This window comes from Equus quagga, chromosome 3 (genome assembly GCF_021613505.1).
Source record: "Equus quagga isolate Etosha38 chromosome 3, UCLA_HA_Equagga_1.0, whole genome shotgun sequence".
NCBI classification, from domain to species: Eukaryota; Metazoa; Chordata; class Mammalia; order Perissodactyla; family Equidae; genus Equus; species Equus quagga.
Window position 1 is genome coordinate 13,496,809 of NC_060269.1, and position 72,089 is coordinate 13,568,897.

Consider the following 72,089-nt stretch of genomic DNA (forward strand, 5'->3'; position numbering starts at 1 on the left):
AAATACAAGATTTAGAATAAAATATATTTGTAGAAATTCTAACATATTTTACCTTAGTCAGAGTTAATGATAGCCTTAATCAAGATAGAACATGTGATAATAAATAAATAACTATTTAGCTTTGTCAACATAAACATATAAAGAATACTAATTCTCAGAATTTTCATGTTTGTCTTATTTTATTTGAATTAGACAGTTTGATATTAAACACGTCATACTCATTTTCTTTAACTTTATTTAAAACTTTTTAAACTATTTATTAAATTGGTTCACAGAATTTCTCAATACAATTGCAAATTATTATATCTACCTCATGACTCAAAATTCTTCTTTTAGAAATCAGCATATCAAAAATATTTAAAATCAAACTCAGTACTATGTATCACAAAACATGGAAAGTAATTATTGAATGATTGACCTTGTAATGGACCTAATAATGATTTAGTAAAATATAAGTTGGTTTTCACTAATTAGTCATTTCACAAGGAACGTTTTCAATGAAAATTAGAAGTTTGAACATTAGTTTAACAGTTTCTATCAAAATATAACAGGAACAGGAAGTTGAAGTTTCTAAGTTAAAAGAACAATTTCATCAAGATAAATTTTTTAGACCAAAAATGAAATTGGTTTTTAGATTGTAATTCCCTCAGAATCATAAACAATCAGACAAAGAAATAGAAATAAATTCTTCAAGAATGTCAGATCTGCTTCAAATTATTTTTTAGAATAAAATAGATATAAACAAACCAACAAACTATAACGTTCTTTAAAGAAGGTTACATGGGTTTTCTTTAGAATATAAATAACAAGAAAGAAGAAACCATTTCCTACATATGTTCCACATAGTAAGTAATACCAAATGCTCAATAAATATTCCTTGAATAACAAACCAGCACGAGTACCAAGTGTTAAAAATAAGAATCTAAGATAAAAAATGTACTTCAATTAATCACCTTGAAATAAATTTTAGGGGACAATCTATTTCTTACAGTCTTTCTGTATATGAGGTAGGCATGGTTAGACATAAATGACAAAATTAAAACATTCTAGGCTAGAAAAATTTCAATTAAGGCAAAAAATTTCCCTCTAAAAGAGATGTAAATCAAATTCTTAGAATATTTAAAAATCATACTAATAGAAAAACCATAAGAGAAGTTATTAAATGTTATATCATAATTCATGTTCTCCTGCTAATTGAATATTTATTAACATTTATTTATATCACATTTATTAAAATACATTAAACTGTTGTGCACACAAATGAAAATCATTTGAGATCAACAGCTCTTTATAGTACAAAAAGAAGATCTATGAACATGGCCTTCAGCTGACATAATTTTAAATTCAAAATAACTTCATAAAAATCAAACATGTAATATTGCCAACACTGTGCCATTGTGGTCTGAGCTTCCTGCCTGTTGCTCAGCCTGCAAGTGGACTCGCTCATGGATGACACAGCTGGCTGCAAGCGTCTACTGTTTTGTCTCAAAACTTGTAGTGACAGGTGCGTCTTGTCACTCTCTGGTGTACATTACAGACCTGCCTTGTTTATCATGCCAAGATGAGCTCTGATGTGACTGACCCTGACAGCGCAGAATATAATCAAATGCCCTTTGAACGGAGGAGGTGGAATTTATTGCTGTTAACACATTTCACAGTTTAGAGGGTCATCAGCCCCTTAGCTTCTGAGATTCTTCTCCAGCTTGGCTTTGAATCTATAAATAAAACTGATTTATATGACAGAATTGACATGAAATATGATACCTAGTGTCTCCTTTTATAAATTAGCTGCCTCATATATGAAGTAAAATAATAATAAAAAAGGGTTAATAAAATAATGGTTTTCATCCTCTTATCTATCTTAGCAAGAAATAACAGCATGCTTCTTCAATAGTGAATTTTCTGTATTGGAGAAAAAGATGCTTTAACACTAATTTTGCCCATTTTTAAATAACTGCATTAAAATTTCAAATGTATTCTATAAGCCCCAATCAATACATCTTAAGGTTACCTTTGAGAAATAAAATAGTAAATAAATAGATCATATTATTTTGAAATACTATAGAAATCTCACCTGCCCACTTCTTTTTACTAACTACAATCATTAACATTTCTTTTCTGAATATGGAGAAATTCAAATTTAAAACAATTGCTTTTTGCCAAGAGTGTGTGTGTTTTAATTTAAGATCTGGGATTTAAATTAATAATTGATTAGAAGGTAAATGTTTTTAAACAAAAAGGATTGAAAGTATTCTTAAATCCTAAGAAGAAAAAAAAGAATGAAAATATATCATCTTGATTCAATAACTTTACATGGAATTGAAATCAATTGGAATAAATTAAATGATATATTTTTCTTAATCATAAAAAGGACTCATTTACTTAGAAGTTAGTTGACCTTAAATTCAATTAGAAGCAAAACCATATTAGTTCTAGTACAATGAGAATCCGTTCGTTGAAATGGCTGTTTAACGTTAAAAAGCCATTTAAAGAATTTCATGAACTTATACCATTGAATTACTGTCTTACTTTATAATATAGGATGAGCCTCAAAGATGCAAAATATCATGAAGTATGTGTACTTGACAAGTTTCTTGGTTATAAACATCAGAAACCAACCCTGACTTACTGGAGTCAAATAAGATTTATTGGAAAGATATCACGTAACTCACAGATTTAGTGATATGTTGGCAAATAAGGCTAAGAGAACAGGAAGGAACAAAGAGAGGCTAGGTCACCAAGAACACAAGCATGGTCAAATGCTGCCCCTGGTGCAGCCACCACTGTATCCTCCCCACAGAGCCCCTCAACTCTCAACCCCACTACCTCCGCTCCTGTGAAACACCACCACAGCAGTATCTGCCACAGTAAACATGGAGCCCTGCTTCTTTGCCTTACTTGGTACAGGCTCAAAGTCTCTGAGAGAAGGTATCTCATATGAGTTTGGGGAGATCAATCTCATATTGTCAAGGTAAGTTCCAATGGGTTATGGGTTGAACTGTGTCTCCCAGAAATTTCTATGTTGAAGTCGTCATCCCCAGGACCTCAGAATGTGACTTTGTTTGACAATAGGGTCATTGCAGATGTAATTAGTTAAAATGAGATCATGCTGGAATAAGATGGCCCCCTAATCCAATCTGACTGGTGTCCTTATAAACCAGGGAAATTTGGAGGTAGACAGGTGCACAGAGAGAATGCCAGGTGAACATCAACACGGAGATTAGAGTGGTGCATCTACAAACCAAGGAACCACCAGGAGTTAGAGGAAAGTCGTGGAACAGATTCTTCCTCACAGCCCTCAGAGGAAACCAACCCTGTCAATACTTGGTCTCAGGCCTGTAGCCTCTAGAATTGTATGACCGCCATTTCTGTTGTTTAAGCACCCAGTTTGGGGTACTTTGTTACAGCAGCATAAGCAAACGAATACATTCCATCTCCTACCAAGACTCAAACAGTAGCAAATTCTCCAAACCTAAGCAGAGGGTTTACACACATAATTTTTTTTTAAAGTAAAGAAAATAGGAAAAAACAAAGTCTATACTTACTCAATAAATTTCTTTAATATAAATAATAAGCCTGATAATTTAAATCTATAAGTAGGTTTTACTTACTCAACTTACTTAATTGGAATACCTACACTGGTGTTATTTAATTATTTACCCTAGAATTAAAAATTGTTATGTACTAGCCCTGGCCTTATTATTTCTCTTTATTTTTTTGGAAGAACTTAGTCATATTTGAGATTTAACCTCAAGTCATGACCAAAAATTATAAACTAACATAAATCATGATCTTGTGATAAGTAGCTTGAAACAATACATTAAAGTGCCTGTCTTCTCTATTTTATTTCTTAACCTTTTCCGAACAAGAGCGATCTAACTTCCAACTGAAAATTCCCCTACTAAAACCGCTCTGATAAATTCAGCAATAGTCTTCCTAGTCACTGAATTTGTATCGGCCTTTTACGGTTCTAATCCTCAGCTTCTGCTGAATTTATCTAGGTTGAGCGAGGCTTCTCCTTAGGCACTGAGCTATTTCAATTTTTTGGAGTGCTTTTGTAGTTACAATACCTTTTGGGAGGGGAATGAACTTATTTATTTATTTATTTATTTATTTATTTATTTATTTATTTATTTTTATTGAGACTCATATTGGTTTACATCATCGTGACATTTCAGTTGTACTTTTTTTTTTTTTTGAAAGATTGGCACCTGAGCTAACATCTGTTGCCAATCCTTTTTTTTTTTTCCTTTCCTCCTTCTCCCCAAAGCCCCCCAGTACATAGTTGTATATTCTAGTTGTAGGTCCTTCTGGTCATGCTATGTGGGATGCCGCATCAGCATAGCCTGATGAGCTGTGCCATGTCCGCGCCCAGGATCCCAACCAGAGAAACCCTGGAATGCCAAAGCAGAGTGCACAATCTCAACCACTTGGCCCTGGCGCATTCCCTGTACGTTATTTCTTATCTGTCACCACACAAGTGCTCCCCTTCACCTCCTGTGCCCACTGCCCACCCCCTTCCCCTGGTAACCACTGAACTGTTTTCTTTGTCCATGTGTTTGCTTATATTCCACACATGAGTGAAATCATGTCAATACCTTCTTCTTTTATATGCCCTTTAGTATAAGCCCATTTCTTTTCTCACACATATTTTCTGCATAAGTGATCTTGTCTACTTTCACATCTTAAACTCTCTCTTTCTTGTCTCCAAATCTCTACCTCTATCAACTTCTCTGAATTCCAGATCTTTATTGCTATTTCCTTTCTGTCCCTTTTAGCGTTCATATTCAACATGTTTCAGGATCAATTTATCATATTGCTTAATCCTTTTTCTTCTTTTTTTTTCCATCCTCCCATGCTCTTTTGTTACAGTTACCTCCAGCTTGTTTGTCACCTAGGACCTACCTAAACATAAGTCATCTTTGATTTCCCCATCTCTTTCACCTTACAAGTTCAGATGGTAGCTACAATGGATGATTATTATCTCTTCCTCCATTATTCCAGTAACATACCGCCCTTTTTTGAGGAAAATACTCCTATGCCTATCAGCTTTCACTCTACAGTTTTAATGGGTAGTTAAGGCAATTGCTGACTCTCTGACTAGAGTAACACATTGAAAAGTGACCATCTCACATGATGACAGTTGGAGTCCTTCCTCACAAGTGTTCAAAAGCAAAATACAGGAAGAAATCTTCTTTCCTTTCCAACTGTGAAGTTGTGAAAATGTGAGGCCAGAACATTCTGCAGAATGTCCCACTGCCCTATATCCCACACCTGCTGGTCTACTGTAAGAGAAAATAAAGCTGCTATGTTAAGGGAGGAAGAGCTGAGAAGTGGAGAGTGATTGACGAAGCTAGTGGCCTTGGTTCCAGCCACCCGTGAGGCCAGGGGTAATCTTTTTCCATCCAAAGCTCAGTGATCTGCGATAGTGTTTCCCCCTTTTTCACTTAGCCGGGATACCACTATTAGATGGATTTTCCATTCGTAATTTAATTCTGTCACTCCCTGCTTGAAGGCAGTCCCTCCTCCTTTCCCTAAGGAGTAAAGACCTTAGTGTGACACCTAAGTCAGACACTCAAGCACAACACAACCTGGACCTAAAATTTCCCATTTCATCTCCTAAAAGTCTTTCCTATCTTCTCTTGTGTTATGAACTCTGGCCTCCTTTCATTTGTTATCTCATTTACCTTTTGAATTTCCTCAGAATTGAATAGCTCAATACGCTTTTTTTTCTTCAGTAAATTAGACTGAGAGCATTAGCATAGTGGATAGGCAAGTCCCATGTTGTAGTCTAAACTTTGCTATTTTTCTCTGTAGAGAGTCACAGCATCCGAAAGTTCTTATTTCTAAATTGTAAAATGATATAATATCTTTGCTTAACTTTAAATGAGATATTTATGTAATATCTGAAGAAATTTTATTCGCATGTAATTTTATTCATATAATGTGATTTTGTTTACCTTGCTGTCAATTTTGTTTAACCTGCTGTATAGCAAGAAAATTATATAGTGCATTTTCATAATTATATAGTGCATTTCATAATGTTTTCCTGAGATTCTCAGAAGCCAAATAGCGCTTGATATACTCAATGGACCAAGGTGAATCTTCGAGGTGTGTGCAAGTTCTAAATTCTGTTGAATTGTGCCCATTCAGCAATCAGCCAGGAGTTTGCCTGAGAAACTGAAGCTAAACCTATGTTCTGCTCCAGGGAGAGTGGAAACAACCAGCTGATATCCCGAACTCTGCTTTAAATTTGGTCCTCCTAGGGATGTCCTAAAGAACAAAAACCAGCTGGAACCCTTGTCCAGCCACCCAGAATTGCCTGGCCTTGCCGGGTAGATCTAGGCCTGGTTGCACAATCAAGTCCATGGTACTATGCACAACTCTTCCGAAGTTGACAGTGAAAAATACTGCCCCTTCCACAGCTCACTCTTTGAGGCTCTGTCTTCAACACCTTTACAATAACCAGCTGTCCCCGACGCCAGGGGAGAAAATTGGCCCATTCAAAATTTCGGGTTTGACTTCAGATTAAAGATTTGCATTGTAAATTTCATTGCTCTTATGCCTCAAATACTCGACAGTAAAATACCTGTCTGCTGGCAAGGGAATTGAAGCAAATCTTTCATTTCAACACTTCTTGCCTTTTGTGGAAAACTTTTAAACATTTTTGGGAAGAGTTGCCAAGTGCACTGACAAAATTCTACCACCTCTAGCGTGAAGAGAATGCCTTGCCTATTAAAAAGAACTATGTCGATTTTCAACAATCTTAGAAAAGCAGGTTAATTTTTAAGACTAATCTATTAAAAAACAAAAAGAGTTTTGTCTTTTGTGAGGGCCTGATCAACAAAAAGAAATTGTTCAGAGTTAACCACTCAGGCTGAGGATCTCTGAGTCCGCTAGGCTTTTCTTCCATGTGGTAGCAATTGTGTTTTAATAATGAAACTGATGGGGTGTTTATAGTAACCGAGGAGGAATCAGGAGTCACGGGGTCTACCTTAGCTTGGAATGATCCATATGACCTCAGGCAAGTCACTTGCCAGTGAATGCCGCAGCTTAATTATCATCAAAATTGTGATTTGAGAATCACAGTGAATTCTGAGGTGTCACGTAGTTTGATACTGTTTGTCTTTCGGCTGTCTTTGCATTTCAGGTTCCAGAAATTTAGCCTGAGGCTCACAAAAGCAGAGGTACTGCCAGAAGTAAATGCTTTGGTAAAAGGTTTATAGTTTCAGAAGTCAGCTCTGGCAACCTTTTATGTGGAATACTCAAACGCTGTCTGTTAGCAAGACTGTGGTATGTGAAATGACTTGTTGGGTGCTTTGGAATCACCCCTAGACACTGAAAAGTTCTGGCCAAAGACTGACTCTCTAATGGTGTGACAAGGTCAATAGGTCAAAAGATCTCTATTATTAATATTATTATTTATGTACTTTAACTCAACATTTTTAATATCATGGCAAAATATTTACAGGGCCATTTTCTCTGATCTATTAAGAATTGTCTGGAAGGAAATTAATTTCTACTCCTCATCTAGACTCTTTTAAAGGCAATGGCGCCTCCAATCTTCTCTTCTTATGTGCACTGGTCGTACACAGCATGTAGCGTTCAAAAGTTGCTCAGTTCCCTTTTCTCCGTGTAACGCAAGCTGTTTACAGCTCAGAATCCTTTCATAAACAGTAGGGCTGAATAGGGCTCTGGATTTCTCTTGCTTGCATTCCCTTCTTATTGAATGTCACCTGTTTTGGCCTCCTCAGCAGGCACTCTCATAGCTTTCTGCTCCTCGGTGTCCTTCAACGGTTCCACCTATACTGCCGATGGTAGAACCCTCTGTTTTCTTCTCCCTCTCTTGGCTTCAAGTACCATATATATTATGATGACACACACATTTGGATCTCCAGCCCAGAGCCACTTCTCTTAGACCCTGATTTTAAAAGGTAACAGCTTGCTTGCATTTTAACTTGAACAATCCATACGTTTCTCAAATTTGAACTAAAGAGAAGTCTCATGTTCTATCCCCACCTCCAACACAGTTGCTCCTGTTGTCTTCTCTGCCTCAGTACATCGCATCACCATCCATCTTGTTGCTCCAGCCAATCTCCTTTTCCTATATCCTCCTCAGCAGCAATCCTTGTCTGTTACCTCCAGGAGTATCTCGAATGCACTGTCTCTTCTGCCACTTATCTCTATCCGATCCTTCATCTCTATGAGAGCAATGCCTACGCCTTCTTCTGGTCTCCTGCTTCTACTCTTGCGTTCACCACACAGAAGCCAGTTCTCTCTCTTAAACGGAAATTAAATAAATTACTCCTCTACTTAAAATATTTCAGTTCTTATCGTTGCACCTAAACTAAAACACTGTCTTCTTGCCATAGCCCATAAAGCCTTGCATGACTGGCCCCTGACTACCTCTGTAAACCCATCTGGTGCCCCACTGCCCCTTGTTCATCATTCTCTAGGCACACTGGCCTTCTGGCCATTGCTGAAACATTACAAGTCTTTCTCATTTCCAAGCCTTTGCCCTTGCTGTGTCCAAGATATGGAAAACACCCCTTGTTACCTACAATTGTCATAATTAGCTTATTCAGTTATCAGCTTAAAAGTCACCTTCTCGGAAAGGCCCACCATAAAGTAGATTCTTCCCACTTTATATCTATCACAGCACTGTTTATCTTTTATAAGATATTTGGTGAGTTTGTGTAGTTTAAATGGTCACGAGCTTTTGCTAATGATAATACGTTCCTATCAGTAACACATTTGACCCCTTACCAACAAACTGCGCTTTGTTATCTATATTTCCTCCCACCAGAACATGAGATTCTGGAATAGCCTTATTCTTGTCAGCTGCCTGATTTGACTGAGGCTGTGGAATGACTTTCATTTGAGTACAATTTGGAGAGCTGAGTAAATGATTTGTAAAGCATAATTTCAATTCCGAATTCTAGCACTACAGTTTTGCACCACTCTGAAGACCTCTGTTATGTCCTCTAATACATGGAAATAGCTATTGATAAAACATTGTGCTTTTTTCCTCGTTTATTTACAGACACATGGCCTTGTAATAATTAGAATCTTTGTACACGTATGTATTAGGTCATAATTAATTATTCATACCACAAGTTTTGAGTGCCTAATATATACAGATGCTGTGTGAGGCAGTGGGTATGCATAGATAAATATTAAATACTCCTTGCCTTCAAGGATGTTGTATTCCAGGAATGTACAGTCATAATTTGATGTGATAAATATTATATTTTAGGTATAGGCAAGTTACTACAGAAGAACAGAGGTAAAGGAGGGCTGGGTTGAATTCCTGTTGCATTCTAGGCATTGTACAATCATTTTACATTAAAAAATCTCATTTAATTTTCACAACCATCCTGAGGCTCACAGAAATTGACCTCGTAGAAGTCTTGGACCTTGGCCAAGATCACAGAGCTAGAAAATGGTGGAGTGAGTATTTCAAGCCAAATTTATCTGCCTTCAGACCCATGTTCTCTCCACTGTAGCAAGTTGCCTAATTATCCCTGGGAGATGAGAAGGTGGGAACTGAGAAGAGTCAGGAAAAGACTGAGAGACAACATGACATTTGGAACACAAAAACCTGCATAAGGCCCACAGGTCATTTCACTGGCACTGTCCTTTGCAGGGAGAGAAAACTAATAGCAGGTAGAAAGCCTCAGGAACAAGGTGAATATGTTCAATGAATGGCAAGCATTTCGGAGCAGCTGGAACTTGAGGAGAAAATAGACATTGGTGAGATCCGAGGATGTGGAGATTGACAGGAAACAAGTTACAAACGGCTTTCAGTTCCAAGCCAAGGAGTCTGATTTCATTATAAAACAAAGAGGAGAGGAGCCCAGCCCCAGTGGCCGATTGGTTAAAGTTCTGCTCTCTACTTCGATGGCCTGCATTAGTGGGTTCGGATCCCAGGTGCGGACCTACTCCACTCATCAGCCATGCCATGGAGGCATCCCACAAACAAAGTAGAGGAAGACTGGCACAGATGGTAATTCAAGGAAAAAGAGGAGGGTTGGCAAAGGATGTTAGCTCAGGATAAATCTTCCTCACACACACACAAAAAAACCAAACCAAAGAGGAGACATTGAAGGCTTTGAGGCAGGGGATAACAGACCAGACACACATTTCTGCAGGGATCCTTCTGGTGACAGTTTGGAGAAGACAAAGGGATCAAGGTAGATGAGATGGAAACTAATTTGTAGTGTTCTAGGCAAGAAGTGATGGTAACCTGAGCCAAACAGTGACAACGAGAATGCACAACTAAGGATGGGTTGGTTCTAAAGATTTTAAGGTCATAAACATCATAGGCTTTGGATTTGGACATATAAGTCAAGGTGGGTTTATAATTTACAGACTGTACCACCTCTCTCAACTTTCTTGTTACTTGATAAATTTTGGTCTGCTTTCCAAGCGGTAATCCAAAGGGAAGAATTACATATGGAAATGATCAAAGAAATTCAAGCTTATTTGTTGTTATTTCAGTCTAAAATAAGGATTCCAAGATATTGAAGACAGAATATGAGTAAATTCAATTTTATCTCTATCTTTAAGTCAAAATGAACCAGATTGTGTCACTATATTGTCAGAAAGGGGTACGTTGTGACCCCCCTTTTGTGCCCTGCTGCAACCAATTTCTGTATGTGGGTACTATGAGGCACAGAGTATAAAAATATATCATACATGCACAAAAATATGCATAAAACCATATGGTCTACGTCTTACAAAAAAAACACTACAAGAGTCCAACTTGCTTTTTGTTTCACTTCTCATTTAAAACATAACTCCTTCACTTCCGTCTAGAGTACTCTATGAGGCAACTTCCCAGCCTGTGAGGAAGGTCAGGTCAGGTTTTCTAAGTTCCTGGGCTGCTTAGAGAGCGTTCCCTAAGAGGAAAGGCAACAGATCAAATTCAAAATGGAATTGAAGGTGACAGAAAAGAAAAGATAGTCCTACAATATACTACAGCGTGGTGACAAGTACTGAAATGAGCATCTAAGCTGTGAGTAAATTCTTAGTCATTTCTAAACACATTATTTGGATTTGTGCCTTGCTGTCCATTTATCAAGTGTTGAGATAGTTGTGAAAACCACTTCAGTGCCTGAACGTTTTGGAAATGTAATCTGAGTAGGAAGTTCAGACTTAGATACAACCATTAGTAGCCTGAGGACATAGTCATTAGCCACAATGGCATCAGGAATGTTCACTTGATGGGTCCCACTGGATAAATATAGACACAGCATTTTATTCCCATTACGATAGTATTTGGATGAAAGTTCCAAGCTTCATTCCCTTATAAGATCATCATTAATCTAAGGGAACGCAGTCTTCCAAATTATCTTCTTCTACAATTATATCCCACACAGTGTTTTGACCGCATGGTACAGAAACCATCTTTTGCAATTTACTAATGCCAAGAGAGGTCACCAATGTTTTCTATGTTTCTGACATTGTGGGTTTACCTTTGAGCCACTATTGGAAACAGAGCTGAACTCTCTGTGGCAAGATCTAGTCAAAATATGTTACTTTTCTTCTTCATTTTTCCTTTCTAAAAGAAATATGCATCTACTTCAAAATGAAAGCTAAGATATCTCATGAGGAAAATAATGGGCAATGATGAAACATGTCACATTTTCATCTCTTGTTTGTTCTGATAAGTATCTTCCAAAAGGCAGAATTTAAGTCAGTCTAATTATTTTTTTATCATTTTGCACCTTTCTAACATCAATGAACACACCTGGCATTTTCCCCTCTAGCTAAATGACATCATCCAACCCTTGAATACATATGTGAGCTTATGCTGAAAAGTGAGCTCAGAGAAATAGTGGAGCATTAAATATATATTGCACTTCACATGCTTGTAAAAATCATATCCACTTCTAGAGACCACTTGGTTTCATTTTTCCTCCCATTTGATATTATCTCACATCTGTGGAAATAAAAGTGAAAGATCACCTCAGTTGGCAATAGAAAATTGTGGAAATTCTTATGGAATATTCAGGATGAAAATTGAACAACTGGTCTTAGGGCAATTCCAACTAGAAAAGGAGTTCCCAGGAGGATATGTGCACACATAGAGATACTGCACACATTTCTCTTTGTGAAACTTGGTTGGCACCTCATAATGCAAATGACATCATCTATGTTTCTCCATAAGAATGTTTGAAATTCTGTTTTTGAATAAATACTCTATCCTTACCTTTCATGTCTCTTCTTTAAGCTCTAGAGTAAGGTCGTGCTTCCTTGTGAATCACTGAGGGAAAAGAATATCCTATATCCCCTGCCAGTTCTTAACACAGATCCATACAAAGCTAGGGAAAAAACAGCCTTCCATTGGCAGCCACACTCGCTGTCATTCCGTGTTTCCACAGTTTGCAGGGCAATGTACCTAAATTCTAGATGAACAAGATCTGGACAGGAGATTTCTGTTCGGGTTTTCTGGAAAGGTGGAATGCATCCTGCAGATTACTTTTAACCAATATCTTCCCCCAATCTACAATCCATACTTGTCTTTATAATCAGAACCGTTTTAAATTTAAATGTGTCCTATAGATTGTGCTCAGTAAGGAAGTTCTATCTACTCTAAACTTCTGTGGGACGTGAATTCTAACATTTCCTTCTGTGCTTATTACCTTTTTCAGTAGCACCAATTTCTGGCAAAGAAAAAATAAATAAATATATATATATATATATATATAGCAAAAAATTGCAAGGAAACTTGTAGAAAACATCTTCCATGTTAGAATTGGGTCCATTTACATGTTTTTTGAACTATTTATTTTTTCACCAACGCTCCAAAAGATGTTTGCAAGTAGAATCACATTTGAATTGGCTTAAAATGTAATTAAATTTTGTTGGATCCAAACCTCATGGAATGAATGTAATGTCAGTCCTGCACAAAAGTAGTTGGCCAGGGGAGGGCCATTCTGGCCAGGGCAAGTGGCTGTGGTGGGGACAGTGTGGGGCAGGGGACTCTCATTCCCACAGATGAGGCCCGGGTTGCAACGGGCCCAGTGGAGGAAGTGAGGGGAAGTGACAGAGACCCTATCCTCCTGATGAGTGATGTGGCCAAGGCTGTATGGGTCTGTCTGTCCCAAAGAGAAAATGCCCCAGGGCAACGTCCTCTGAAAGGCCTCGCGTCTCTGGGACTGCGAAGGGCAGTCTCCCTTCTGAACACAGAGAGAAGCGGGGTGGAGAGTAACAGGTCTTTTTTTCTGTTTCCTTTCCCACCCACCAAGAATAGAAACCCTTCTCCTCTGCTATTAGAATGTGGCTACTTTTTATTTTTAATAAAATTCGGCAAATATTCAATTTGCACCATAATATCAAGCAAGGTGACCTGTTTTGAAACATGTTTTGCCAATCACAGACACTGCCTGGATTTAGCTTACCACACTTGAGAGCAAATTAATCTTAAAAATACCAGCATTCTAACCTAGTAACTTTTTTACATTTTGTTAATAGTGGATCGGTAAGGAGTATTTTCAATAGGATTATTGGAGATAAAACAGGCAAGGCTTTGAGTGTAGATCTGAGGTCTTAGGGCTGACGTGCCAGACCTCTGAGCTGAACACATACCGTGCTGTATGGACTAGAACTTACGCCTGTTCATTTGTTCACTGAAGCAGATTCAAAACACCTTTCAAAGGAGACTCTTGGAGATGTCTGCATGCATTTACTTAGCCTTTTTATGTACTTTCAAAAAAAATCTACACAAATGTCTGTGAAGACCTATGGGTGAGTGTTTAGCTGACAATGAGAAAATAGTCCCCCTCCACACACTTGACATTGACTCCAACCTAGTACAAAGTGCAACTCGATGCTTGTCCAAAGCAGTGGGGTAGAAGAGGTACTCAAAAAGAATATTTCAAAGACTCACTTCCAGATGCTGTAAACTCCACGCCCGGTCAAGCCAGTTCGGTTAAAAGTTGGACTTGGTTCTGTTTTCTACAAGTTGGCCTTTTCAGAATGTCTCCCCTAAATGAGCCAGAACGCACGTGTCGGTGCAACACTGCATCGATTCCTATAGCTTTGCCTCAGTGAAGCTAGTGGTCAGGAGGCAGGAGCCCGGCCTAGACTGCTTGGCTGAGTCCTGGACCAGCCCCTCACTACTTCGTGACCTTAAGCAGGTTTCTCAAGTTCCGTGCCTCTCTTTTCCAGACTACCTATGGACCTCAGGTGAAGAAAGCCTAATTTCCTCCACAATTGTAATGGAAGAAATTGCATTAGTTAAGACCCTTTTAGTTTCAAACAAAATAACCTGGTTTAAACCAGAGTAAGCAAAAAGGGAATTTATGGGATTATTTCAGAGAATCTAAGGGAATGGTGAACAATTTAGCTTCTGGAAGAAAAAGAACAAGGCCTTCTTCAGTGGCCTCAGCAGCAGGGGATCAAGCTCCTGGGCACGGCTAACACCAGCCCAACACATGACCCCAGAGGCTGGGTAGTTCAGTTTAACACTTCAACTGCCAGGCAAGAGAAAACTTACTGAGCACCCACTACATGACAGGTATTTACTAAGAGCTTGAGATGTATCTGTGAAACTGATAGTTTAGTTGGGCACATAGCATGTAGACAAGTGTTTGTTGAATGAATGAATAAGTGTGAGTGAATGAATACAGGCATTTAGCACATAGCACACTGTAGACCAGGACGGATATATTATAGGGTGCTATGCAGGCACTTAGGAGAAACTCTTACCACAAAACAATTTTCTCTGCTCCCCTTCATAGCCAAACTTTTAAAATGTTGTCTTTGGGGCCGACTCCGTGGCCGAGCGGTTAAGTTCGCGCGCTCCGCTGTGGCGGCGCAAGGTTCGGATCTGGGCGCCGACATGGCACCGCTCGTCAGGCCACGTTGAGGCGGTGTCCCACATCCCACAACTAGAAGGACCTGCAGATAAGATATACAACTGTGTACAGAGGTGGGGTTGGGGAGATAAAAAGCAGAAAGAAAGAAAAAAAAGATTGGCAACAGCTGTTAGCCCAGGTGCCAATCTTAAAAAAAAAAAAAGTCTTTATTTCTTTATCTCTTGTTCACTCTTCAACCAGCTTGCATCTAGTTGCCATCCCATTACTTCACAAAAAAAGGGAATTTGTTGAGATATTTGATGACCCTCATGTTACCAAATTTAATAAGTAATTTTCTGTCCACATCCTACACAAATTCTCAGTTGTAGGTAATATTGTCAACCACTCGTTCCTTATTCAAATATTCTCTTGTCTATGACACCATGGTCTCTTGGATTCTCTCCTACTTCAAAAGACACCTTATCTCATATTCCTTTACTAGTTCTTTCTTCTCTCCCCACAGGTTGTTTTTCTTCAAGGTTTATTCTTGGGCACTCTTCTCTTTTCTCTTTCTCCTCATCCTGCTGGTCCTCCTGGGCCTCTTCTGCTGTCATCGTCTTCTTCTTCTTCTTTCCTCTCTCTCTCCTCTCTACATATTCCCTTCATAGGTGATCTCATCCAATCCTAGGGTTTTAGATACCACTTTTATTCTAATGAATCTTGCATTTATTAGTTGTCTAGAACATTCTCCCTCCAACATTTCTAATTGTTAGCATCTTCTCATCCTGCTAAACCTTCAAATCTCACACTGATCACAGTCACTCAGTATTCCCTTTATTTGGTTTACTCACTTTGTTTTCCCAATTCTACCGCTAGTCTATAAGCTTTCCAAATCAGGGGCCATTTCTAACTTAATCACTGTATCCTCAACCCCTGTCACAGGCCTGACACTTACTAGACCTCCAGTGAATATTTGTTTAAGGAATGATTGGCATCTAACCAGGACTCAGGGGCGTCCAACAGAGATACCTACTGGAAGGAGCTAGTGTGTGTGCTCGAAAGAAAACTAAGAAGACCTAGGTGGACTGGGGGTGGGGCAGCAAAAGAAGAATGTTCTATGACAGGAAGAAAATACGGCATGTGCAAACATTTGGATGGAGTATTCAGAGAGATGAGGGTAAGCGATTGGCATGGTGCTTGGCAGTTGTCTTGTTTTGAACTAGACAGTACAATATTTCAGTGTTTTAGCTTTATGTTTGGTTTAAAATCTTTTAAAGGACATGCATCTGATTGTTTATTATTTCTTACAATTACCTGTTTGCTTAACCTTAATTTCCAGTTGAGACTTACTCAGCAATGTCTTAGCACACTAGATTTTAGGTTCTTCTTCTGTAAAGTACTCCATGATCTGCAAACAACCCTTGAGAATCTGTTGTTTTAGGGAATCTGTGATCACATTGTTACAGGCTAAAATCTTTATTTATGAATGTGAGAAATTTCGTCCTTCAGATTACTGTTTGAGACAAGATGTTCAATCGTTAGTTTGACATTTTGTTTAATAAAATAGAAAGCTGCTCTGTGGGAATATGGTGCACATCAGTAGAAATATGTTTTTGCCCTCTATCCTTGTGGTTGCTGCTCCTGCTGTCAGAGTTCCTGGGTGCAGGGGGACAGAGAGAAACACCAGAGGAAGGGTGAAAGAAGTAGAAATGAGACGTGGGGTGCTGAAAGCCACGTTAAGGACAAAGTCTTTGCATTTTTGTAACAAAAGTTAGTAGCTATTAAATAATTTAAAGACATTCAACCCTGTGTCTCTCCATATCATCTTCCCTCTGTGCTGTCTCTGTGTCCAGTTCCCTTTGTGTAAAGACACGGACCATATTGGATTAGGGCCCACCCTAACCTCCTCATTTTAACTTGATTACCTCTGTAAAGACCCTATCTCCAAGGAAGGTCACATTCTGGGGTACTAGAGGTTAGGACTTCAGCATATGAATCTGAGGGGACACAAGCCAGCCCATAGCAGCTACCACACAGAGAATGGATTATGGAGGAGATTTGGGTTGGAGTCAAAAAGAACAGTTATGGAGGCAGTGAACAAACAAGTGAGAAATGCTGTGAGTGGCTCTTAGATCTTGGTTCTTAAACACAGCAGTAAAAAAAACACAAGTAGTTTTGAGAGATGTCTAGGAATGCAAATTGGTCATTGTTTGGATGGATGGCCAGGGAAAGGATAGAGTCAAGAATGTTTCTATAGGTTTCTAGCATAGATCACAGTGAATATTGGTACTATTCACAAGATGAGGAATACACGAAGAGTTTGAAGATGACAATTTCTCCTTTGGATGTGATGATTTTAGGAGTCTGGAGAACATCCAAGTGGAGATAACCAGGAAAATCAGGTCAGAGTCTGAACTGGAAACCAGAGTTACATAATTAGCTTGTTTATTTCCTATCTTTCTTCCCTGAAATAAGCATGTAGGCTATAACTGGTTTGTTGAGTGTTGTTTTAGCTGCATCTCACAAGTTGTGATATTCCACAAATCCATACAGAACACCTACTATGTGTCAGGCGCTACCTGGGCCATGAGGGATTTCTCAGTGCATAAACCAGCAAAATATCTTACCTTTATTCCAGTGGAGGGAGATACAATAAAAAGTAAATGTATGAGGGGCTGACCTGGTGACGTAGCAGTTACATTTGCGCACTCTGCTTGGGTGGCCCGGGGTTCCTCTGTTCAGATCCTGGGTACGGACCTATGCACTGCTTATCAAGCCATGCTGTGGCAGGCATCCCACGTATAAAATAGAGGAAGATGGGCACAGACGTTAGCTCAGGGCCAATCTTGCTCAGCAGAAAGTGGAGGATTTGCAGAGGATGTTAGCTCAGGGCTAATCTTTCTCAAAAGAAAATTAATTTTAATTAATTAATTAAATATATAATAAATATGTCAAGTATACAATATGTTAGCAGGTAATAAACGCTATTTTAAAAAATAGCTAAATCAGGTCCATGGGATCAGAGGAGCCACAGGGCCTGGGGATGAGGGGAAGTTTGCAATATTATATAGGTTAATAATGGGGTCTCAGTAAGAAGGAGAAATTTTAAGAAAGACATGAAGACAGTGAGGCAACTAGCCAAAGGTGTTTCTGGAAGAAGAGAGTGCTAGGTAGGCGGAAGAGCTAGAGCATAATCCTAAGAGGAGCGCATGCCTGATGCATTCTGGGGACCAACAAAGAGGCTGCAGTGGAGGGAGGAGCGGGCAAGCAGCAGGATGAGAGATTGGAGAGGGAACAGAGGGCAAGACTCTGAGAATCTTGCAGACCACTCTGGGTCTTTTCTTCTGAGTGACGTGGGAAGGCACTGCAAGCTTTTGACAAGCGGTTCATGACCCACCTTGCCACGTAAGGGATCATGTTGGCTGCAATGTTAAAAATAGAGCGCAGTGGGACAAGGGTAGACCTATTAGAAGATAATATAACAGAACATGGTGGCCTACACTTGGGCAATTGCAGTGTAGGTGGTAGGAACTAGTCTTATCTGGGATAGAATTTTTAAAGGAGACTCCTCAGGATTTCTTTACAAACCGCATGTGGGTTTAAGAGAAAAAAGAGACAAGAATGACTAAGTCTTTTGCCCTAAGAACCTAAAGACAGGGAAGCTATGAGTGAAGCAAGTCTAGTGGAAGAAAATTAAGTGTTCACTTTCAACCATGCTGTGTTTGAGATGGCTGTTAATCATGCAAGTGATTATGCTGAGTGGGCAGTTGAATAAATAAGTACCTGGTATTCAGAATAGATATCTGTTCTAGAGATTTAAAGTTGGAATTTATGAAATGCATTTGCATTGTGCTCAGAGAAAGTGATCTCTTTTATTGAATATTTGAGATTGACTGACACTTGTTTTATGGTCTAGTATATCAGCAGTTTGTGAATGTGCCATTCATGCTTGAGAACAATGTGTATTCTCTATTGGATTTTCATCTTGATATCTTTACCAATTTTTAATCGACTTGACTTAACAAAAAGTTACGTGTGTGTGTGTGCATAGGCTAAATTTAGAATATCTAATCTTGGATAGGTCAGATTAATTGCTAGAAAAATAAGTGTACTAGTTTTCTTTTGATCAGTGTTTGGTTTATCTCTTTTCACGCTCTTATTTCCAGTTCTCAGTTTGAGGTTGTTTTGAACATCTCTCTTACAAGGAAAATATATTGGATTTTTTTCTGTTTGGTTTCTATCTACTCTGATAATCTCTGTATTTTATTATATGAATTTAATCTCTTTACAATAGCTTTGTTTTGTATTGACTTTTTATTGAATTATAACAAACATTCAGAAAACGGCACAAATCACACACATGCGCACAATGAATTTTCACAAATTGAACACCCTGTGAAAGCATCACCAATATCAGGAAACAAAATACAATCACCCCCCAAAAGTTCCCTCCTGGCCCCTTCCACTTACTCTTCCCCACCTCGCATATCTAGCGTCCTGACTTCTGATATCAGAGATTACCTTAGCCTGTACTTCTGAAATTTATATAACAGTGTCCCACAGTATTTTCTTTTTTGTCCAAATAGATAGAGGGATGGATATGTGACCAAACAAAGCATAGCAAAATATTAATAATCTAGCCTCAGTGGCGAGTATTCTGGTGTTTACAATTAAATTCCTTTAATTTTGCTGTATTTTTGAAAATTGCCATAATAAAATGTTAGAAAAATGCTTTGTTATGTTATCCTGACTTTCTAGCAAAAGAGAGGTTAAAAGTGTAGGAATTTACCAATTTATATAGGGCCTTTCTGGCTCTCGAGTTCTCAGCAGACATCTGCGGTTTGCAGTGCCTTTGGCAAACACTTCCCCATGACTGAGAAGGACGGCTCCCTGGAGGGTTCAGAACTTGCGGGATCTTTCCTAACACTCACCCTACACTCCTTATTCTGACTCAGTATTAATTGAATCATCTTCTGATTTTATTCAATGTCTCAAAGAAAAGGAAGAGAATATAGTAATTTAAACCCCATGTTTGATAATTAGTCATCTTTCACACTGTAAATTAACAAACTATTTTTCTGTTAGAAATCAGAGTTGTCTGAATTTGGTTCCCTGAGCAGCTCAGGAGAAATTGGCCATCAAGATACAGGCTCATGATGCTCAGGAAGAGTCTTTGGCCTGAGACAATCTTTTCAAGGCAAAATAGCAAACTACGAAGTCCCAGTAACGTAAACTGATGGTCTCCTATCTTCATTATTATCGTGTACGAATCAAGGATGCTGAAGGTCTCCATTTCTATGAAATTGCTTCAAAATGTATTGGGATAAAAATGTATCTGTTTATATGTAATTTCTCTTCCAAACAGAAAGTGTAATTCCCACGTCGGCAAAATAGTGCCATTATAGGCATTTTGGATACAGAAATAGCCTTGCGATAAAAATGGCTGTGGTGGTGCGATTCATTCAAGTGGGACTCTATTATCTCTCTTTTCCTCCAGTACTGTAACAGATTACTTTTCTTAAAAAATAGTCACCATGGGGCCGGCCCTGTGGCTGAGTGGTTAAGTTGGCGGGCTCCGCTTCCGCGACCCAGGGTTTCGCCGGTTCAGATCCTGGGCACAGACTTGGCACCACTCATCACCTTTGTCGGAGTTTGACACCCTGTACTGACCGCCCTGTGCATGTATTCCCTTCTGGAATGGCTCATGCTCTGTAGCCCATGTGGGCCCCCACCCTATGGGGATAATCTCCTCCTACAGCTTGGGCCACTCTTCTGTGTGGACTTCCCCCTCATTCTGCTTGGGCTCTGACACCCAACCTGCTCTGTCCGAATATGCCAGCACTTTGCACACTCTAGTCTCCACCTCCAACTGCCCTGCACGTGCCCTCCTCAACCTGCACAGCTCCGACATCCCAGCCCAGGCCTCATCTCCTAGACAAGGCTTCTTTCTAAGTCTCAGGCATTTCCTCCTCCATTTTTGCATGGCAGTACTGGGCCCAAGACTTGGGAGCATGCCCGCCCCCCTGCCCCCGCCTCCCCGAGCTCTCTCTGTGCAGCTTCCTTCCTCCTGACATTTGGTCCTGCTAGTCTGACTCAACCTCCCCAAATCCAACTCTGTTTCCTCAAAGCAGTGACACAGCTGGGCTGTTTTGGTTTCCCCCACCCACCCGCCTCTTCAATACGGCCTAGAAACTCTCTCCAGGCAGAAAGCTGGGGGCAATTATAGGGCTTGTATCATTTCTTTCTCTTCTGTTGGTGCTGACTGTCTGAGCTGCCTGCTATCCAAAGTCTAAAAAACGTTTGTTCATATAGTCAACTTTTCTAGTTGATTTCAGGCGGGAAAGTAAGCTGGCTTCTGCTACATCCTCACAACCGAGAGCAGGAGTCATTCAATACTGTTTCATATTTTTGTACCACCTAACAAATCACAGCCAAGGGATTTTTTTATTTGTCAACAAATATTTTAAAAATATCTATTGAATAAATATTTGAAGAAATACAAAAATGCCCCATCTTTGACTCGTTTCAAGGTTGGCACTCCAAAGATCTTCTTTCTTATTCTTTAACAAAGGAAGAATAATTTTAGGCTTAAAAAATTTTGAGGCTTCATGTAAAAAGCAAAATTCCAAAATGATTTAAAATGGAAGGAATTCATTGAATTGTTTTATATGTTTGTTTTAATGTGTGTGAAGAAAAACCACAATTACATTTTCAAAGATATTCTAAAACAAAAAGTAAAATTTTAACTTACCACCAATTTTGAAGTTTATAGCTTATGTTAAGAGATTCCACATCATAAGAGATTAACCCGAGAGAAATAATTAGGAGGTTCATTTCATTCTTGCATAGATACGATTTCTAGACACTGATGCGATGCCTCTATTCCCTCTAAAAGAAGCAATATCCACTGCTAAAGGAATGGACATACGACAATTCTACTTTACCATGAAATCCTCCAATGATAAGAAATAACTTTTGTTTCTGAGTGCTTTGCCCTCTAACAGAAACAATTACAACAGAACACTAGATTCATTTATGTTGAAATCACTATCATCATCTCACAACTTGTTGTCAAATTTATGAGATTCACAATTGTGTTCTCATTATATAATACTCAAGGCACATCCACCATCTACTGAGAGCTGTTCGATTGTAATCAGACTGCAGTAGCAACATCAGAGCCACAGCTTCAGAGCACCTCCTGAATCGCAGTTCCCAATTATATAACTTTCCAACTGAATTTAATATTATAATTATAGTTCAGTAATTAATAGCATCATGGAATCTTTTTCATTTACAAATTAGAACAATCTTAATCATAATATCGTATTTACTAACCATACTAAAGAATGAAAAAAAGCTGAACTGCCTTAAAAAGGAGGCACCTTTCTGTGAGTGTAACAGAGCAACATTCAACGTTAGGAAGCAGGAGAAATGTTTGATATTAGGAAGCTTTTTCCTAAGAAATTCATATCAGGAAAAATATAGCTACAATGTGAATGATGAAAGAGAGGAAAATATAGAAAGACAAAATTATTTTATTTTAATGAGTATTAATAAGCAGGAATTTTCACTAAGGAAAATATCAACTTTAAGATATATGATAAAATGCAGTGGGTCCATGGGGCTGGCCTGGTTGCATAGTGGTTAAGTTCTCACATTCTGCTTCAGTGGCCCAGGGTTCGCAGGTTCAGATCCCAGGTGCAGACCTACACACCACTCATGAAGCCATGCTGTGGAGGCGCCCCACATACAAAATAGAGGAAGATTGACACAGATGTTAGCTCAGCAACAATCTTCCTCAGGCAAAAAGAGGAAGATTGGCATGGATGTTAGCTCAGGGACAATCTTCCTCACACACACAAAAAATGCAATGGGTACTTTAGGCAAGGGAAGAAAACAAATAAGACTTTGCTGTTCTATACAAAGCACAAATATGATGATGCTGATAGATAATTTTCCAGAACTTAGTTAGAAAATCTATATTATTTCATATAGTAAATCACATTTCTTTCCTTTACTGTGGCATTGAATGACATTATGAATCTCTCCTCTGCTAAATGCTAAATTTTTCAAAAACCCTTAGTGTTGCCCGTCAGTCCTACCCTTAGACACAGGCAAAAGAGGCTTCTGCTTTGGGCTCTACAGTTTAGAGGACCCACATATCATAAACAAAATAAAGGAACAGGGGCCGGCCTCGTGGTGTAGTGATTGGGTTCAGCCCGCTCTGCTTTGGTGGCCAGTGTTCAGGGCTTCGGATCCTGGGTGCAGACCTACACCACTTGTCAGTCATGCTGTGGCAGCAACCCACACATAAAGTAGAGGAAGCAGTGGCATGGATGTTACCTCAGGGCTAAGCTTCCTCAAGCAAAAAAAAATGGAAGATTGGCAACAGATGTCAGCTCAGGGCTAATCTTCTTCAGCAAAAAATAAATGAAAAAATAAAGGAACAAATACATTTACTAAAGAACATATGGGCACCTCTGAACATGGGATCCTGCTCCCAGTGCTGGCAGGATGTGGCCTGAACAACATCCTCTCCTGTTTCTGAAACTATTCAGGCTCCAGTGTAATATTTCTCACATCTTAGTCCATACGTCCTTGTAACAAAAGGTGGCTGCATCTGAATGCCATGAAAGTCTGTGGTTGTGCATTTCCCAATATCAGAAATAGGTAGTGCCTTTGTTAGGGTGAAGAGGATTTGGGTGACAGCAATGCTTAGGTAAGAGAAAGGCTAATTAATTAAAACATTCTTCTTCCTAGATAGTATGATTCTTGAATAATGAAGTATCAGTTCCTACCAGCGTCAAGCATCTATGTTCTTACTTCTTTTTGTGTTTCAATTTGTGGTTCTGAACTACTCATGAATTAGCATAATACCCACATCAGTTGCAGACAGTGGGTGAAGAACACTTTGCAGTACTCCACAAGTCATATCACTCTTAAATTTAAATATGTGTGCAACTAGATGTAAATACATGAAGCATGAAATCAGTTCTTTCACTGGCAACTAGGTTAACATTGAATGCTAGAATTGTGAATAGTGTTACTTTAATCAAATACTTAATAAAATTTAAATGAGTTTTTAAAACAAATTAATGTCGGCTTTGTTCAAATAATTCTGTGTTTTTTATCATTTAGATATTTTTAATAATTTAAAAGAAAAATACCCTTTTTAAAGTACATATAAATGCATTGACGTTTTACTGAAACACAATAAACATCCAGGAAGTACACACATTATAGCTCTGAGAATTCACATTAACTGCACACCCAAATAACCAGTGTCCAGATCAAGAAAGAGAGTGTTGTCTGCACCCAGGAGCTGCACAACACTTTCTTCCAATTGCTACCCCTTTCCCCAAGGTTAATCATTATTACATCATTACAATCCCTTCATCTTCTCTATATAACACATAATATCAATAATTATAGGAGTAATATTCCCTCATATTCACAGGTGCCCCCCAGACTCAAAAGGAGGGCATGATACAGGGAGGGGGAATTGTGAGGAGCATACTACAATTTTGCCTACCACATTAGGCGAGCCATTTTCAGGTGCTATCTGTTTTACAGAAACAAAGTCAATTCATCAAGATCACACACATAATGGTGATAAAGCTGAGACCAGAAATATAAGTATCTTCCTACTATATTAAACTAGGTTCGCCCTGTTCATCGTCTTCCAAATGTCTTTCCGTTTGTCTGTATATTAACACCGTTTAAATATGGCAACTGGAACTAACAGTTTAGGAATATGAGGATTTCCTTTAAAAAAATAATTGTATAGACCTTCGACATTAGAGAACTGATACTTTTATTTCATCAGACTATAGCAATAATCATTATGCATATTGAGTAATAGATATTGTTAAATAAGTCTGTGCCTTCAACTCCTCAGAGGTCCAGAAAACCCCGGTTGGGCACTGCTCTAAATGGCATCTGTCTAGTAGAGAGTAGAATGGACTCACATCTCTTGTTTTAGTCTGAATTCATATTACTTTCAGTGCTTGCCCACATTTTAACCACCAAGTGAATTAAAGGACCTCTGACGCTGTGCTCCCTCAAAGATAGTTTTTCAGCAATCATGACAAATAATCCTTTCCTACTTAAAATGTTTTAGGACAATGACTTAGGAAATTTTCAACAAGAAGCATGGATTGACAAATTCGCATATACCAAAGTGTGGCTGGAGCAATTTCCTACTTAATGTGATATACAAAGTACTCGTCAGCTTTAAATATATATGAAACAAGAGTTCTTTGCTTTTATTGACACAATCTTTGCTCCACTTAAGAAAAAATAAGTGGCATATGAGAGCCCAGGCTCCAATTGAGGAACACAAGGCCTGGGTTTTTGCTTATGCAGAGGTTAGAATCAGATCCTCTGAGTGGCACTTCCAGCCTCATTCTGCAAGAATCTACCCGACGGGAGACTTGAGACACTGCCGAGACCACTGGAGGCAGCTCTTCATCCCACATAAGTTCCCAGTTGTTTCAGTCTGCCAAAATAAGAAGGTAATAATTGGGGTGGGAGACAGACAGCCAGGCACAGAGAATTATACCCGGTTCACTGTGCCAAGATGCAAAAATGTGCTAAAATATCTCAGATGCTCCCTGAAGCAGCCAGGGAAAACACTATCCACTTGCCCTCATCTGGAAACCACAAGTGCTTCTTATAGAATGTTCTGTGGCTGATGCTGGCAGGGGTAAGTTTCCACACAGCAAATAGAGTAAATAAATGCAGTATTCGCTTTTTAAAAGTTAACTAACATTGCTGATTTCCAACTGCTGTAGAAACACACAACTGTCAAGATGTCCCTGGGAGAATTGTCATTCTTCTATTTCATGAAATCGATGATATTAATCTACTTAAAATTATTCAGCAACACACCTAAAGCCTCAGAGCAGACAGAGAGAGATCTTTTTTGAAGATAAGTAAAGCAATGTTGATGTGTTGTGGCTCTTCTTCCCATTGATTTCCATTCTCTGCAGTAACCATAGACTTCTGGAGTTGGAAGAAATCTCAGAGATTGGGCCTCCTGTGGCCCTTTTACTGAGCTTTTCCAGAGCTAGGACATGAGCCTCTTGATTCTTGTGTCACAAAATCAGCATCAGGTTATACATACACTCCCTCCAAACCACGTCCTGCCCTCAGTTCAGTTGAGGACCCCACCCTCCACCAATCTCGTGTCCCTTTTCACTGAATAGCTGAAGGACACTTGAAACTGTTCCTCTACATCTGTGGCTCAAACACACTTCCTTTGTAGCCTAAATGCCAGTCCCCCCTCTCACCCAGTAGATCCCATAGCCAAGGTGACATGACATTTCTCTTTCCTTAACAAACTCTATCTTATCAAGAGTGACCACAGGCCTGCTGATTCTGATGTGATCAGCAACTCCAACATCATGGGGAACCTTCGAAGTGTCTGCCAAGAGCCCCCAAAATCTGTCGAAATTCTATCTCCTTTAGGGCAAGTTCTGAAAATGTTTCAGTTCTTCTGAACATTTTTCCAACAGTTTGATTCCTCATAAGATAACAAATCTTCCGGGTAATTTCTCTGCAGTTCTATTTCGCATTAAATCTTGCCATTATTGCTTCGCTCCCATTGTTTTTGCATTTACACAAGCCCTTTTGCTTCTCCTCATCACTATCTTATCTTTCTTTTTCTCTTACAGATTAGCACTACCTTAAGATAATGACCTCCATCTTTTTTCTGCTCTGAAACCCCTGACCCATTGGGCCCAGTGGGAGTTCTTCATCTGAAAATTCTGGAGACCTACCAACTGCTAGAAATTTTCTGCAAAAAAATGTGTATATGTGCATATTTGCTTTTATCTAAAGAATTAATCACAGCTTTAATCAGATTCTCAAAAGACTGACATCTAGAAAAAGGTTGGGATTGATTATTCTGTGACATCAGACCCATACAATTCACTCACTTTTTGCCTCTGTGACTCTTTTTGTCTCTCCTTCCATTGGTGACAGCCCCTCCCCTTCCCTGCTGCCCACACCTCAAGCACTCATCAGCCTACAGTATGGAATACACATGCCCCTCATTTTTCTGTGGCACCTGTAAGCATCCAAAGGATTATCGCCAGTTTAGCCTGAAACTGTACGTCGAAGATTTAGTATGGGATGATTATGACTAAAAGGGACACTCTCTCCAGAACAGTAACTTTGTCTGATAGATAAAAGCAGATCATGGATCATGGACTCAACACAGTCTGGGAGGGGCCCCTGTCTTGGTTATTAGACATTATGCAAATAGTCAACATAATACTGCTAAACTTAGAGACCAGAAATAGCTCGCAAATATACATTCACGAGTGTACAACCACAAAGCTCGATGTACAAATTTAAGATTAAATTGAGGGGGAGGCAGGGGAGGAGAGGAGGCTGGGTTACTCAGAAAAGACTGGGTTGCAGCCACCGGCATACACTGCCAAATCTAGTCAGTGAAATAAACCTTGTGCTTTTTTGATCAAGTATTCCCCAGTCGCGTACTGTTCTTAGAGAGATTGGCAGGCTGCCTATATTTTATACAGTTCTAATTAACTTTCAAAGCAATTTTCAGAAAGTAGCAAACTGAGGAAAGATTGTATATAAGCTGGAAGTTGCTTATTTATTACTTTGGTGAATGTAAAGACAGCTAATATATTTCCCCAGGAGAAATTATTATCGGCACTGTATCATTATAATATCACATGACAGCCTAACCAAAGGCCGCTTTTTATTTACTTCGTAGTGAAAATGAGAAAAGCATGAATAACTTATTAATATATCCATGACTGATTAGTTACCTGGTATTCAAGAAACCGGTTATGAATATCAGCTTCTGCTGTAACAAAATGTTTGTTTCAAATTTATTTCTTCAATATAAAACCAATGTAATGAATCACATGCCTTACACAGACAAATGTCAGAAAATAAAGGTGATTTCAGCATATTATTATCAGCAGAACAGTAATTTGAACAAACACTCCGTGTTTTGAATGTTGCCTGTAGGTGAGAAACTTCAATGTGTGCAACACTTTAAATGAGGCTCAAGGTCACCTTCCAACAATGGGCTATGATTGATGGCCTGGGCATTTCTAGTTCTCCGTGATGCTACACCAAAATAGCAGTTACAATGACTTTTCTCTATGTTTTGTCAAACGCCAGACGTTGGACACTGCTGTTAGAGGCAAAGTTGGGATCTCAGTAAGTTAAGGGGACCTTGGGATTCATTTGGTGATATGTTGGGTAGAAATTTAATTTTTGATGTTTTTATCTGACTCTCTCTAGTCAGTAAAATAAATATGCAGTTGATTTATGAAAGATTATTTTAACCCTTAATTGGCATTGCACGACTTCTTTAGACAATAAACAGATTTGAACGCAGGCTAATATTAGAGGGCACATTTTTGCCTCAGTCCAGTGGTTACAATTCCATGGTAGGCATAAAAAAAAAGATCTATTTTGCTACTACAGACAGTGTCTACCCTGAGGTATTGAGTTACCATGCAGTGATGAATATTTCCAAGACTTTCAGCTTTACTGAACATCTGCTTTTCACAACCACATTTTAAGGGGAAAAAATCTATGAGACAGAAAAACATACAAAATCCCCGGGACAGGAAAAAGTTCCCTCTCATCTCTTCCACAAACCAGCACCAGATTCCAAATTGAAACCACCGATCACAAGAGGACATTTTCAAGGATGTTGCTTTGCACCAGTCCCTTTTATGAAGCATAATTTGGGGGCGAAGGTGAGTATGGTTTGGAGGACAGCTTGCAACAATCAGAGTTTCCAAAACAGAACAGAGGGAGGCCAAAGGGATCAGACAAACAAAACTTTTCTCCTTCTCTTCAGGGATCAAGCAGATCCTGTTTCGTTTCTAAGACGCACATATCAAGTTGTCAGTCTTTTGCTACATAAAGTGGTAAAAGAGCTGGAGTCACCCAGACAGAAAAATCTGCAGAGAAAACTCTGGCTGTCAACGAAGTGGGAGATGCCACAGCCAGCCTGCCCTTCATGGCTGAAAAAACATGCATGCCTTGTCTTACCTAAAGTCAGGGTACTTGGCCCCTTTTCACAGATTATGTAACACTTTCCTGAAAAGCGAGGAACACTACCCACTTCATTGTGTGAGTGACAAGATGAAGGCCATCCATTGATCCCTATAGACATGAGCCGGGCACACAGCTCTCATTCACGGTGCTGTGAAAAGAACCCTGTGTGAGTTATCACTGAAAATATTTTCCCTTTGGATTCAAGTGCCTTGAGTCCTCTATTCTGAAGGTTCTCTCCTGGTTTCTATGTCCAGGAGGTTTCCGTGAGCAGAACAGTCTTGTTCTTAATGCTTTGAGACAGACCACATCCACCAACATAAAATCAGAGCAACATTCTATTATGTTTACTTCATATTCTGTTAAGAATACAAATATATTTCATTTTTTTTTTTTTAATTTTTTTTTTATTTTTTTCCCCAAAGCCCCCCAGTACATAGTTGCATATTCTTTGTTGTGGGTCCCTCTAGTTGTGGTATGTGGGACGCTGCCTCAGCGTGGCCCGATGAGCAGTGCCATGTCCGCGCCCAGGATATGAACCAACGAAACACTGGGCCGCCTGCAGCGGAGCGCGCGAACTCAACCACTCGGCCACGGGGCCAGCCCCCGAATATATTTCATTTTTAATGTTACAATAGTAATACAGTCATATCAGTTGTGGGATAACAACAACTGATGACCCCCCAAAACCAAAACAATAAAGAATCACAGAACTTCAGAATTTTTAAGCTAAAAATAGTTTAGGGGTGTTCAATTTTAGACCCTGCATTTTACAGAAGAGGGAAAAGATGTTTGCCAAATGTCTTAGGGCTTTCTCCCCTGTCGTGGATTTTCCCCTTTCTACTGAGACATTGCCATGAATATGCAAACATGTTCTGTGGTCTTCCTATTACTTAAAAACAAACAAACAGAAAAACAGCCCCCTCCCATCCCCTCTATTTCCCCTTAAGTGCCACCATATTCCTCTCCTACCTTCACAGCAAAGCCTCTGGAAAGAGGTATCTGTGGAGGTTGTCATGACTTTCTCATTTCAACATCTCTGCCCCCCTCGCTGCGCTCAGGTTTCATTTCCTATCACACTGCGGAGGCTGCTCTTGTCACGTCCTCAAAGATCTTCATGTTGCCAGCACCCAGCTATGATCTTCTTCTATGATTTATGTAAGAGCAAAATGGATATGTGCTAAGAATCATTTTGTAAATATCTCTTTCATTGATGTATGGAGCCTATTATATTATAGAAATATGTTGGTCTATGTTAAATATGATAGAAGTAGTTGAAAAGAATTTATCAAATGTTTACTGTATATTGAACACTATAACAGACATCAAAAGAAGGTTAAAAATAATGTTCCCAGGGAAGTTTTCTTTCTATTTAAAAGGACAAAATAGGGACATCTACTAAAATATAAGGGCAATTATCAATTTTATCCACAAGAGCAAACTGATAAGAACACAACAACTGTGTGTGTTCAAGTGAGTTAGGATACAAGACTAAACGGAAGCACACAGGAGGCCTGTACGCTCAGGAGATGGTCTTCACTTAGCAGAAAGTTGAGCCAGGAGTAGAAGGAGGTAGTCAAAAGGAGGAAATAAGCACCCTTACTAAACACCTGACATTAAACTCGAATAGTATACTATTGTATTTCCATTCAATTGACTCCCATGTTTTTCTCAAGATTCAGCTTAAACAGCTAAAGCCTCATCTCCTGAATCATCCCCTGCCCCATATCATAGACCCTCTCCACTGTCTCACTTTACACACTGCGTTGTCGTCACCTCACAATGTGTCTGTTTCCCCCATTCAACAGTGAGTTCTTCTTCCTCCTGTACCACAGTGACAACTGAGCAGTGACCGGCACTTAGAGCTGATCAAAAAATGCTTGCTGTTTGACTCTTAATGCATGCAACAACCCTGAGAGGAAACTATTACCATTGTTAATATCACAGAGAGAAAACAGAGAATCCTAGAGATCAAAGAGATCCTAACCCTTAAGGAGCACAGCTATGACTACGTCAAACCCAAGACTTTAGGACCTGAAGCCCAAGCTTATTCTATTATCCCGTGTTGTCTTCTGAGCAGTATTCCTGAAAAATAGCAGATAACTCATTCCAGGGTTGTAGACAGGAATTAGTAAGTAATATGTGAGAGACCGAAATCAGATTGATTTGTTTAAAGCACAGGGTCTCTGTTGAAAAATCATGGGAACTGTTGCTTCTTCTCATATTTTGCCATAAGCTTTGGTTCTCTCTCTCTCTCTTCTCTTCGTGGGTGACCTCAATGACCCCAATAAATTCAACTGTCATCTGTATACTGATGATTCCAAAACACATATCTCTAGTCCAGATTGTTCTCCTGAGGCTCTGAACCATATATCCATCTGCCTCCTAGACGTCCCCCTGGATGCCGCTGTGGGCCACTTAACTTGATGAGGAAGTTTAAGAGTCTCCAAATATTTTTAAAGACTATCACATTTTAAGAATTAGACTAGATCAGTAGGTTCCTGAGGAAATTACTGGAATGAATGATTCAAGTTATAGATGTCAGTTTCACCTGTACATAATGAGACACTTAATATGCCACTGAAATCCACCCTAATTTTCCCGAGCTTAATTTTCAGGACATCACGTGTTCAGCTATGTGCTCTAATCACATCCAACTACTTTTCTTCCCTGACCGTGCCCACACTTTTACGCTTTGATGCTCCTGCCCCGTTGTCTACACAGATTATACACTTACTCACCCTCGTTCTATCAGTCAGGATCCAACCAGGAAAATGGAAACACACTAGGTATTGCAATAGAGGGATTTAGGACAGAAATCAGCTTACACATGCTGTGAAGGCCTGAAAAAGAGGACACTGAGGTAACCCAGAAATGATAATAGTAGGGAGAGCTCCACTTATCAGATCCAAAGAACTTGAAGGAGAGCCCCGTAGAGTTAGCACTCAGACTTCTGAGGTGAGGATCCTACCTGGTTGCTGCTGGAACCTCAGAAACTGAGAGGAAGGGCCCTGTGGAGCTGGAGCACAAAGCTCCTGCTCATACCTCAATGGGACAGGATTGATGCTCCAGTCCTGTAAGAAACAGGAGGTTGGAACTCATGCTCACTGGGTTTTGATTTCAAACCAAGGTCTACAGAAACCAGTGCCTGGTGCTCCAGCCCTAAACACACCACAACTCCCACTCCTTGTTTCTCTCCTTTGCATTCCATTCTACATACTGCTGCCAAAACGCTCTCCCTGGTGACGCCACACTGACTATGCCGTACCCTTTCCTAAATCCCTATAATCATTCCCTGTTGACTACCATTTAAATACATGTCCTCTCTCCTGTGCTGAAGGCCTTCTACACCCTTCTAGCCCTTTTCACTGTTCCCTAAGTGGTCTCTAGGCTCCCACAGGACCTCATTCATGTTTAGAAATGCTGTACGTTTTCTATCTTCAACATCTGATAGGCCACAGATCTCAGCCTTGTCTTGTCTCTTAATTTATTTTCAAAAAATAATGCTCATGTATGCAAAAGTCACCTGGGTTTTCATCTCTGAGAGGTCACAACCAGAGTGAATGAAGTCTCTGCTGTACAATTAAAACTTGGCATAGTTTCATTGAAAATAAGGGGCCTAATTTTAGCCAATTAAAACTCAAGTGCCAACTAAATGTGTAACTGAGACTGAAAGAATTGAACTCTGTCAAGGCAAAATTTTTACACTTTTCTGATTTTCACATACACTGTAGACTGGTTAAAGGGGGTAATTTCTAAATTCTCTGCAACTCAACACTAAGATCCTGGTTTGGGGCCATGTGCACATACAGTCGGTGGAACTGAGGTTTACTGCATGCGAGTTGCAGCATTTCAGAAAATTATAAGGCAACATTTTTCCTTATTTGCCCTTTGAGTTGCAAAACTAGTTTTCAACAGGAAAAGAAAATTTGCTACTTACTCTTGAAAGGTGTCTCTTCAATGTGTGAAAACACTAAGGTGAAAATGTCAAATATTTCACATTTCCTTGAGCCTGTGAAATCTAAAGGGATGTGAGATTTAGCTTTATTCAGATGATTCAGATTGCGGGTCTAGGAGCATCTCCTGCCCATGTGTGTCTCCTAATGTTCCCCTGTCATTTTACTTTTTAAAAGGCAAATATTAAAGATTTTGCTCTTCCCTTTGAGGTACAAAACTACTATTATTTCCCTTTATGTAGAAAAAGATAAAAATTACCCTAAAACTCTGAATTTGTGATTAAAAAGGGCAAATCTTATATGACACTTAATTTCTTACAGCACTTTAAGTCCAGTTTCTTTGTATAAGTTCCAGATCACCTTCTGAATGATGAGAACCTAAATATGAGTACTCTTTTTTCTTGCCAAGAATTTGCCTATATATCCAAATTATGTCAATCCATAGCATATTCAACTTTCAGAGTAAGTTACTCTTTCATTTAACCTACCTTGGGTACCTACCTGCCACCTGCTCTGTATTAATGCATAATTCCTTATGTCATTTCTGGAACTCTTCCAACAGTTATGGGTCACAATGACAATATGCCACTCCATTGGCTGAGCACTTGTTTGCAACAATGAGCTACACATGTTGGCCAATACTGCCACAATTTAACGCTTCTGTTCCTCTTGTCACATCTGAATGGGTGGCATCTGGTCCAAATTTTGGGTCCCTTTGAGGATGCGTGATAGGTAACTCTCATCTGGATAGCAGAGACACTTGACCAGCCAATTACGTATTCTGGAATCCAGGAAGTTTATGTAGGTGAGGATAATTAGTCTTAAAAATAAACTCAGAATAAAAAGCCTCAGGAAGTGGAAACCAGCCAGGATCCCATCTAAGAAAAATAAATCGAGTTGAATTTTAGATTTTTGGAGGTTTAAAAAAATCATTTACATAAAAATTTCCTTGAGTTTGAGATTATGTTTTAATAACACCTGTAAAAGCAATGTTGACCACTATTGTATTGTATTGAATTGCTTTGGAGGAACTGGGTATTCAAAATGCTAAGTAAGCAGGTCTTGATTTTCCAAGCTAGCTTACTCCCTCCTACCGGCAGACAGCTCACAGCATATTCCTTCTCTAAGCGCAAGTGGAACTTCCACGCCGGGGGGCAGGCATCTCTCCTTCTTCCCTGCAGGCACCCATTTTACCGTAAGGTGTTCCAAACAGAATATTTTCTTGGTTCTTCATGGTAACACTACTATTGCTTATTTATTATTTACAAAAGGAGAAAGGCATATTTTAAATTCTACTTTTCCAAATTTATTCTTATTCTACATAGGATTATTTTAAAACTATCTTCAAACTATTCAAATAAAGCTAAATTACAAAAATGGGATGGGAAATATATTTTATTAACAAGATTTTGCACATGAATAGTAAGCCTGAGTAAAAGTTTCAAGCTATATTTTTTGTGTCCTACCATTGAGAGACTGTACAACAGAAAATAAATACCTCCAATGAGAACTGTCAATGCTTTTCTTGAATTGAAAGTAGACAGTCTGGTCAGAGTATAAACACTTGTTTTATGTTATGAATTTACTCTGAAAGAATTTTTTACTTTTAATAGCAGAACTAATTTGGAAATATAGAACTTGACTCAAAAACATAATGCCTACACAGACGTTAATAGTGCTACTTTGTAAGTGGTAATTCTGGATTTTTGAAGGAAAAATGTGTTATAAAATGTTTCATTGTGTCAATCTTATATAATCAAAATCAAATTATGTCAGACATTTTAGATGAATTAAATCGAAGGATTTCAAAATTATATACCATTGTATAAAATATTTACCATACAGAGTAAACAACATAAACATGGGAAGAGAAGTAGACCAAAACAGGGACTGTGAGAAGAAAATAGCCACAAGTCTAATTTGAACAAAAAAGATGCAAAACTTTTACACCTGGAAATTGTAATTATCATCAAGTTCAGGATTAATCTCTTGTCCAACTGAACACAATGACAGAAAAAAAAATGGTAAAAGTATTAAGTTGAATGTGAGAAATAGAAACATGAACATACTATTTTAAATAACTCTCAGACAATATCAAACGGAATCTAGGATCTGTCACTTCTCTTGTTTCAAAAGAAATAAATATTAGGAGCAGACAGACTCTGAAAAAGATTTTCCTCCTGTTACTAATATATTAATGATTTTTATAGCCAGGCCCTCCCACAGGGTAAAACCAACACACCTGATTTCCCTGGCATTATACTAGATTACAGCTGGGAATCAGTTACCGTCTTGACTCTTAGATTCAACAGCCATATTTTCATAATTACTCAAAAATGTTAAACAGATCTGTAAGGAAATAAATTGGGAGACAGTTTGAAAATGATCAATAATAATAACAACGGCTAATAGACCGTTTGTTAAGTTACACATAAGGTCATCACTTTGAGTGCATTATCACATTTCCTCTATCAGATTAATATTAGACGGAGAAGTAGACATTATTGTGACTATTTTTCAGATAAGGAAATTGAGGTATCAACCGTTCTTCAATTTGAGGTGTGACATATTATGATTAAGATGGCTTTCAAACTAGCACTGACTGAGAGACTGTATTCTATTGTGACTGTAGAAATTTGGATTTAGACCTAAGCACAGTAAAATAACATGTATAATCATATACATCAACTTTTTTATCTCTCCTTTTGTCTCCAAAACTCGATAAAAATCACAGGGAGCTTAAACGGAAGATGCGTCTGAGAAACTCCCATCAAGAGCACATCCCAGCTTTTCAACGATTGTATAAGCCAGCGTTTGTTAAGTGCTTCCTCTGTCCCAGGCACTCTTTCAAGTGTTTTACGTGTAGTAACTCTTTTCATATATGACCATCTTATGAAGTGAGTATTTCTTATCTCCTTTATACCAAAGGGTAAATAGAGAGAGAAAGCCACGTGGTCATATGGCCTCAACAGTGGCAGAGGCGAGATTCACATCCAGGCATTTGGCCCCAGTGTCTGCCTTCTTAACCATCATATAAGGCCTCTTTTACATTGACACTGATTTTACCTAAATGACATTTCCAGAGATACTTCCAGGGATCTGTGGCTGACAATGCAGAACATACACAGAAATTAGTGGGAATGACACTTACTTAGCACCCTCTCTGCATGCCAGTTCCAACGCTGAATTACATAGGTTTAATCAAAATTTTTAAGTTAGAGAGTAAGTCTACCCCTCTCAAAAATCAAAGGATTTTAAGAGCCATCATAATCACAGGCGTCACACAGCATGCTTTACATGAGTGCAATGCCTCGATCAAAGTCAACGTCTGCTAAACATGAATGGGATGCCAGAAATCTCCAACTCCAGAGTGGATGGTTTCTTCATTATACTCTGCAAAAAGCGTAAAAAGTCTTCTTACTTAAAAATATTTGAGGAAATAAAATGTTAACAGAATATCTGAATACAGATTCAAGGCAACAATGAAAGCTGTATCACATTACATTCTCTGCCAACAAAATGGCTAACTCCCGGTACATCCTCAAAAAAGTCAAATATATACAAATACGTACATCCATAAATATTCACATTGAATAAAGAAGAAACTTGGCTATTTCTCCATTCTTCCAGACTACTTTTTTGCAAATTTCTTCCATATATCTTCTACTCAGGCCAAATGAAACTACTTCCTACTTCCTAAACACCCTATATCCTTGGAAATTATTTGGAACGGCTTTACATTCTTTGGAATATCTTTCTCATCATGAAATCCTATTTATCCTTCAAGACAGTTTACAAATCTCACCCCCTCGGACAGTGCTACACCAACTTCTCTAACTTGTCAAGCTGGCAATTATCATATAGCAATGATATTGTCTCATATGTATTCCTTTATATATTTGTCTCTTACTAGACGGACTGTTTCTCAATGCACAAACTATGTTCCTTTGCTTCATTTAAATTTTTTTAACCACATTATCTTTGATTCATCTTCTCCTAGAATTAAAAGGTCTGCATCATATGTTGATTATTATAGGGGTAGTTTTAAGAGTTCTAAGAGAACAGATATTTTAGACAATTTTGTTGATTTGCCTCTTTTTGTCTTTGTTTTGTGCTTTTGTTTTTACTTTCAATGACTATTCCAGTTTTTAGTCGTCTCTCCCTGCAGACTTTATTTCTGGTATTTTTATATTTAGTTCTCTAGAAATATTTCTTTCTCTCATCCATCTTTCTTTTTACCTTATTCATCACTCAGTGGTATTTGTTGAGCAAGATTACGGAAGCAGCAGTAATGAATCGATGATCCTTGCCTTCATAAAGCTTATATTTTTACTCTGTGATTTTTTGCATGGCTTTCTGCTCCATTTCTTCTATTATCCTAGTCAGAATATTAAATAGTTTTGTAACACTTCCTCTGGTTCTTATATAGAAATGTTTTCAGAGATGTGAATTTGTTCTGAATGTTCAGAGAAACACTCCATCTCCTTTCTGCAGGTTACTGTGCGTAGCTCCTAGTGGGATCGCTGGTGTCTACCAGCTTTTCAACTACTATGGCTCTTCCACCCTGATCAAAATCTGCTCCTTCCCCTACTGCCTGGTTGTCGACACTGTAAAGAGACCAGTAACTGATAACACGAAATCCCCAGTATAAACTCTTATAAGGATAGTTCCTAGATCTGTTCTATGTTTCAGGCACGTACAGCATTACCACCAGCGCCTCCTCTACCTCATTGCTCACCCGCCTCTCTGACCCCTGCACAAATCTCTGTCCAGCAGTCTCACTGGATGTAAGAAGAAAGGCACAACTGTGGAACAGTGGGGTAGGATGAGGAAGCAGCATTCTGGCTGTCTCCAGAAAGCAGTATCCACACATTAAAGGGATGCTTTTACTCTCTTAGTTGGTATAATCTTTGTAGTTCCACCCAGTAGACAGACATTGAGAGAATGGCAGGCTTCCTAAAATCTCTAAGTCAAATTCTCAGTTTTCTGAAATTATGGGCCCCATATGGGATGCACATTACCCTGTGCAATCTACTTCCAATAAATTTGTTGGTAATGAACATTTTCAGATTCTGGCAAAGGGTTGATTACTACTTCTAGTGTTTATTATGAATGTTTTCATCATTATCTGTGTCTTCATAATTATTTTAGTGAGCAGTTAGGAGAGTCAGCATTAGAACCTGCAAGAGATATACCATTTTCAAACTGAAGTCTAACTTTTAAATTTTAAAGCTAAAACATTCAAATTCTCTGATTCCTATTATGACAATTAAGCTTTAAACCAAATAAGGAAGTGGTTTAAATTGTGAAAATAGAATTTTGCTGTATATGACATAGAGAACCTATGAAGTAGAGAAGTGTAAGTGTCAAAAACTGTGAAGGAGCTATAAAGAGTTTTACCTTATTTGGAAGCTAACCAATTAGCCTACTGCAGCTACACTCATGGCAGAAGATATGAGAATCTTGGGTCAGAGACAAAGAAAAGTTTATTATTCACAACAGTAGTAGTAGCTAGAGCATCATCACTTTTACACCAGTTTCCTGAGGCTCAGTTCCCACAAGACAATGCAACAAGGGCTAGAGGCATGTATCAAGGGTGTGTGCAGTAGGTCATGGTACAGAAGAGGAATTTCAAGCTTAGGAAATGCTAATATTTTATAATGGACTAAAAGCAAGCCTACCCAGTCTTTTCTCCAGAAGGAGATACTATCTCTATTATACTAGAGAGTAATTATGCTTTCCCTTTGCTCTGGAAGGAGATACTATAACTTCCAAGACTGCATTATACCAACATCCTTGAAAAGATAGTCCAGAATAAATGGCTGCCGTTGGCTGTGCTGATAAGCTGTGCAGAAATTCAAGAGAGCTATGGAGTATTGTCTCAACAGTAGAGAAAGAAAAATAATTCACATTTTTAAAGCAATTATTATAATCCAGGTGCAGCAAGAAGTGCTTTATGCACATTTTTTTAATTAAATCTTCACATCTTATGAAGTATGAATCATAACGTTTGTTTTACAGAATCTCAGCTACACTAAGTCATCTTCCGAAGTCACCCATCTGCTAAATATAGTCGGAATTTGAACCTAGATTTACCTGACAATGAGTGCCTTCTACTTTAAGTTGGAGTTTAATTTCAGAAAGTAGATCCTTTTCGAGAAAAATATGTTACCACATTTTTCAATGAAAAAGTGACCAAAGTTTAATGGAAAAAAAATAATTACTTGATAAGAGAGAGTTTTTTTTAAGTTTAGAATTTTTCTTTTTAAAGTTTGCAAAAAAGTATTTAGCTGATATTTCTAGAAGCTTCCACCCCAGAGAAAGAATGACGCTGAGTGACTGTTTAACTGACAAGGAGCAGCTAGAGGCTGCCTCTTCCGGAAATTGCCAGGAGCTCAGTACCTTGGACATCTCCCCAACATGTATGGAGCTTACAACTCCGCGCACATTAACGTTGTTCTAGAGAATGAAAAAATCCTATTCCTTTCCATTCTTGCACCAAAAAGCAGTATATTACCAACAACATCTGAAATTATCTTTGCTGTATACCAATTGATACCTTTGAGATTTTTCTTAAATAACTCTAAAATTTGGGTAAAGAGTGACTGTCCAGAAATATAATTCACCTTATTTAAAATAACAAGTACGCTTCTCCATGAGCACGTCCTAACTCATATCACTTATCTTCCTCCACAGCACTTATCACCAACATATTACATATTTTATTTGATAGCTTGTCTGCCTCCTACAATTAAAACATAAGCTACATGAAGGCAGATATTTCCATCACTTTTCTTCATGCCCAGATTATCCTCTATGCCTAAAACAGAATATAGTTTGAATGAATGAAAATGGCTGGATGGTTCTCATGCAGTAATTTAGGTGTTATATAAAATGTTTCTCATTTAATCTGTAATCACATTCCAAATGTCACCATTAATGTAAAAAAAAAGTGAGCTTTTGCTGGTTTAAGAATTCATATTTTACATTTATATGTTTATATTTGTGCTTTGTGAATTTCCAAAAATTATAAGTTTCTGAAGCAATAAATACACCATTTTAAAAAGACTGATACTGTTAAAGTGGAGGCACAATAAACGAGGTGGTTTTTAATTCTTTCCTAAAATAATGGCATTGGTTCTTTTTTGTTCCTGAATCTATTTCAGATCCCCAAAAACCAAAAATGTGACACACACCTTATAGTTCCCAACTTGCAAGAACATACATGCAGAATAGAAGGAGAAGCCCTCAGGCTGTTTTAATGTTGATTATCTACACTCAGCTGCAATTCTTGCAAGAACTCTTGAGACTGACCTAGTTCTCAAGGTGTTCCGCTGGTGAAAGAGGACACATCTCTTAGATCAGGCTGTCACACGGTGGAAATAATCACCAACAGATGGTGATAATCTGTTACCAGTCTAATGGAGATCCCTGAAGATATGCTGGGCAATGAAGTTTTCACTAAGGACACTTGCTACTAAAGTATAAAGTGAATAAACAGAACATCCGGTACAGCTGGAAGGGAAGCTGCTTCTGATTAGAGAGGGGGAATACACAGCCAGCTTAAGCTCCAGTGGCAGAAATCACTCTACATCAATTTCTGTATCTACTCTTGACTTTTAGCCTTGTTGACTATTCAACCACTTACCCTACTGTTCCCTGAGCATCAGATGTACTTAGTGACAGCTGTTGGATCAAACACACCTAAAGCATGTGGACACACACACCCTGGCCTGTCTGGGAGAATTCATGTTCTTTATTTTTTGGGTTTAGACAGGGAGCAAGGGTCAAGACTGTTCAGAATTTATTTATTTGCTCATCCTTATGGTAGGATGTATAACCTGGATGTTATTAAGATATGGAAGATTTTTTAAAGAGGCTTTTTATTTGTATGGTTTCTTCAGACTTAGTCAGCTAATGCCTGTTATGGACAATAGTAAATGTCACTTAATTAAAAAATCACAAACTAATAATGCTGTATATAAACTTGCTACTCGAAGTGTGGTCCACAGACCAGCAGTATCAGCGTCATCTGGGAACTCATTAAAATTACAGAATTTCAGCCCCACCTTAGACACAATGAATTGGAATCTGCATTTTTTCAAGATTTTCAGTTCACACGTAGGCACATTAAAATTTGAGAAGCATTCCCCTGACTCTGTAGTATCTTCACATGGGCTTCCCAAGTTACAAAGAGAATTCCAAAATATAAGCTTTGTATAGTGAAAGGATAAATTGAAATATGCCACCATGGTGCGATGATGTTGCTGGTCTCCAGAACTGATCCTTGGTAAATTTCCCCTGTCTATTTATCAGAGTGATATCAATTCCAGCGGCCCAAATCTATGTGTTCAATCAGCAGACTGTCTCATAAACTTCTATATTCACACATACCTCCTGTCAGGCTCAACCTCAGTGTATTCAAAGCGGAACTTATTATTCTTGCCCCTCCCCCAATTTGTCTCCACTTTTGTTCCCTATCTTGGTGAAAAGCTTTGCCATTAACAGCATCTGAACAAGAAAAGTTAACGTGTATCATGGATTCTTTCTTCTCCCTCTCTTCCACATATGACATTTCTCATTCATTACACCTTCAACATACCTCTTGAGCCTCCCTCAGCTCCCCTTTCTACTGCTGTTGTTTTAGTGCAGGCCTCTGTTATTTCTCACTCCATCTATTCCTATAAAATTCAACTAGTCACCTTATCTACCATCTTGTCTCCTGCTGGAGAACTTTCTAAGACATAAATATGATTATGTCATTTGATTAAGCCCTTAAAAATAAAACCTTATGGCTGCTCTTTTCTTATAAGATTAAAACCCTTAAAAATCAGACCCAAACTACCTTTCCAAATTCATTTTTAGCCTCTAGGGTCCTTGAACTCTTGACCCAATCCATAGAACTGCCTGTTATTCCTTGCAAATGAGAAGTCCTATTGCGTTTGGGTGCTTTGGAAATGCTTTGCAACTACTCAAATGCTTTCTCTCCTCTTTTCTGCATGATAACTCTTATTCATACTTCCAGATTCAACTCAAATGCCTTAATGAAAATAAAGAACCAAATAGAATTTTCTCTACCAGATGTTTTGGTAGGTCCATTGCAATCTATTACATATTCTCACATTTTACAACATGACTTTGATGATTCTCTCATCAGGGAGTAGAGTCTATGTCTTCACTCCTTGAATATGGGTTGGATTGGGACTTGCTTTGTCCAATAGGATGCAGTAAAAAGGACAATGTGCCAGTTCTGACCCTGGCCTCAAGAAATTTTCCATACTTCCATTCCTGCTCAGAGACACGCTACCACCCTGTGAACAAGCCCGGGCTAACCTCCAGAAGTCTGAGACTACTGTGTCTCTTGAAGTCATTCAAAACAACCTAATATCAATGACACCTACACATGTGACAGATGCCAACCAAAATCAGCAGAATTGCCTATTTAACCCTAGTACAACCTTCCTTCTGACCCAGAGATTCATGAGAAAGAAATACATGCTTATTGCTTTAACCCACTGGTGTTTTTCTGTGTGACCAAGTGACAGAAGGGAGATCCCAGGAATGAATCTAAACATACATGGACTCTTGTTAGATGACAGAATTGGTACTGCAGATCTGTCAGTAAAAAACTGATTTTTAAAAAAATGGTGCATGGATAATTGGTTATCTATATGAAAAGGAAAAAAGAAAAAGAAAAATGCAACCACTTATAGGTAATTTCAGGCAAAACTATAAAGATTCAGAAGATAATATAGGAGAAAAGTCTCATAACTTTGCATAGAGAAAGACTTCTTAAACAAAATAGAAAAGCACCAACCATAATGAAAAAGACTGATAAAATTATGCCATTAAAATGCAAAACTTCAAGTTCTTAAGGTATATTGTATAATGAGTAAAAAGAAAAACCACGGAGGGGGAGAAGATTTGTAATACATGCAGCTATCATTTGGAATACATAAAGAATTCCTACAAAGTGATACGGAAAAGACAGACAACACAATGGAAAACTGAGGAAAAGAACTGAGCAGGCACTTGACAAAAGTGATCAATAAATTTGTTAAAATGTACTCAACCTCATTAAAAGAAAAAAGGAAATTAAAATCACAAGATATTATTACAAACCCTCCACATTAGCAAGCATGAGAAGGTGGACGAATCAGTCTTAGATGGACACAATGAGATTGCACATTTTCTCCTGGTGGAATAGAAACTGGTCCAGCCACTTTGGAAAACTGGGATAATTTCATAAGACTGAAGATACTTCTCCCCTCTGACCTAGCAATTCCAGTCTTTGTTATACACCCTAGATCAGAGGTTCTAGTGTGGTCTCCAGGACCACCAGCATCCATATCACCGGAGAACTTGCTAGAAATGCAAATTTTCAGGCCCCCACCCCAGATCTACTGAATCAGAAACTCTGCAGGAAGAACGACGCAAATTGTGCTCAAATGAGTACTCTGAGTGACTCTGATGCTAAAATTTGAAAACCACTGCTCCAGACACTCACGTTTGTTTCCCCAGATGCATGTTCAATAATGTTCATAGCATTAGTATTCAGGAGCCCATACTAGAAACAACCCAAATTTCATCACCAGTCAGATGCATAATAGACTGTGGCATATCATATAATGGAATATTATTTACAATGAATAAATCAACTTCAGCTTCACGCAATAACATGGATCTATCTCACAAACATGATGTTGAGAAAAGAGAAGATGCAAAAGAAAACTTGCAGTCTGATTCTATTAATATAAAGTTCAAAATGGACAAACTAAGCTTAATAGAGGAATGCATCATTTTAAAAAAAAAAAGCAAAGGAACTGTCATCATTAAACTTGAAGTGGTATTTATCCGTCAGGAGATGCAATAAGGCAATGGCAGTGGCAATGTTCTCTTTCTTGTCCTGGGCAGTAATTATATGTGTGTTCACTTCACAATTATTTCCAAAATGTAAACATAGTTTTCATGTACTTTTAAAGATACATGATGCACAGTGAGGAAAAAAAAGTGCACACACACACAAGATCTATTTATAAACAAGAATCGGAGGGTGCTGCAATTTTCATTCCAGAGGGACTGCATGTAAAGTTCTTAACAACACAGTTATCTATATGAGGTGCTCTTTAAATGTGATTTGTTATTATCATTAAAATTATTATATTATAATCATTAATTGAATAATATGAAGTTTTATTGGATGGGCTATAAATTCTGCTGAAACATTTTAAACTTGTGCTTTATAATAAAAAAAAAGAACCCTAAAAACTTATAATGAAGAGAGGATGAGGGTATCTATGTTTAAAAGACAGGTTTTTGCTGAACACCTTGTTACTTGTCCCTTTTTTTGAACTGATTGTGAAAGCTGTTAAGGAATAAGCACAGGTCAGTTGCAGCTCCCTAATAAAGAAATGAGTCCAGTTTTTCAGTGTTTAGCTCTGATACTCACTAGTGGTTGATAATGAATTCACAGATGGGATCCCATGGTAACGACCAGAGGGTACAGGAGAGTGAAATGTTGACACTGGATTGGAAAGTTTGCCAAGTAAGGCCTGGTATCAAAAGAAAGCCAGAATCGGAAAACCTCCATCAGCTCACTCAGTCTCCTCTTAGCGTTCACTCCCCTGACTGCAGGAGATGCACTAGACCCTTTCAATGAAGTCATGGAATCTTTGACAGATTTTTCCAACCACTCTGTCATTTCCTTCAGCAACAAGATGATTCTCAAAGCTGGTGAGTCACACGCTGCCCCAAAGCTAACAAGCAGAGGTTGTGTGCGGGTGTGTGGGGATCAGGAACAGGGCCAGACATCAGTGGGGCCAAATCCCAAGCTAAAAGGTTTTTACCTTCAGCCAGCTCTAATATTACCTTCGGGCAGCACGTGAATAATTAGGTAATATGCTCCTCTCTCCGAAAACAGTAGAAGTACAGTGCTACCTCCACGATAGAAGAGATTACATAACCTTCAGTATTTAAAAACAGCTTAAAACCAAAACATAAAAAATGACATAATCGCTCCCAATTCCTACCCTGATCACGGCTTTAATCCTGTAGAAATAATTTCCTCTTCATTCTTTTTCTATAACAGAAGCGCCAGAGTTCTGGGCTGACACCTAGCTCAAAATAGATATGGGGCATGTCAATTAACACAGATGAAGAAATGGAAGGATCAACTATTAATCAATTTCAAAAAAAGATCATATATAGTTGTGATGGGCTGAATGTTTGTGTGCCTCCAAATTTCATATGTTGAAGCCTTAACCTTCAGTGTGATGGTGTTTGGAAGTGGGGCCTTTGGGAGTTAATAAGGTTTAGATGAGGTCACGAGGGTGGGGACCCTACAATGGGATTAGAGTCCTTATAAGAAGAGGAAGAAACCACAGCTCTCTCTCTCTCTCTCCGCCATGTGAGGATACAGCAGGAAGGCGGTTGTCTGCAAGCCGGGAAGAGAGTTCTCACCAAACTTAACCGTACCGGCCCCCTGATCCTTCCAGTCTCTAGAACTCTGAGAAATAAATGTCTGTTTTTCAATCCACCCAGTCTACGGTATTTTAGTATAGCAGATCAAGCTAAGACAATAGTATAAGTACATAATATATGCATTCGTGTGTGTGTATACACATGTATATACATATGCATATGTATAAAATAATCTGATGGCCAATTTCTAATTTAATACACTTTCTTCATAAATGGGAAGTCAGCTTACTATTATCTGGTAGCCGCTAAAAATCTTTCAGCACATTATTTCTTGGGACTACATTTTTCTCTTCTTTTCTAACAAGAAGCATTAGCATTACATTTAGCCAATAGAAGGACTACGTCCAGAATGTTCGGATATCCTCTATGCACATTTTTGTCACCATTTGGTGATGTCTCAGTACCTGCGTCTCCAGCAATGAAGACAACATTGTTGGCGTTTCTTCAGAGGTGGTTCTAAAATCCCCCTCCCCTCTCTATTCATCACTAGTAAGAGTGAATTTGTTTAAAATTTGTTTAAAACATTGAAAAAGTGTAATATGTTATTGTGGCTTAGGGAGTGATGGGAAAATAAAACATTTACATACGTATAAAATATTGAGGCAATATTTGATTTCTTTGCTGACAATATCTTTTTACTCATTTTCTGACTTGGATTTCCTATATTAGTCTTGTACCTATGCTCAGTGTGGTTTTTAAACACACAAAAACATAATGAACAATATGATATAAGAAATGACATTTAATTGTCCTTATTCATACGAGGGGGCACAAAATACTACATACATGTACAATAATTAAATCATAAGAATAATAATGACAGACTTAGCATATACTTCACAACTATGTCCCAACATATCACGATTTAATCCTAACATTATTCATGCCAGTGTGTGTTATTGTTTTCACTATCATTTTTTTCCTAAGGCTGAAAGAAGATAGTCCTTGCAGCAAATGTTATTATCTATTCTATAATATTTTTGATATATTAATGCTACTGGTATCAACTTAACATTAGCATGTGCTAATAATAGGATGTTTTTGTGAAGCCACTTGGAGATTTTTAGAAGTGACCTGAGGGATCCAAAAGAAGAAACCATCAACAACAGATCACTGGTTCCTTTGTTCTCCCTTCCAAAGTTCAAAAGGAAACTTTAAAAGGTTTCTTTTCAAACTAAGATGATACTATGAGAAACAAGTTTTAGAGAGTATGTGCTTCAAAAGGAAAGAGAAAATTTTAAAATTGACTCTGTTCTACCTCTAACCAGTCTTAATATTTAAAATTTCAGTAGCAATATTAATAAGGAATGTAACTTCCATTTGAGATAAATGTGAGTCTTGTCTGTATGAAAGAGACTGGAGAAAGAGAACCAAATAAGTCGTATGTTCCCATTATGTTCAGACTGACTGCTATAAAACTAGCTGATAGGATCGTTCTTGTGTATAAGCAGTGACCATAAAATATTAACTTCAAAGTATTTACCTACATCTGCAATTTTAATAATATTAAGTGCAAAGTATTTGTCTACACCTACAACTTTTGCAGTACTCAATATTTAATGCCGTAAATATTCCATATGGTAGCATTCTATGGCAAAATGAACGGGGCATTGCATTTAAACAGATATTCAATAATGTATTATTTCATTTCCCTGTGGCTTTTACTTATTTTCTTATGTGGGTTGGGAAATAGCTGGTTGAAAAAAAAAATGCTTTGGTTTGCCTTTCTGAGTTTATTTTCCACTTGATAATAACTATTGCTATGCAAAAAACATCTCCAAACGTAGTGGTTGATGGATTGTGTGGAACAGCAATTTAGAAAGGACACGTTGGGTTTGTCTCTGCTCCATGATATCTAGGGCTTAGCCGGGAAGAGTTGAAGGTTGAGGGTGACTCGATGGCTGGAATCTTGTGGAAGTGTCTTCACTCCCATGTTGAGCGGTTAACATTAACTTTCAGCTGGGATTCCAGCTGGACTGTCAGCCAAAACACTTGCTCATGACCTCCTCATGTAGTCTCTCCATGTGGCTCAGTTTGGGCTTCTTTACAATATGGCAGTAGAGTTCCAGGAGGGAGAATCCAAGAAGAACTGTGCAGAAGCTGGGTGAACTTTCATGAGCTTGTCCCACAAGTCACAAAATGTTCAAAGAACATCACTTGCATTAACTCATTTAATCCTCCTAAGAGCAAGCAATGGCAGTCAGATGTTGGCAGGGGATGTAGTTATCTGAAAGCCTAACTGGGCTAGCCATGACCCAAGATGGTTTCCTCACATAGCGGATGTTCCTACTGGCCGTCAGCTCAGAGCTCAGCCTGTGTTGTCTGGAGAACCCCCAGGTGACCTTTCATTTCTTAGATAAGAGTATCAGGAAAACCTTGTGGAATCTCCATGACTTTTCCAACTCTGGTAGGCTGAATAATGGCCCCAGGAAGATGTCCACATCCTAATCCCCAATGCCTGTGACTACACTACCTTAACATGGAAAAGGAAATTTGCAGATGTGATTCGTTAAGGATCTTGAGATGGGGAGAGTACACTGCACTATCTAGGTGGGTACTAAATGTCATCACAAAGGTCCTTATGAAGCAGGCAAGAGGTCAAAGGTGGAAGAAGGGGTTGGGATGATGGAAGCAGAGGTTGGAGTAATGTGCTTTGAAGATGGAAAAAGAGAGCATGAACTAAGAAATATAGGTGACTCTAGAAGCTAAGAAAGGTAAAGAAACAGATTCTGCCCTAGAACCTCCCGAGAGAATGCTGACCTCAGCCCAGTCAAATTGCTTTTGGATTTCTGACCTTCTGAACTGAAAGATAATATATCTGTGTTGTTTTAAGCCCCCAAGTTTGCGGTAATTTGTTCCAGCAGCAATTGAAAACAAATACATCAATATAACCTCAGAAGCCACAGTGTCATTGCTGTTGCATTCTATTGGTTATAAATGAGTCAAACAGCCTTCAGATTCAAGAATAAACACAGACCTCCACTTCTCAACGGAAGAAATGCCTGAGAATCGCAACTATGTTTTACACTGGTATTATTAAAAATAAGAATAACGGCAACCATGAAGAATATAAACCTTAGACCATCAATCTGATTATCACCATACAAGTATTATTAGATACTAGCAATATTAATAACAAAAATATTAGTAACACTAGAATATCATGGACCACAGTCTACCAACATGATCATTCTTGAATTTAATCTATGCAGCATTTTTTTTTTACAGAAACCATACTTTCTAGATTAGTGGTTTGCAAGTGTTTTTGGAAATAGAACATCTGTAAGACAAGACGATCCTTAGAGAAAGTAAAAGAGGAAGTTACTTAAATTTCTCTAAATCTCAGTTTTCTGTAATAATTAGTAACTCCAAGTTTTGCTGTGCAAAATAAAGAGAATGGTCCTAGGAGAGGGTTAGTAAATAGCCGATCCCACTTTGATTTCCAGAGGAGAAATTGGGACTGCCAGTGACGCATGGAAAGGAAAGATGATGTCTTCCTCTTACCTGAAGTAAACGTGGTTGGAGTTGTAATGGGATTCATACTGATAACAGAGAAGAGGGCTGGCTATCGATTCCAGGATTCGAGGTGTGAGGTTCCCATCAAGTTGGTGGTATGGTAGCTTCTAGAATATTGCTCCTTCCATCAGCATGAGGCAGCATAAAAGTGAGCCTGAAAGAGACTCTTAGCACCCTGGGTCTTTTGCTTCACCTCAGCTGTGTCCTCTCACTTTCCAGTCCTTCTAAGATTCATTGTACTTTTCCTCTTACATCTCACCTCAGGCCTTCACTCTCATGGCGACATTTCTGGACCCTAATTCCAAACTGCTTCCATTAAAAATCTTTGAATCCAATTTCTCATTGTCTGATCACAACCTGTATCATGTTTACTTGCTCAGATTCCGCTATTAGGCCATTCTTTAATTCAGCCTAACCTCTAGCCCATTGATCCCATCATTTTTTTTCCACTGTGCGTCCACTGCCTCATGTCTTCACTTCCGTTCTTGTCCAGAACAGAGTCTAAGGCCGTTTGATATAACCAATCCATGCAAACACTCACAATTCTCTTGCCCATCTCTCTCTCCATAGGAATAGCTTGTCAACATCCCAACTCTGAAAAGTCAACCATCAACCTTCTCTATGTCAGAGTTCCATATAGTGGGAGAAAAGGGCGTGGTCAGATATAACGGTTTCATTCTAAATTCATGATCACAAACTTCAAATTCATTCTTAATACTATTTGGAATGCCTGATTGCCTGCTATATTTCCCATCCTTTGAGATGGCTAATTAAAACCTTTTCTTGTATCCTCTCATTTTCATGAAAACTCCATTCTCCTCTGACCTTCAATCTCCATTTATGATCTGAGAAAATAGAATTCATCAGAATCTCATCTCCCCATCACCAAAACTATAACCTACTTACATATATGCACCTATCTTCTTTGTCACTCTTATTAAAACTGGGAATAGGTCCTTCATTCTGTTATAACACTCTCTTTAAGAAATATTCTGGAGCTTGTCTCCTAAATTTCTCATCACCTTTTATTCATCCATATATTTCTTCCATCATCAATTTCTCCCTCTCTTCTACTGATGGAGGTCACCTCCATCAATATACAAACATTCTCTAATATTTGAGTATATCATAATGATTAGGGTTCAGGATTCAGGCGGCCCAGCTTCAGATCCTAGATCCACCATTCACTAATTATCTAAATTCTCTCACTCATAAATTGAGATAATAATACAGTGAATCTTATAGTGTTGTTGTGAGGATTAGATGTTATCACTTGTCAAGCACATAGTAAGAAATCTACGGCTATTAGTTATTAATAATGTAGTATTTCCACTCCTAAAACATTGCCTCACTTGACCACACAAATCATCCCAGCTATAGTCCTTTTCCTCTGCCTCTCTTCACAACCAAACTTGCCAACAGAGCTGTCAACAAACATGATTCCTTCACGCTCACCCCTCATACATACTTCAACCCACTCCAATCTCATTTCTATCCCCTATCACTTCACTGAAATCTCTGTCTCAAGGCCATCAAAACCCTCTAAACTGCAAAAGTCAGGGACCGTTATTCTGTACTCATCATGCTTACCTTACATGTCAGCGGCATGACAGTGTGACAAACGTCCCCTTTCACATGCTGTTCCTCACTTGGTTTGCAGGGCAACACGTTCTTTTGGTTTTCTTCCTACCTCTAGCGGCTCCATCTCAAACTTTTTAAAACCTTTCCTCTCCCTAACTTCTAACTTATACAGAATGAAATTCCTCTTCTCTACATACACTTTTTGCAAGGAGATTGTCTCTAACTACCATTTACATGCCAATAACTTCCCGTTTCATTTCTCTAGCCCAAACATTTCTTCTAGACTCTAGATCCATGTGTCAGACTACTTGACCATCCAAATGCAAGTAAAACATAACATGTACCAAACCTAAGTTCTGACTTCTACTCCATTCCCTTTCTGTTCTTCTCCTAGCCTTTGTCCTTGTAATAAAGCAGCCTTACAGCTGCCCACACCAGGGTTCTTGGTGTCGTGCTCTATTTGCTCTCTCACTCAGATAAGAATCAGAGCCCCAAGTAAGTATTGGTGTATATGTGATTTATGGAACAAGTGCTCTCAAGAGAAATGGAATGAGAGAAGCAGGACAAGGCAGAGCAACAAACTACACACGGACACACTCTCAGGTGGACTCCTCTGGCACTGTGTGCCCATAGGAGCTCCGGAGCATAATCTGCACTCCATATTTGCTCCCTCCTTTAGTCAAGGTGATGTGGGCTTGGTGAGTCAAGGAGTCGAATGAAAGATTTCTTGGACTCAAGGTCTGGCAGTAGTGCTCTTTTATTCAAAGAATAGCATGGAGTAGCACGGGGACAGGACCCATGGGGAGTAAAGAGCTGCAATGTGTTGAGGGTTAGGGCTAAATTTATAAGGCATGGGTACTTGACTTATTTTTACTAGACAAAGGAAAGATGATGTAAAAAGTCATTAAATGGTATCAGTGCAGGTGGGCTCTGGTTATTGCGTGGTAGTATAACTTTAGATATGTATTGGGTCATATAGATCGGCATGTAGCCCAGGATGTCCTGGGCTTCTCCCTCTGGGGCAGCCCTAATCCACACCATAAAATCCATCAGGTCATATAGATTGGCATGTAAGCCAGGACACCTTGGGCTTCTCTACCTGGGGCAGCCTTGATCCACATCAAAGGGGGCCTACTGACTTGCTTCCATGTGAATTAGTCATTCATTTTAGGCTTCCCCAGAGGGGGCAGGGGACATGGAACCTCCTGGATGAAGGAACAACCTTTTGGCAGAAGACAATTCTCTGACAAAGGAGGCAATCGTGAGCTTTTACCTGCCAACACTAAAACAGGTGGAGGTGCCTCCCTTGGCCCAATAAAGGGAAACTGGGCCAGATCACATCCACATGCTTCTTCCTCAGACTTCCTTATCCACAATATTCTGGTCTTAGTGTGTCCAAACCATTGGCCAACAAGCTAAGCCAAGTGAAACTGCCTATGAGTTGGTGTATATGTCTATATCCGACCACTTCTCCCACAAAAGAAAGTGGCAGAGCAGCTGCACTGCTCAGAGCACTGCCCCTGGGGGACTTCTCTTCACCCCAATCTTTCTTTGACCAGGAGTGTGCAGAAATAGCATTCTAGTTTTCATTTGCCTCCAGATATCCTATATTATAGTCATTGGTCAACCAAACTGGGGCTTTTCCCTCCTCTTTCAGCTGGTGACAGGGACTCCCCGTGAGCCATAGGAATGAGCTGAAGCAGAGGTGTTGGGGCAGAAGCGGGATGTGAAATGGAGGTCAGCAGCCCTCTCTGGGCAGCTTATTTGCATCTTCTGCACCTGACCCAGCACAGCTCGGGCTTTTCCACTTCCATTTTAATATGGATTGTTGCTGGGCTCACCCGACTTCAAGAAATGTCCTCATTTCTTAAATTCAACGAATTCTAATAATAGACTTATGATTTACTTCTTCATAAGCACAATGAGAAATAGTCTCAAGCAGTGCTAAAAAATACTACTCAGAAATTCTGAAATTATTTCAGATACTGAAAATTCAGCTACTGATTCTTCACAAAGATAAAAGAGATTACATAGACTTACGATTTCTGGTCCAGCATGGAAAGAGCCATTCCATCCTAACAATAAACAAAAAGCTGAACAAACTGAAAAATCAACAACCCTTCTTAGATCTGTCAGATGAATGAGGTCACAGGGCAACTACTGCCCCCAAAATTGGAGATACCAACAGGCAGAGATAGAGAATTGAAATTTACCAGGGCAGAAACCCACAAGCAGGAACCTCGCAGGAAGCACGCCAGGGCAGAGAAACCTGAACTGTGATTAAGAAATAGCCAGAGGCTCAGTGTGGACAAGTCTGAGAGTTAAAAACTCCAGGTGGACCCGGTCAGAAGAGGGCCCAGCATTTTTTGTGAGTTCTGCCTTCCCAGAGCTCTACAAGGTCTTCACAGTGAGTATCAGAAAAAAATTCCCTTGTGCTTCTGGCACATGTGATAGTGCAGATTTAACCCAAATTCCTTAGCCAGGAAGTTTAAAGAAAACAGCAAATATTATCTGGGTAGTTTTCCATCCATTTGTTGTTAATACCCAATATTACTTCTGAACCACACAGTATTATCTCATCTTAGTTCAGTTTCCTTGTCCTTACCAGTCAATTTTTGTTGTTGTTGTTGTTTTTACTTCTAAAACTATATGAGATATCTAAACATGGCCATTCAGCCTTTACTTTATTTTGGGTTTTGCTGTCGAATTTTCAGCAGATCAAACTGGAGTCAACTTCTCTCTACAGAGAGCCAAGCCATCAATTTCCAAATATCATTCAGTGTGTATGGAACTTAGTTTGAGATGAGAAATAATCCTTTGTGACCTCCAACAGTAGAAGAGAAGAGAAGAGTGTATCTGTTTCTCATTTGTTGATTGTCCATTCACAGCTACACATCTGAACACACTCCTCTTGGTGCCAGAGACTCCTGCAACAGCAATGTGTTCCTCATTCTCTCACGGAACTCCTTACACCATTTAGGCATCATTAATCGCACTGCTCCATCAGCTTACATCACATCAAGGAGCTGGTCAGCTGGAACTTTGCGTCCAAGAGTTGACATCAGTTTCTAAACTAGCCCCAGTATATGTATCAGAAAATAAACTACAAGTGAAAGAGTATGGAAAACAGCTTGGTCCCAATTTTAAAACACTTAATTAAAAAATATCTAACTTGTTATATTAAAATGTTTTCATTTACCAGACTTCTACATGGTAACCACTGTTGTTGGTAGTTACTCTGATAACTAAAATCGCTAACACGTATAAAGTGCTTACTGTGTGCCAGGCGCTGGCACTGTACATAAAATCTTACTTGTTCCTCAGAGGAATTCTTCAGCAAGTTTCACTTCCTCCCTGACCTCCGCCAGGTCACATAGCTGAGTGGCAAAGTCCGGGTTACATCCTTGAACGAATTTACTCTGTAGTCTGAGCTGTAAAGCCCTGGGCTGTGCTGTCCACTGTCTTTGGATATGATTTCAAAAACATTTAAAATAGCCTTTGCTTATTAACTGAGAGCTTAGGTGAATAGAAGAGTGCTTATGTCTTCATTATTCATTTTGGTTTGAGGTCCTTAAAAAAACAGGTATAAACTGACAGGTCACAAGCCATATCCAACCTATGGATATATTTTGCTTGGCCCAAGAAGGGCTGTAAAATCTATAAGTTGGTAGATGGTATTTTAAAATTAGAATAATAGATAAGAAATCTGGATTTCTAAATTTTCCCTGAAAACTCAGAAGAGCTAGCCGTAAGTCTGAGAAATTACCACTGACAAGAACATATTGGTGTGTTACAACTGCATCCGGGAGAGAGAAGGGAAAAGATGTGGAACATTTAATAATCTGTTTATTCTCTTGAGATGGGAGGAGGCCTATGATTCTGTCACTCTGCATTCTTTTTTTCCAAACACACAGAGCCAGTGTGCATTGATCAGAAGGCCGGTATAAGTTTCAGAAGTAACCCTATGAACTGGGATATCCAGACTCCAAATGATTAAATTTCCTTTGAATTTTAAAAACCTTTTTTCATCTAATAGTTGAGCTGTTAAAAAGTATCTCTGAAAAATAAAGTACTTTGGCTTCACTTTCTATAAATAAAAACAATTCCATCAGGTGGCCATCTGTTACATCAGAAATCAATACATGCTGTCTAATTTGTCTCTGTTATTTCCAGGGTCAGTTTCCTTCACCTTCAATTATTTAGGCTTAGTGTGATATATAACAGAGTCAAGTGTTATAGCCATTACCCAGAAAGTCTGTTTCTTAAGGAAAAATATAGGGCACATAATATCCTTAAATATGCCCCAGTCTTCTCCAACTAAGCTAAGTTGTTTAAAGTTTCTGTAACATTTAAGATTCAGAATACTAGATTTTAACCTCCTCGGAAAACAATGTATTAAGTCTTAGAATGCCTGTGCCATAACATCACTTTTATGACAAATAGTAAAATATTTCATGTGTTTGGTAGGAGAACTAGGAATAAAATGCTAAGCTGAAATATTTTAATAGATTAAAAACTCTCTCTCTCAACAATTCACTATACGTCCATAGACATAAATACATACAACAGCTCACTATATTTTATAAACACACACACATACACACAAACACACATGCACAACCTGGTTGTCTAAGAGTTTTACAAAGTTCAGGAGAGGACCAAGAAACAAGAGGAAGAGTAGGGCAGGAGATCTCCCTGAGTCAATAGAGGGACAGATGGGAAATCACAGGGCTAAAATTGTATACTTAATGCAAATAAGCCAAATGATAGATATTTTTCAATACATCCAATGTTTTCATACCATAATTCTACCTTATGTTCCAGCCCCTGTACATGAGACTTCAGGTTATCATCCAGAACATACTGACTCTTAGTTTATACTTAATTCAAACAATATTGGGAATTTGATTTCTCCAATCATAACAAATTAGAAGCAGTGGATCACAATTCTGTAGTTGTCTTAAGAGTTCACAACTGTCAACAGAAGGTTGACCATGGGAATAGACAGCATAATTTTATACTAGAATTTAGTATAATTCTATGATTTTATAATATTTGAGTCAAAAGTGATTGTAGTATGAAATTATTTAGTATGTACACTTTAGAATATTTAAGAATCAAGAAAAAACATTAAAAGTTACAATTTTTTATATGATTACTTCAAAAAATATACACACTAATCCTAGAAAATTCATTTATAGAATTTCTCCAAAAGTCCTGGACATATGAAACATTGCTGCATTTAATTTCCTTTGTTTCTCTATGAGTGTATTTTAGTATTCTAGCTGATAACTGATAACCATTTTATGTGGTCCAAATGATACAGAGTTATTTGTAACCCTGATTTCAAAGTATTCTGTTAAAGACTAGATAGACATCATTAATCTTTTAGAGAACAATGATTCACTGATCAGTATGTATTTTAACATTCATGTTGCTCTGTGGTAAATACGCTAAGATATATTTCCGGGTATCTCAGTGTCATTACACATAAATAATTATAATTTTTAGTTGAATTATTCCACCTCATCAAAAAGTAAAGGATAAATTAGGGACATTATTTCATTTTAAGAACTTTACTGTCAATATTACTATATTATTGATTCAAGAAAGTAGTTAATTAATGATTAAAATGGATACTTGTACCTTTAACAACTAAAACCATTTGTATTTTTTGCAAGGTCTTGCATACAGAAAATTCAGAACAAATATTCAAGGTGACAATAATGATAATACTCAGGATGATTTGTTAGTGATAGTCAGCAGCAATCAAAACTAAAAGAAGAATCTGAAGAGCCAGAAAAAAAGGGAACAGGGACTCCACTCCTCCTTAAGTTGGAAGTAGAAGCCTATTTGCTGAACGCTTATCTTATCATCCTAAGGCTTTTGTTTTTATAAATATAATTGTAGTAAATTGGTTCTGAACACATGTTTGACCATAATCACAAAACAATTAATATGATTTTTAAGAAAAATTGGTAAGAACTAGAGAAAAATAAATATTCAATCCAATCTTAATGATTATCTACTGTTGTATGACAAATTGCAGTCATGCATGACGGCCTTTTGGTCAACGACGAACTGAGTATATGACGGCGGTCCTATAAGATTAGTACCACATGGCCTGGGATGTACTAGGCTATACCATCTAGGTTTGTGTAAGTACACTCTATAACATGTGCACAATGATGAAATTACCTGATGATGCATTTTTTTCTTTTTCTTTTTTTTTTGAGGAAGATTAGCCCTGATCTAACATCTATCACCAAATCCTCCTCTTTTTGCTGAGGAAGATCAGCCCTGAGCTAACATCCGTGCCCATCTTCCTCTATTTGATATGTGGGATGCCTACCACAGCATGGCTTGATAGGCTGCGTGTGCGTCCACACCCAGGATCTGGGCCGGCGAATCCCGGGCGGCTGAAGTAGAGTTTGAGAACTTAACTGCTAGCCACCAGGCCAGCTCCTGATGATGCATTTTTTAGCATATATCCACATCGGTAAGAGATGCATGACTGTGCTCTAAAACTTAGTGCCTTAGATAAATTATGTATTATCTCTCATGGTTTCTGTGAGTCAGGAGTTTGGGGGTAACTTGCCCAGATAATTTTGGCTTGAGATCTTTCATGAGTTCACAATCAGATACCAGTTTGGCCTGCAGTCAGTCATCTGAAGGCCTGACCAGCGTTGGAGGATCCACTTTCAAGGTGACTCACACACATGGTTGTTGGCAGGAGGTCTTAGTTCCTCTGCTTCTAGACCTGTCCACAGAGTTGCTTGAGTGTTCTGACAAGATGGCGACCAACTTCCCCCAGAGCTAAGGATCCGAGAGACCAAGATGGAAGTTACATCACCCCTTTCACTGGAATCCCTTCTTGGTGTCACATTGGCCTGGATGCTATAACTTCTCAACTGGCCTCTAGAGGTCTGGTCTGTGTATTGTTCTTATCTCAGTGTCTCTGTGGGGGAACAAGGGCCTGAAGCTTCCTAGTTCATCATCTTTCTTCCGTTGTCACTTTTATAACCTCTCTAACTACAAAAGTCCTCTCTGTAAATAGTTACTAAATTAAATTGAATTTCCTTGGTGGTCCTTGTGTTAGAAAGCACTTAGAAAGAACCATGTAGGAAAAATTCATACTGGAATCAGAATATTGCAGCCAAATGAACCATAGAAAATTGAAGATAAAAGAAAATATGAGTTCTGGTAGTGGTGGTAGGGGCAACCTGCCATTGTTATAGATGTTTTGAACTTAGTGTTATTACTGCTGAACATTCTAGCTGATGGCTCTCAGGAACAGGATAAGAACTAGAGATAATTTTTATCTTTTACTCAATAAAAATAATATTACATCAATATTATTACCTAATTAAGTCTGTTTCCATGTTCAAGGAAACGTCATGTACAACCAGGTCAAGCCTCCATTGAACGGCAAAAATGCAGACAGTGTTCAACAGTCATGTTAAATAGTAATGCTTAAGCCCAAAGACATTCCTTCCTGACTTTGGGCTCTGGAGAGATTCATATTGCAGCCCAGAAAGGGTAATGTTGATCGGTTTGCTACTGTAAAGAGATTTTCTTACTTCTCAAATCCACTAATAGAATATACAATTTAAAATGCCTAACGTTTTAATCTGTTTTCTTTATTTGTTCTAGGCAACATTTAAGTCCACAGTCAGTTGAGTCAACTTTTTATTACTTAGGATAATGGGAATAAATAGACACACGGACAATAAAGAACCACAGATAGTCAACACTCGTAGTTTCTACGAGTAAAATATAAATCAGAGGTCTTACAGACTTACCGACTCTGATTCTTTGCCCTGAAAGAATTCACAAATAAGAGGAGGGCTGAGAGAGGGAAGAAATGAGGAATGAAGACAGGGAATGAGGTAGAAAGGAGAAAGAGTGAAAGAGAGACTGAACCGAGGGAAGGATGGAGGGGTGAATGAAGAAGTAAATGAGGACATAAGAGGGGGAAGGGGAGAAGATGAGGCAAAATGATGTAGGGGGATCATGAAGACTTAGTTATACTACCCAAAACAAGAATTGCAGGAAGTTCCAGAGAAATGTTCCATTTATGATGTGTTCTCTAGAGCACAGGTCAGGAGACAGGTGAATCGATAGTAGTAGATTCTTAACCATTGTTCTGGATGCCCATGCATTGATTCATCTTTTGAACAGACCTAGTGCAAGGCATTGAAACGTGGATGGCTATGGAATAAAGGCAACACATAGAGAAAATATTTCCTATTTTGATTCAGCTGTTCCAGTTTTGGGAGAAGAATGTGTCAATAAATATGACAATAGGCATTTTAAATATATCCTCAGAGGTGATTGTTGAAGAGCTATCAATATTGTAAAATAGATGATGTTTATCATTTATTTTTCGAAAACATTTTACTTCATATTTTACCCTTCACAATTTGACAAAAATGAATCAACCGTCAAAACATTCAGAATAAAATCCTGGAATATATTTTCATGCCACATAACATATGTAGGATATTGTACTTTCATTCACTGGAACCGTCTTCCAAATAAGCTGCCCTGGCACATTGGAATCACATTCGTCTCATTAATGCATCTTTAGAAAACATGTACAATAAGCTGTATCTAAACATATTTTTTCCACATGAGGATTTAGAAGAAAATACAAAAAATAGTAATTATGCAAACAAAGCCAAATTCTTAAAGTTAAAGCCTGCCTAGGACCATACAAGAAGAGTTTACAAATTCCATTCACCAGCGAAGAGCCGGAACTGGCTCTGCGTACGAAGAGAAAAGACAGGCCTGTGCTGATGAAATAAACCACATTACTTAACAGTGTTTAGTTTATGCCGTAAATGTGGGCAGATAATGCGGGCTAGAAACATTATTTCATCCATGGGGCATACGGTAATTATATCCACATTAAAGTGATTTTGCTGATCACATACACGCACACATCTTTGCCGCTGATGGGGTACATCTGACACCAGGGGACACCTCACAGATTTGGGCTCAGCAGCACAGTTCTCTCTCTGTCTGTCTCCTACCTGGGGGGCTGCTGCGGCTCTTCTCAGATGACTTCTCCTTCCCCACTCACTACACAGCCCATTACAACATAAACACGGCGCCAGAACAGAAGTTTGTAGTTTCAGGAGAGGAAGTGAGTCTGGCTGTTTTTATCAACTCTTGTTTTCGCTGAGCTTAGTCTAAAGTGGGCCATCGGAGCATGTAGCTGGCATGGCCTGTGACATAAAATCCTGCAGTTCTACAGCATCAGTGGCCCAAACTCAAACCAAAGGCAGGCCTTGGGTGTCAGGCCACCCCACAAGGCTATCTGAAGTTTCTGCCATGCCTTACACTCGATACCAGGTGTTTCAAATGTGCTTTTTCTTTGAATCTTCACAACAGTCCTATATGAACAAATGATTTTCTATCTTTATGAATGAGAAAACTGAGGTTCATAAAGGATAAGTGAGTTGCCTAGAATCAGGATTCAAACCCTGGACAATTCAGGATTTATGCTCCCTCCACTGGACTTTGGGCCATGTTCAGAGGCCATAAGGATTGAAAAACTAATTGTGGCCCACAGCACCCAACCAACACCATGATGTGTCCTTTGGAGTAAAACAGTACTTCTAAAAACACTACAGGGTTACAACGTAAGCTGAAATTCAAAAGACCTCCACTCTAGATCTCTGTAATGTCCTCGGTAAATTCAGTGAGTGTGGGCTTTTCAAGCCCTCTTCCGTTAGTTCCCTAGTTTGCTGATGGGGAGTCTGGCCTTACCTCTCCCTGTTGCTGCCTTAGAGGAAGATATCTTAATGTGCCATTTGTAAGACAAACAACTCTGAGGCTCAGATGCTCTCACTGGTGTTTTAGCTTTTCTGCCTAAAGAGTCAATGGAACTCACATTTGGTGTGCTTATTTTGATGCTCTCCCAGATGCCTGTGGGGCTTAAAGAGATTAAGCCCTTGTGATAGCCAGATTGTTGCTATTTAATGCTCCATTACTCACCCTTCTGCGGGAGCCCAGAAGGCAGGTTGGCAGAACAGTTCCCAGGCAGCAAGTGATGCAGACACAAGTCCAGCGGCATCGCTCTCCGCTCTCTGCTGCCAAATGTGTCCGTGACCCCTGAATAGGAAACAAGTGCTTTCCAGGAAAGGTGATGTGGAAAAGTCCATACGTTTGACATGTCTTTATGTTCTGTTTGGCCATTACAGGATTGAAGACCAGATGATTTTCCTGAGCACTGTGCCATGTGCCCCTTTCAAACCAAATGCTGACTAAATATTTCTGGTGGTGTTAGGAGACAATTCTCCATAAGTCTCCTGCATATCTGTGTCTCTTACCAACAGAGACACAGATTCCTTTTCTTCTGGAATATCTTTTCAAGGATATTAATTTAGCAAACAGCCTTGGAAGAGAAAAATTGCGTTCCCTCCAGAGGAAAGGGCAGGTTTGATTACTGTCCAGTATCATAAAAACAATGTCTCCCACTGGCGCTAAGGCAGCCAGACTTACTGCCCATTATAAAAGATTTGGGCTCCCTAAGCTCAGGGCTCTTCATTTGTAATACACCTTAGTGCACATGCGGGTGTCATCTGCCCTTCTTCACATTGTCCCATATGATTTGGGGGGCAGAAATTAGTGCAAAAATGGTGATACTCCAGCCATTGCTATTGCTATGAGTAATAAGCTATTTTTTGTCTGTGACCCAGGAGTCTTGGGTCAGAGCATCCATGAAACTGGAAGGCTAATTTGTTACCTCATAAGTAGAATAAAATTCCAGATCCTTCAAAGTTCTTGACAGGTAGTGTTCAGTCCTTATCATTTTATAAAGGCGTGTGTTGTATGTTTGAATATGTGTGTGTATACATATTATCTATCTATTTATCTACCTGTATGTGGGTATAGGTAAAAAATCTATACTGTTATGCATAAATGTGTGTACAAAAATCTTGTTTTATAATTTGTAACATAACAACTGCATCTTCATGACTTGAAAAAAAGTGCCTACTTTAGGATGACCTGTTTATACAAACAGAACTCAGAATCACATTCAATCCCTTAAAAAATTTATTTACCTTCTATAGGTACAGTTATTACCAATTATCATGGCAATAACTAGTTCTGAGCTTTAAAGAGAAGGAAATGCTGGACATTTTTTGTCAAAATTACATAGTAAATAAATACCCCTTTAAATTGTGCAATAGCAAATCCATTACAATTTTAAGGCTTAGACTATTATTGCTTATCTTAAAAATGATGTGGTGTATTGGTGAGTGATGATAATAATAAACATAATCCCCCTTGGCTTCAGAAAATTTTGAAGCCTCAAAAAAGGTTTTCTGGGATAAAGTGGTGGTATCATAGAGTGAGGACAGTGAAAGACAGCATCTACTTGCAAGCCCTAGCCAACATCTGAATCCTCCTCTATAAAATCGTTGAATAGAGATTACCCAATCGCTCCATCATTATCTCCAGAAAGAGAGAAGTCATTCTCTGGAAGCATCCTGTTCAAATATTTAGCAGATCAAATTCTTTTGAACTCTTTATATATTGAAGGAATATTTGCTTCTCTGAATTTCACATCTGATTCTGCTTCTAATGGAATCAAATTTCTAATATGGATGCCAATATCACAGCTGACATTTATCAGCTTGTGAAATCTATCTAAGACTTTAAGCCAGTTTCCTCATCTGTATAATGGACATAATAATGGCCAGTTTCTTGTCTGATGTGAGGATAAAATGAGCTTTAGCACATAGAAAGTGTCCAGAAAATAGAGGGTACAGCTATTACTCACCTTCATTTTATGGCGTGCTTGCAGGTGACAGCATTGTCATTTCCTAGTGATGATGGTAGGATGATAGTGTGGTGCAGTGTGCACCACACTGTAATGTATCTCACTACACCCCTAGATCACATTAAAAGTCTCTAATATTCTGTTAGTTGTTGTTTGGGGCTTGGTTTTGGTAAAGATAGTATGAGGTTTCTGCAAGGAAAATGGAAGTCTTCTCTCAACTCTTAGATAAGTTATTAAGTTGAGGTTAAGAACTTCCACTAATGAATACCTTTGTTCAATCTGACTGTGGCTCTTGTATGGCTCTTTTTATAGCATCTCAGGTTTCCAAAGTTGAAAAAAAAGAAAAACCATGTAATTACTACAGTTAGATTTAAATTTTTATCGAAAAAAATAGAGCTATACACCTTGAGTACTTAGAATGTCACCAATTCTTCATGCTTGACTACACTTTACCTTGAATATGAAAAAAATTGTCTACACGTACTTGAATGTGCCCTCAATCTCTTAACTTTTTTGAATATGTATACTCAATAAATATTCATTCATTCACAATAAACATACATATCCTACAATATTAATATATTATACACCTTATAAAATATACAAATCTATCTTAAAGAGAGGAGTTAAATCTGAAATACAGTATTTAAGCTTTAATTTATTAACTATAGTTAATGACAGGGGATGTAAATCCTGGTTTCAAATAGTCTTGATTCCAAATGGCTGTGCCCATCATCTCAGAAGATCTAATTAGATAATCATCGTTCTTATCTTGTAGTGTGGTTGACAAAGAGATGATAATAGGAATAGGTGTCAGCATTACTATTTCCTCGTCGATTGCTTTTACTAGCATTTTTGGTATTACTGTTAATGTACTATTTATTTATAGAGATTTTTTACAGGCATGTGTTTATTTTGTGAGGTACAGTAATCAAAACTAGATAACAATCCATCAATCTGTTTACCTACGATGCCTGGTAATATGCTGAAAGCAGATGTGTGAGCTGAGGATGCAGGGTTGACCTCTCCACCTTGTGGATCTCTCACTCACTTTACGTAACATGTGACCTTCTGATATATGGGCTAAGTAAGGAGACCAGTGCCAATTTCTGTTTTGAAAATTAACTAGGCTTATTCTTTTTTACAGTTGAGAATCAACTATGGATAGAAATTGTAATCTATGTCTTGCATCCGCAGTAGACCACGTTTCTTACATTTGTGTTGCTCTGGAGATCTGTGTAGTACTGCATTACGAGGGACCTTTGCCTTATTCAGGTGTGGAACTTGGAAGCGTGTTCTCTACATGTAAGCTTCCACCCTTTACAAGAAGAAAAATGCCTGTCCAATAGTTACATGGTCTTTGGGGTGAGGCCACTTACACTGAGGCTACATCTGCAAGAGTGGGGCTGCATGTCCCCCTACAGCTGCAGAGCCAGTGAAGGAGATCATACACCATTGCGTTCTACCAAAACAGAGACATTTCAAGCTAACAAATAAACTTCCTGGAGGTCTGATTGAGTTACAAAGGCTATTGACATCTGCAAAACGGAGAGCAGATAAATTGGCATGTTCATCTTTTATCTGACTGTGCTTGTTACAGTGGGTGACACAACACCGAATGGTGAGAAGTCAGAAAAATGGACGATTTTTAGGATGTCTCATGGTGTGGGAATTGTTCCAGAAACTCTGACTTTATGAAGTGCCCCTCTGAGTAGCAATTTACAACACACATTAATTCAGTAGTAGCTGAGCAAAAATGAACAAGATTTCCCAGGGTGCTGAAGTTCCAGATTGTTTCTCAAAGGGTCACATCAATTACTGTCATTTTTTTGTCAGCTGTGAACTATGATTAATTGTAGACACCCAAATTTCTGCATGCTTCATGTCACACACTTCTTTTCTTCCCCATCTGTTTTGTCTGAAGTGTTGACCAACAAGTTCCACTTCCTGTACCTTATCAAAGCTAGAATAAATGTCTCTCTGTGGGTTGCAGAGAAACACTGAAGATGGTAGAAATAATGACACATAAGCAAGGGGCAAAAACAGTGATTTAGTAAAGAGACAAGCTGTGAAGCACACAAAAGGGAGACCTAATTTAGTTCCATTCTCTTCAGTAATGTGTAAAATGCAAATCTACTAGTTTGGACCAATTTACATGTAAATATTGAGTTGTGTACCCATCAGAATCAGAAGCATGTAGATTATTTTACTTTTAAAAGAAACTGACAACTGACTGACCAAATAATATAAAAACATTAGTGGAAATTAAAAATGGATACATGGAGGAGAATAATGGGAGTTTGTTCTCTGCTGTGAAGCCTCTTAGAATGGGACCTTTTTATTTTTATGTTTTTGAAACAAGAAAATCCCACATCATCCAGCAGATGATGCATGGAGAATTATTGTCCATCCCAGGCTTTTTGTGGTTTCCAGTCACTTAATACTCTTAACTAATTCCCATCAAACATTTCCACATATGAAATCCTTCCTAAGCCATCTAAATCCTTGTCAGAAAATGGAAGGTTTATAAAAAATAAATGAAGATGTTTTGCTTTGCAGCCCTGTGTCAATGTTCACTATTGCCAGAGTGTATACCCAGAGCCCTCCACATGATCCTACGCCCTGAGTGTGGAGGACTTCATGCTGTGGAGAGCCTTTGGGTTTTAGCTAGGCGTTTGTGGTATTGTAAGAATTGGTGGTGCCCCCATAAGATGCAACAAATGTACTCCTCAATGGTAAAACTTATTTCTCAGGATTTTTGTGCATTTTGTTTGATCGAGTCTGGCAGTTGTACTGAAATGGCAAAGAAATAGTGAAACTAGTCCTCAAAGATTTTTCAGGATAGGGAATAAGGTGATCAAAATAATTATAGTTAATATGCGAGCTGATACAGATATTCAAGGGGAAATTTTATTTGAAACACACCGAGGTTTGCTAATGATTCTGGCCGACTCCCTGCAGTGGGGAGCTGATCAGATTGCAACTGACCACGAGCTTGTAGCAGGAAAAGGCCGAGGACAAGCTCTGGACAACACGTGAGTAGATTAATTATGACGAAAACCAATAAATCAGATTTCATAAGGCTCTACATCTCAGTCTTAAGAAGCTTTCCTGTTATGTTGAAATGTGCTGTCTTTAAGCGGAAGAGAGAAACACTGTGTCTCTGCAGAGGACAGGGCAGGCTTTCCCGCAGGGAGATTAACCCTGAGCTACGGCTCAGGATCAGCGATCGTTGCTCCTACAGCTTATACATTACAGGAAAAATAAGTCTGGAGAACTGGACATTTAGTTGAGTTTCCCAGAGGAAAAATACCCCTGAGTAAATGAGTGAGATTTAAAGCATTTCACCCTTTTCTTTCAAAGGCTTTGAGAAAGTTTAAAGTTAAAAGTGAAAGGGATGTGGCAAGAGATAAAGTCAGAAAGCAGCCCTTATTTGGTCTGTTCAGTAACTCCTTATTGAACATACCTTATGCACCAACCACAGTTCTAATGATCTGAGCCTAATTTCATCTTATATACAAACATAACTCATTTTGCATAGTTTTAATAGATACTGAATTTTCTAGAAGCATAACTACCATTTGAGATATGATTGCTTCTTTCGTTTTGCTCTTTATTCGTTCAGAAATTTTCCAAGAGGTCTTACCATTTCTCAAACTCATATTGAAGACAGCAGTGCTGCTCATGACTTTCTTCTTTTCTTTTTTTTTAAGATTTTGTTTTTGTTTTTGTTTTGAGGAAGATTAGCCCTGAGCTAACATCTGCCGCCAATCCTCTTCTTTTTGCTGAAGAAGGCTGGTTCTGAGCTAACATCCATGCCCATCTTCCCCTACTTTATATGTGGGACACCTGCCACAGCATGGTTTGCCAAGCAGTGCCATGTCCACACCTGGGATCCGAACCCGTGAACCCCGGGCGGCCAAAGCAGAAGTGCACACTTAACTGCTGCACCACCAGGCCGTGCCTGCTCATGCCTTTCAATCACCAATACAGCACAGCAGGATCACTCTGCCATTGAGCTGGTCTACGTGTGAGTCTCCATGGATATCCAACTGTTCCAGCACCATTTGGTGAAAAGACAACCGTCTCTCCACTGAGTTCTTTAGTACCTTTATCAAAAATCAATTGTCCCTGTATGTGTGGGTCTATCTGGACTGGGTCAATCTAATTCTTATGTTAATACTGTATTGTCTTGACTACTACAGCTTAATATTAGGTAGTGTAAGTCCTCTATTTTATTCTTCTTTTTCAAAATTGTGTCAGCTATTCTTGATCGTTTGCATTTTATATGAATTTTAGAATCACATTATTGACTTCTAAAAAAGAGCCTACTAAAATTTTTGTCTGGATTGTGTTGAATCTACAGATCAGTTTGGGAGGAATTGTCATTTTAGCAATATCGTCTTTCAAACCATGAACAAAGCTTACTTCTTCTTTTATTTCACTCTTTTAAATTTCTCTCAGTAATATTTTGTGTAGTTTTCAGATCTTGCACATCTTTTATTAGATTTATACCAAAGTATTTTGAATTTTTGATGCTCTTTTAAATCTTTTTGTTTTGTTTTATTTTAATTTCTGATTATTCATTCTTGATATATGGAAATATAATTGATTTTTCTTTTTTTTCCTTTCTTTTGGTGAGGAAGATTGGCCCTGAACTAACATCTGTTGCCAATCTTCCTCTACTTTGCATGTGGAATGCCACCACAGCACGGCTTGATGAGTGGTATGTAGGTCTGTGCCCAGGATCTGAACCTGCACACCTCAGGCTACCATAGCTAAGCACACAAACCCAACCACCATGCCACGAGGCTGGCCCCTAGAATTGATTTTTGTACAGTCATCTTGTATCCTACAACCTTGTTAAATGCACTTATTAGTGAGATGCTTTTTATAGATTCCATCAGATTTTCTACATAGATGATCATGCTGTCTGTGAACAACAGAGTGGAACCTCCAGTACAATGTCAAATAGAAATGGTAAAAGCAGACATTCTGTCTTATTCTGACCTCAGGGGAAAAGCCTTCTGTCTTTCACCATGAATATGATGCTAGCTATTGATTTTTGCTTATGGTCTATATCAGGTTGAGAAAATCCCTTTCTATTTCTAGTTTGCCAAGAAATTATCAGATATTGATGTTGAATTTTGTCAAATGCTTTTTCTTTGTCTATTGAGAGGATCATATCATTTTTCTTCTTTACTTTGTTAACACAGTGAATTACATCGATTTTCAAATGTTAAACCAACCTTGCATTCCTTGGCACCCATCCCACCTTCTGACCCTGAGGTTTGTGAGACATGAGAGGAAAAGCATCCACCACTTGAGACATATTTCAGCTAAGCTGGAAGGTGAAGCACACACTCAGAAAAAACTGGGAGCCATCAGAGAGCTTGCTGAAAACAGAGGGGCAGTTTCAGAAGATACAGGAGAAGGGTTAGGGCAGTGGACTGCAGGGCCGGTTGGTGGCTGATGGTGAGCAGTAAGGGCTACATTAGGAACAAGGAGGTTCGGAGCATGATAGGGGTGAAAATATGGTGGAGTATTTAGCCATTTGGAAAACTTACACCATGGACACTGATTGAGCATGTATGATTCAGATGGATGCTGTGGGAGTCCAGGAGCCAACAGAATCAACTCTTGGAAGGTGTCAGTTGCAACAACTGCAATATCTGCCACATCTGACCGCTGCATGCTCTGACAACAGTCCAGACACTGTGGTCTATATGTGGGCAAGTTCTTAGGACGAATCAGGCCCCAGAGAACTGTGAAATCTGGCATGGCCTAGGCTAACGATGGTCAGAGAGACTCAAGTCTGATATGACATCTGTTGAATGTGAAGTACTAAACTCCTCTTCCTGTCTTGTTTTAGCAGGACACCGTCTACATAACCTCCAATGAATCTTTGCTACCTTAACTGCTGCTAGCCCATCTCTGAACCTTACCTCAGCATTTGGGGATCTGCTTCTTGCCAGCAGAATTCCATGAAGCCAACTGTCTTCCAATCTGTTCCTGGACTCCTGTCACTGGTCTCTGCCTATCTGCAATAATACTGATGCTCCTTCCAACCTGCACCACAACACGAGTGGACTAAACATTTATTTCCAGCCTATCAGAATAGTATAGTATACCTACTGGAAATTTGATCAACCCTCTGTTCACCTCTCCTTTTACTGACCTCCCTACTTCAGTGGGTTGTTCTAGCCCCTTCCATTCCCACTGAGGTTAATTGTGCTGTATCCAATTGCATCCAAAGATAGAAATGTAAAGGTCTTTCAGATAATTATACTTTGGAAACCCCTGACACTGCTCTCTTTCATTGCTGAGTTAACACTGGATAGCTATATGGTCGATAATGATGTACTTATTCTTATCCGCACTTACGTCTGAACAGATATTTAAGTCATCCTTGCAGAGTTAACATGCTAGACCAGAGTAGAATGGAGTAGTCTAACTTCCATCTTGGATTCAGCCATGTTTTTGGATAAAGCAGTAAGTAGAGGAAGGGAAATATGATAAGCACTAATGAGTGTGATCCACTTCACATTTGAATGCCCCTCCAAATGGGAAGCAATTGGAGCACCACACACCATAGATCTACCACAATAGGCAAAATCTCCAGGGCTGTCAGACAATTGTGGATTTCTTGACTTCTTCAAAGTGCAGGTAATACCCAAAACTGCTAATCATACCTGCAAATATCTTTCAGATTAGTTGACACTAATTAAATAACTTGTTTAAAAACCATAGAACTTAAATGGAATATCAAAGAAGTTTGCAGTATGTGTATATTCAAGTTGGTGGTTCAGTAGGAATTCTTGGGCAAGAGTGTGCTGAAGGTTGTCCTCTGGAAATGGGGCTACAAACAGCTGCGACTGCTCAACTCACAGGCGAGATGAGTTCCAGTAATGCTAGTTGCTCTAGAACGTAGTATACCGTTTTCTATGGAATCTCAATATTAGAAGCCAAGGATTCCTGGAGCAGCTCTTTCTCTCTACTAATTAAATGCTAAATTAAGTAAAAAATTTTGACTTTAGTAATTGGAATTTTCTTAGTGAGAAACTTTCCCTTTTAAACCTTGCTAGGTAAATTTTCCTTACCCAGATTCTCACAAGCTGTAAAATCTACTGTCATATAGCACATGGAAAGGACATTAAAAATAATTCGAGCCAACCTCTTTAGGCTGGGTCTTGTGAGTTGTTTTAAAAGATACTTTTAAACCCTTGGTTCTCTGAAATACAATAAGTGAAATTCATTTTGAGGTAAGTATAATTTTTCCAGGGACAAGAACCTAAAAAAATGGTTAGAGTTACTCAAAACTCTCTTAGGACATTTCTGTATAAAGCTTTCCAAGAGCACGCACACACACACACACACACTCTCACATGCACGGCTAAAAGACATACATCCAGAGTGTAGTCTGGCTATGGATTCATCTTTGTAAATTTTAAATAAGATAAAGTCTTATTAAACACTCACCGGAGATAAATATTTTGGGAAATACATAATATATTTGTTTTTATATTATATTTGTGGTTCTTCTCAACATTGTCAAGGAGACATCATTGACTACCTATTGCTGATAACAGACCACTCAAAAACATAATGTCTGAACACAGTGACAACTATTTATTATTTCTCACAATTCTGTGATTAGTCTGAGGTGGTTCTGCTGCTTGACTTGTGTGGGCTCAACCAGGTGACCACAATAAGCTGATAGGTGGGCTAGGGGTTGGACTTAGGTGGGACAGTTGGATCTCTCTGCATGTCATCCTTAATGTTCAAGAAGGCTAGATTCCTTTAACAATGGTGGTGGTATTCCAAGAGGGCAAGACTCATTGTACAGATGATCATCGTATGTCTGTTGCTGACCCATGGGCCAAAGCAAGCCACACGGCCTAGCCCAAAGTCAATGTGGGTGTGATGGTTTGTTTTATGTGTCGACTTGGCTAGAATACAGTTCTCAGTTATTTAATAAAACACAAACCTAGGTGTTGATGAAGGTATTTTGTAGGTGTGATAACCATCTATAATCAATTGACTTTAAGTAAAAGAGATTACCCTTGATATGATGTGTGGCCCTCATCAACCAGTCAAAGGCCTTAAGAGCAAAAACTGAGGTTTCCCAGAAAATAAGAAATTTTGCCTCAAGATAGCAGCAGGAAGCCCTGTCTAAGTTTCCAGCTTTGCCAGCCCCTATAATGGCATGAGCAAATTCCTTAAAATAAATCTCCTTATATACATCCTTTTGGTCTGTTCCTCTGCAGAACCGTAACTGATACAGTGAGGAATACACAGGAGAGTAGATACTGAGAGGCATGATACATCAGGCTCATTAATATAACAATCTACCACAGTTTGTCCTTGGGCCCAGGGTTATGTTTGTCCTCCAATAAACAGTTTTCAAGCTAGGATTACATGGGCATTAGATTAATTAGAGAAAATGTCTGTGAAAGATAGAGGGGGAGGACAGCCAGGGAAGACATGGAGCACCTTCAGGGTGTGACGCAGGTCTGACACTGTGAAAGAAGTAAGAAGATGAAGGAGGAGGAGGAGGAGTCTCAGACCGCAAGGCAGTTCTAAGAAAGGTTCATCCAGTCCAACAGGCAGTCTTTAAGCCAACGTGGCCATCAGAGGTGTCCTGAGGCTCACTGGAAGGGCCTCTGTTAGTGCTCCCACAGTTGGCTTGAGAAGCATGGCTTCAGCATGAAAGCAGTGGAGGATCCAAAGGGGCAATAGCCAGAGCCACCATTCAACTGCCTCCCCACAGCAGAAGCTCCGAGTAGTGCATTTTCATGGCTGCCACAGCCCCAGTAATTCATGTTCCTTCCATCATCAAAATGCATTTACTCTCTCTCAAGACTCCAAAGTCTCATCCAGTCATGGCATTGGGCTTAGAGGCCATAATTTCAAAATTGGCATCAGGTCCAGGTGTGATTGAGGATCCTCAGATGTAGCTCTCCTTTATCTACACATCTGAAAAAGACAAGTTATCTGCTCCCATTAACCCAATATATAATGGTGAGACGGAGATGGATAATGGCAATAGATACTGCCCTTCAAAAAGAGGAATGGGGACCCACTTCTGAGAAAAATAGAATGGGAGTGTCTCTTCCACCGAATATAGCTATCAGACCTGGACAGAATGCATGGAGCAGCTATTTGAGAAATCTGAAAAGTAAATAACAGAAAGTGGATGGGGGCAGAAGATCAGAATTCAAGTCCAAACAAACCCATCGTAAGTATACCGCTTTCTTTCCCTCTGGTATCCCCGAGTGAACTGTAAGTGGGCATAGAGGGCAAGTAGAAAGAAGCCCACTAGTTCTGGTGCAAAAGCAGGAAAATAAATATATAAGACTCAGCAAGAGTATGTAAATCTGCCCCCCCTTTTTTTCCTCTATTCTCTGTTCTCTCACACTCCGACCCTTAAGTAATCCCATGGCGATGAGACACAGCCAGAAACAGGAGGCTGCACAAGCCAAAACCCTGAAGGAGTAAAAATGTGCTCCCTGTTCAGGGTGCTGCCATAAGAGGGTGATCCAACCTCCATGGTTTTTCCCCCCTGTCCTGCTGATTAATCGTGGATGCAGATGACTTTGCAGAAGTCTACGCAGAGCAGGCTAATATTGAGCTGGAAGATCAAAATGAGGAACTCTAAGGAACTGAAAAGAACCAGAAAGATTGTGGAGAGGAAAGAACTGAGAAAAGCAACCTCATGAAGTTATTTATGAACTCTTGGGCCCATCCTAAGCTGTACATGTGTAGATCCCATTCTACTTAGCATGACAAAGATTTTAAGAACTGAACTAATGATATGTCACTACCCAGCTCCAAGACTGACCACTAGGTGGCACACATATGGGATAGATCCAAACAGCACTGAGAAGACATTGAAAACTCAATTGG